We start from the raw sequence: 72,089 nt of genomic DNA, 5'->3' as shown, positions 1-72,089 counted from the left end.
GTTTAGAAGGTATTGGAAGTGCTGGCCAATTATCTGCCCTTTAATTTGTACAATAAATTGGTCAATTTCCTCATGAAATTTCATTAAATTAATTTTATTTTCTTACAGGACCTTACACATCTAGTCTCCACTTCAAAATTATGTATGAAAAAATTATTTTATTGTTTTGGGGCTACTTTTAAGAAATGTCAAAATAATGTATGCATTGCTAAGAGCACAAACCCCGCCCTTAAGGTGTGTTTCACAATAGGGAAACCGGTTTCCTTTAAACCTGTTTAATGACGGACAGCCCATTTCCTCGATATTAATGAGCTGACGACTCCTAAAAAACGTCTGTAGAAATCGTTTCTTTTCCACACCTTTACAAATATTTTGTTTTCCGCTTGTAATTGTCCTTAGATACCTTCGAGTTTGTGGAAAACTATTTTCTCCATCGTTCCAAAAAATTATGTGATGTGTATTGGTTAACCAAATTGCAGTCTTTCGAGATTTTGTATTTAGCAAAGTAAAATCATATGGTGGTTCTATTAAAAAACAAGGAAAAACGCTATAGTCGAGTACCTCGACTATCAGATACCCGTTACTCAGCTAAAGGGACCAAAGGGAAATGGAGATATGCAAGCAGAAAAGCGAGATTTAAATGAGCCACCTACCGGCAGAAGACAGATTTAAGCATTGTGGTCGTTAGGGTAGGCGTGGCAAATTTTTTTTTTTGGATCAATCGATAGGTATTGACGAGACCAATACATTTCAGTTAAAATTTTTTATCTAGCATACAAATTGTGGGCGCCACAGGCTTAGGGGGTTTGTGGGCGTTAGAGTAGGCGTGGCATATTCGCATAACAAACTTGCGCTGCGTACAAGGCTACGGAATCTAAATATGAAATCCCAATACTCTATATTTGATAGTTTCCGAGATATCCGCGTTCATATTTACGATTTTTTGAAGTTTGTGGGCGGTTTGTGGGCGTTAAAGTGGGCGTGGCAAACTTTTTTTTGCGTCAATCGATAGGTATTGATGAGAACAATACATTTCAGTTTAAATTTTTACTCTAGCATCAAAACTGTAGGAGCCACAGTTTTGGGCGGTTTGTGGGCGTTAGAGTGGGCGTGGCACTCTACTGAAACAAACTTGCGCTGCGTAAGAAGCTCAGGAATCTTTTCGCCAAATCTCAATAGCCTAGCTCTCATAGTTTCCAAGATCTCAGCGTTCATCCTGACAGACAGACAGACGGACAGACGGACAGACGGACAGACGGACATGGCTAGATCGACTCGGCTAGTGATCCTGATCAAGAATATATATACTTTATGGGGTCGGAAACGCTTCCTTCTGCCTGTTACATACTTTCCGACGAATCTAGTATACCCTTTTACTCTACGAGTAACGGGTATAACTATTATTCAAGCTTGGATCTTTTTGAATACAATTCCAATTTCCTTTAGAATAAAATTATTATTATTATCAAAGAAACCTTGAACATCAATCGAAACAGTATCTTTGGGTATTTTCATGACTTGGTGTCTTTAGTTCTATTGAAATTCTCACATCAATAAGACCAATTTTTACTGATTCGTTTTGATATGAAAGATCAACCACAATAATAGGGTTCTTCAATTTAAATTCATTTGGGGTCAAAAATGATTGTGATTCACGATTATAGTATCTAGATTAAAATCTTGTATACATTTCATACAGCTGAGCATACTGATTCTGTTACGTGGGCATATTAGTGCCCGAGTCCTGACAAGGACTTGGGCCGAGGGAGAGGCGTCCGATATTCTGGCACCATTTGCCGGCATAAGCTACGTCGTATTCGGGTCGTGGGATCTTGGTAAGCCTCTCTCCTCTCCAACATAACGAGAATAAATATTAAAAGTGCCTGGAAAATAATATCAGTTCATAAAGTTCGTCAGTCGTCAGTCCACACTGCCCCACAAGCTTAGCTGTAGCTTGATCGCAATACGATCGGGCTGTGTTTTGGCCATATTCCCTCCCCTTCACACATTCGTGTGCCAATGGATCGTCGCGGGCCGCGCAATACGATCCCCTATTGTCAAGGTTGTCCGTCAAAAGTTATGTCATTGTTCTTGACCTACTCCACTTCTCGCGTCAGCACACCCCCTTAATAGAGCTCTAGCACTTCATGTTTCGATATCCTTTTACATTACAAATTTATTGGATAATATTTATATCGGCGAGTGCCGTGAATGAATAACATAATGTTGGCTAAATCATATGGAAATTAAACTAATTGACAATATCACCAGTTTACAAAAAAAAATTGATGAAATACGCACTTCAGGAAACCTTTGTTTTCCGGTAAGATTCATCTCCCTGATTAAGAAAAGGGCATTTAAAATTTTTTCTATGGTACCAATTTTTTTTTAAGTGTAAAAAACGTTTTTCGCACTTTTTTATTTTCTAGCTCGAGTTGTGATAAACCGAATTCGGTCATTAAAGACTCATTTTACAGGTAATAGAATGCCCTTTAACTTTCTTATACACATCATTGAGTTCCATTCATTAGTTTAGAAGCTACACTTCGTCAAAGTTGAAAAAGTTGGAAAAAATGCAAAAACGCTGGCATAAATTGCATCTTTAAAAATACACGCCTAAAAACCGAAATTAGTTTTATGTTGTTTTCTTAAAGGCTGAACTTTAACGGAGAATATAAGCCATTGATCACGACAATCCGTTGGTAAATCGATTTTTTACAGATTTTTAAACGTATATACTCAAGTTCAGTGTTCGGGAGCAGCGGCCGTTAAACATTATTTTAAATTTTCAGTGTTGGGGAACGTAAGATTTTGGTGCAAGTAGTTATGCATAACGTCAGTTTCTTTGCTATTAGTGCTGGGCAAGCTAAAAAGTATGCGATTGCAGTTACAAGGATATCATTTTCATATATTTTTAGCAAGGAAACTGACGTTATGCACTAGAACTTGCACCAAATTCTTACGTTCCCCAACACTGTAAATTTAAAATAATGTTTAACGGCCGCTGCTCCCGAACACTGAACTTGAGTATATACGTTTAAAAATCTGTAAAAAATCGATTTACCAACGGATTGTCTTGATCAATGGCTTATATTCTCCGTTAAAGTTCAGCCTTTAAGAAAACAACATAAAACTAATTTCGGTTTTTAGGCGTGTATTTTTAAAGAAGCAATTTATGCCAGCGTTCTTGCATTTTTTCCAACTTTTTCAACTTTGACGAAGTGTAGCTTCTAAACTAATGAATGGAACTCAATGATGTGTATAAGAAAGTTAAAGGGCATTCCATTACCTGTAAAATGAGTCTTTAATGACCGAATTCGGTTTATCACAACTCGAGCTAGAAAATAAAAAAGTGCGAAAAACGTTTTTTACACTTTAAAAAAAATTGGTACCATAGAAAAAATTTTAAATGCCCTTTTCTTAATCAGGGAGATGTATCTTACCGGAAAACAAAGGTTTCCTGAAGTGCGTATTTCATCAATTTTTTTTTGTAAACTGGTGTATTTGGTTAGCGGAGAGTATCGAATTTACCACCGGTGAAGGTGCACACATCAGCAAAATGCTGACTATTCACGACTACAAAACGTCGCTCAGAGAGCTCTTGCAATTGTACATACAACAACAAGGCTGATACTCGCCGCTGGAAAAGTTTATATTAGTCTATAAAACTGTAGGATACTGCACGGATATTTATATATGTATGTTTATAAGAAAGGAACCTTGTTCCGACAAACTTACCCCCTCTTTAAATCCTGGGCGATGAGATCTCGACGCTCCGGATCCTGGGCTTTGGAAAATATTATATTGGATATATATATATATAAATATACGTGCACCAAAATACGGCTGTTCTTAAGTATACCAATTCACTTAAACACAAAATATGTAGTTATATTATGCCAGAGGCATGCGACTTCTTCGACGGCTGTTCATCATGATTCGCACTTTGTCTATCGATTCGGTTGGTTTAAATGTATTTCAGTGCGTGTTTGAATGCTTCCAATGTTTTTGTTGATTTTCACTTGTTCTTCAATTGTATTATAAGAGGATATTTGTCTTGGGTTATGCTTCACTTTGGTTGGCTCGATTAACACATTTATATTGCATCACTACTTTCTCCGACGTATGCTATTGGTCGCTACGCCTCTGAACGGATGGCTCCTACAGCTGAACAATTTTCAGGAGCATGGATGGGGATCACGGGTACTGCGGCTACAAACATCACAGTATGACAGATGTCGTCCTTATTGTTGATCCTCTCCACGTTCTTTGATGACAATGGCGGCGCTGGTCCGACTCCTCAGAACCTTTCGAGCTGCGATTTGTGTCCTCCTCAAGGACTGTTGGATATGGTGGTTGGTCCTGGTGGCAGAAGACTCCGTGGACGACTACCCCAGGGAAAGTCGTCTTCCCTCGGAGCTGCCGGCTTCCGTCAGCAAGACACACAAATGGATTCCCCTAAGCTCTATTTGTCTAAGGTCTTTTATACCAGACTAGAGCTTTTACTTGGCTGCCGGTATGGATCGGATAAACTAGGTGTTCCCACCTAGGATTACTGTTTCTTGATATCTGCTATCTTGGGAGTCAACGGCCGGCTGTTGCCCTTTGCTAGCTACCGGAGTATGGTTACCAGTAGGTTGATCGTGGCCGTTGTTCTGGCCACGCGACACCCGAGAATTGCCGAATTGCATTTTCTTCTGCCTTTACCAGTATGAGTCTGGTTAGTCACATGCACCCCTCCTCCTGTCTAAAGATTCGTCGTTGTTTCTCTATGTGAATCTTTCTATGTGGATGGCGTACGTAACAATTCTTACAACAATTCTGGATATGACTCAGAATTTAAGTGAACTTTCAAGTTTGATAAGTTATTTGTGATAAGTTCTCCATTTAGTGTAAATCCAAGTATGGAAAATCTTGGTTTTTCGCGGTTTGCCGACAATTTCACATTCCAGCTCTGTTGACTCCCATACCCCATTTTGGGGTTAACATATGAATCCCAACTCTGGAATGCGATTGGTAGGTTTAGACCACTTTTAATAATATCGTACATCTTAATTTTTGTAAAATCGCTCAGAGTTACATGGGGAATTTTTGCAGGTTTTATTCGTAATTTCCAGTTTAAAAGTTTGTTCATTTCTGGTTTGTTCAAGATTCACCGAGATTCTTAGTTAGCATCAACACTAGTTCGTGTTTACAATTTAACAAAAGCTTTTTAGAATCCTCAGCAAAACCCAACAAATTTTTTAATGGTACAGAAAAGTTAAAGGTGGGTCCCGTAGAAATTTCATCTCCACTGCTCCATCCGGAATTTGATAGGTTTTGACTTTGAAGATTATCCAGAGATATATAATTTTTTAGGGTAGTACTCATATTGACATGTACTTGACACGTTGAACACGTTGTATTTAGTTGTTACCTAGCAGTATTTTGATGGTTACTTTCTGTTTAGTCTTGTTTTTTGGATGGTTAATTTTGAATAGTACCTGAACAGTACTTGGCTTTGGATGGTTACTATCTGTACAGTATCTGTAAAGTACTTGGTTTTAGATGGTAACTAAATGTTAACAAGTATTGTAGTTGCTATAGTCTCTTATTAAGAATTATCAAAGTACACAAGTTAAAGTTTCTAAGATGTGTTAGCCAAACACACTTGCAGTGAACTATCATTACCTGACCGTCATTAAAGTCACATGCCCAAGACCCAAGGACATTGAATAAAATACTTCCCCTTCATTTGTACCTGTAGTTTTAATTACAGTCAGAAACAAAATTTGTAGGATCATTCAATATTTTTTATATATTTTATTATTGTAAACATATTTCATTAAATTCATAATTAATTATATTTTATATATATTTGTATATAATTAATTTTCTTACTCCATCCCTCTGTAAGAAACATGTCGGTTATTAATCTTCGTTCCAAACGCAGATTTTCGCTTGGTTCCCATAGATAGATGTAAAATAGTTCTCACAATGTAATCTTTCTCAGATGTTGGATTATTTTTAAAGCATTCATTTGTTCTAACCCATAATAATATTAAAACATATTTCGAAAGCATCATTAGCTAGCATAGGAGCGTCTTTCAATTTAATTTCTAATTCAAATTTATGATAGAGGTGTTGGGACCTGGCAATATCGGTTTTTGTTGTCAACTATTTTTCTAGTTCTAGTTTTCAAGTTCTTTTCTATTTGTATACTATTTGTATGAGTAAGGAATCATTGTCTAAGATTCTGAATAAGTTTAATAAACTCTTTAATTACAATACTCATCTGGTTTTCGTGATTCATGATGAGCTGCTTGGACTTTGATTACTAGCTGTAATTAACTGTTATGAGCTATTATTAGATGGTTACTATCTGCTTGGTAGATGTCTATTAGTTGCTTACTAGTTTTTATTAGCTGGTTACTATATGTTTAGTAGATGTATACAAGATGTTTAGTATCTGGTTTCTATATGTTTAGTAGATGTATACAAGTTGTTTACCAGATGTAAACAAGTTGCTTACTAGCTATTTAGTATCTGGTTTCTATATGTTTAGTAGATGTATACAAGTTGTTTACTAGCTGTTTAGTATCTGGTTTCTATATGTTTAGTATCTGTTTACTTGATGTTTACTTATTATTATTAGCTGGTTACTAGTTGTTATTAACTTCTACGAGCTTTTATAGTCTTTTGTTAAGAATGATCAAAAATTCCTGATCACTAGACTACTTTCGATGTGAAGTAAAAACTTACACTCTGATTTTCAATGTGTTTGCTATGTACGTGAGAAAGAATGCAAAGCCAAAATATCTCAAGATTTATATATAAATCTTAGAGGAACATATCCGATTATGTTGGGGGAAGATGTATCCTGTGATTGTAAAACTAATTAAGAAATAAATTGTTCACAAGCTGTCTAAAAACTGTTTAGAAGCTCTTTTGATAAACAATTTTGATTCATAATGACAGATACTAAGAATATATATTAATATCATCCACTTTAACTAGTTTATTTTTAAAATAAAACATTTCCATTTTTCATGTTCTTTCATCTTATGTAGGTATAATAAATTAAATCTTAACTACGATAGCTAGCCTCTTATCTCATAACTATAGTTATTAGCTACAATAAAATGTCTAGAAAGAACAAAATATATGAATGTCAAAAAACGATTTAAAACTAACTATAATTGTGAAAGTAATTGAAATCGCTCCGACGTAATACAGTAAAAAAAAAACACTGTGATTATCCCATTTTCTATCACCATAACGTATACCCACACCTAAATGACCAATTGTATCCTTTCTCCAAAAATGGTTGTGACTTTAACTTATAAATTTGTCACCGATAATTTAAATCCCATTAAGCAAACCACCCATTGCTAACCGTACCATAACCGCAGAGTCAAGTTGGTTTCCTACAATAAACACCGATGGTGGTGTAAAGGATTGCTAAAATGCCTCTACTCAGGCGCAAAGGTCATAAAAAAAGGTCATAAAATATATAATTAGGAAAGTATTTTTTATTTGCGAACAATTTATAACTGTTACCAACAACACTAATAGTTGTTACAAAGGATTTGTTTAAATGCCTCGACGCAGGCGCAAAGGTCAAGGTATTGGAAAAAATGCATGGAATATTATCCCTTCATAAAAGAGGTCATAAAATATATAATTAGGAAAGTATTTTTTTATTTGCGAACAATTTATAACTGTTACCAACAACACTAATAGTTGTTACAAAGGATTTGTTTAAATGCCTCGACGCAGGCGCAAAGGTCAAGGTATTGGAAAGAATTCATGGAATATTATCCCTTCATAAAAGAGGTCATAAAATATATAGTTAGGAAAGTATTTTTTATTTGCGAACAAATTATAACTGTTACCAACAACACAAATAGTTGTTACAAAGGATTGCTAAAATGCCTTGATGTAGGCGCAAAGGTCAAGGTAATGGAAAAATTCATGGAATATTATCCCTTGACAAAAACAAAAATTTCTTCTACTTGGATAATAAAAAACAAGAAAGGAAGTTAGCTTCGGCAAGCCGAAGCTTATATACCCTTGCAGCTATAATTATTAAATTTAAAAACACAAAAAATGATATTCCCAATAGTATAAGATAATATGTCAAAAAACACCGAAGCTATAATTTGTTTCATATTATTTTCCTACCAATTTTCCGATCGTTCCTATGGCAGCTATATGATATAGTCGTCCGATTTTGATAAAATTAAATTCGAAACTCAGAACTAATTAAAAAATGTTATTTCCAAGCGTAGGAGGTTATATGTTAAAAAACACCGAAGCTATAATTTGTTTCATATTATTTTCCTACCAATTTTGCGATCGTTCCTATGGCAGCTATATGACATAGTCGTCCGATTTTGATAAAATTTAATTCGAAATTCAGAACTAATTAAAAAATGTTATTTCCAAGCGTTGGAGGTTATATGTTGAAAAACACCGAAGCTAAAATTTTTTTCATATTATTTTTCCACAAATTTTCCGATCGTTCCTATGGCAGCTATATGATATAGTCGTCCGATTTCGATAAAATTTAATTCAAAATTCAAAATTATTTAAAAATTGTTATTTCCAAGCTTAGGAGTTTATATGCTAAAAAACACCAAAGATATAATTTTTTTTCATTTTTTTGTCCGATTATTCCTATGGGAGCTATAAGATATAGTTGTCTGATCCGGCTGGTTCCGACTTATATACTACCTGCAAAAGATATAAGACTTTTGGGAAAGTTTCAGCCCGATAGCTTTAAAACTGAGAGACTAGTTTGCGTAGAAACGGACGGACAGACGGACAGACGGACAGACGGACATGGCTAGATCGACTCGTCTAGTCATACTGATCAAGAATATATATACTTTATGGGGTCGGAAACGTCTCCTTCACTGCGTTGCAAACTTCTGACTGAAATCAATATACCCTCTGCAAGGGTATAAATATATATTAATTCAATGCTTTGATTTTTCAATCAAAATGCTTGATAAATCTAGTTGTTTGATATTCTCTAACTTACTAACTCTCTAACTATTCTCTAACTAACTAATTGAGTAATACGTTTTCATGTGTCTATTTAATTTACCAAAAACAGTATTACTCTTCTCTCATAAAATTGATCTTTTGGATCACTCTAATTCCCCACCGGTGAAATATATGTTCCTCATATTTAATAATGATGGTTTGTCAACCCCGACCAACCTCCGCAAAATAGATGGGTACTTGTAATTCATATTTAAGATATTTCCATCCTTCTCTAAATAACATCCTTTTTTCCATCATGTAAACAGGTTTAGAATTGTATTGCATGCTTCAACCCCTAGCCACATTCACCACTTTAACAGATTTGACTTTTCCAATGGCTGCCCCAGCTACCTAAACTGTACATTTCTTTTGATTTTCTGTTTTTCTTTCTAAGCAATGTACACAATTTTTAAACTGGTTCTGACCTCCCTCTTTTATGGCATCCTCTACTTTATTTTCGTTATATTTCTGATCTTTTCGTAACAGTAGGTTGTTAAACTTTTATCATTTTATGGTATTATTGAGCACTCGAAATCCCAGATATTAACTCATAACATGTAACTAGCAGAATATAGTCAAAGATATCAGACTGTAAAAAGACAAGATTTACCTACAATTCAATTTACCATCTACAATCCCTGGAGAAGAGTTTAGTATTTGCAGTTTAATTTTCTAATTTATTGATTTCACAGATTCCCGCTGGTGAATACCAATTTTTAACAACTGACTGCCAACTCCATACCATTCAGACACTGGTTTACAACCTCATAGAGTTGACTCTAAAGGTATCTGTAATGCACAATATATTTCCGTCTCTCTTCTTCTAATCAATATTAAAAAATTTCAAAAACTGGTTTTGGAGTTCATTCATTCATTAGAATTAAATTTTTAAAAATTATTAAGCCAACAGAGATAAAAATGTTTTTGTGATAATATCCCATAAATAATACATAATTCTTATTTGTATATTTTCAAAATTATTTATTTCAGAAAATTATTCATTAATCGCATTCAAATAATATTATATATCATGGACGTTGATGCACTACGAGCAGTACAAACAAGTGGCCCAACGACACCAAGCACGTGCTTGTTACGCGCGGGGCCCTTCTATAAATTTGGGCAAAAATGCGAGTTCGCGAGGAAGATACAAAAAACAAATAGAGACGGGACACAAATGAAAATAAAAGAAGCAACTAAGAATGAAGCAAATGAGTTAAAATATTAGTTTTTAATACCGGTATAGAAGATGATGTGCAAATTAAATGGTAAAGATTGTTATAATTATTACATAGAACGCGAAAGGGCTCGTGCAGACAAAAATTTGATGTACATCGTGGCAAATTTAGGGGATAATAATTTCGTGTTAGTCTAGCAGGGACATTGAAAGTTAGGCGGTTTACAAGTTCTACAGAATCAATATCACCTCTAATAAGATTTTGCATAAGAATAGTACCAAGCATTGTTCTACGATTTACAAGTGTAGGTAAATTAAGCAATAGTAATCTACTCTGATAGGAAGGTAGCCTTACGTTTTGATCCCAGTTCAAACTACGAAGGGCAAAAAGAAGAAATTTTTTTGTACCGACTCAATACGGTCAATGTGCACTTGATATTGTGGACTCCAAACCGAAGAACAATATTCCAAAATAGGGCGGACAAGGGAGGTAAATAATAATTTGGTTGTATAAGGGTCATCAAATTCTTTTGACCAACGCTTTATAAACCCAAGAACACTCATGGCCTTGTTGACAGTGGACAATATGTGGCAGTCAAATTTAAGTTTTGGGTCCAGAAGAACGCCTAAGTCATTAACGGAATATATACGGTCGAATGACGTATTTTGAAGAGAGTAACTAACAAAAGTAGGAGTACCCTATAAAAAGTCATAACGTTGCATTTAAGGCAGTTCAAATTTAAAAGGTTATACTCACACCATCCCTGAAAACAATCAATATCAGACTGTAAGTTGAAACCCGACGCTATATCGTTATATGATAAACAAAGCTTAACATCATCAGCATACATTAGTACACGAGAATGTTTTATGGTAGAGGGAAGATCGTTAATAAACAAAGTAAACAGCAAAGGACCCAAATGACTACCCTGAGGCACTCCAGATGTCACGTAGATCAATTTTGAAACAGCGTTCTTGAATATAACCCTCTGAGTCCTACCATTCAAATAACTTGAAATCCAAGTAAATAGCTTACATGGAAACCCAAGCTGATTTAATTTGACCTCAAAGGCCTTACTAAAATCTGTATATATAACGTCAGTCTGCATTTTTTTCTTAAATCCATTTATTACAATAGATGAAAATTCAAGAAGGTTGGTGGAGGTCGATCTTCGCTTAACAAAACCATGCTGACACGGTGATATTAGCGAGAAACATAAATGTTGCAAATGAGAAGTAATAATACGTTCAAATACTTTAGGAATTGCCGACAATTTGGAAATACCTCTATAATTCTGGGCATCCGCCTTCGCACCCTTTTTGTGAAGTGGAATGATAAAAGAGTCCTTCCAGATAGTAGGAAAAACTGATGATGAAATAGACAAATTAAAAAGTTTAAGAATCGGTTTACATATGGTTGACGCACAAAACTGTTTGTTTTAAGGTTTTTAAGTCTTTGAAGCGCATTGGTAAACCAAGGAGGCCTGTTTAGCTTTGAAGGAAGCCTATCAGGAACGCATTCATTAAAAAAAGTATTTAACACTATATAGAATAGTTCAGTGGCACTTTTAATATCCATACAATTGTACAAGTCTGTCCAATTATATAGAGAAATCATATCGTTAAGTTTTTTATAGTCACATTTTCGAAAACATCTCATTTTAGTTTGAGGAACTAAAGGAGAGAGGGTATCAACGCATGGGAGGCAGATTGTCAATTCCATTGTTGGATGATATCGGTCTTCAGGTACAACAAGAGCGTCAATTCTAGATACCGTGACTTCAGACGGGTCTGAAACAAACACAAGATCTAGTTGTCTATTTAATGAATTCCGTATAAAGCTTACTTGCTGTAACGATAATTCTAAAAGACCATCTACAAAATCATGGACGGATAAGGGTATAGCGACAAGTGAGTCAGTAGGAGAAGACCAAGAGATATCAGGGAGATTAAAGTCACCCAAAACAATCAAAAGGTCTCTGTTAGAAAGAAGGGATAGAACAGATTTTATGGCAGACAGATGGTGCTCATAAATTATTAAATCAGAGCCAGGTGGAATATAGGAACATGTTACAAAAATAGATATGGATTGCAAGGAAACTTTCACACTAACAAATTCAATTTCGTTATGGGTATCAAAGTAAATTTTTTCAGATGTGAGGCTAGTGGTAACTGCAATCAGCACACCGCCTCCCCTACGTGAGGAGCGATCGGTCCTATAGGCATTAAAGTTATTTGACAGAACTTCAGAGTCAGATATCTCTGGTTTCAGCCAAGTTTCCGTAAAAGCCAAAATATCTGCAGTAAATGCAGAGGAGTCAGCATAAAGCTTGGGTAACTTCATATTTAGTCCCCTAACATTTTGATAAGCCAAAAATAAACTTTTTAGTTTTTTGGCGCAGTGGAGGGTCTGTTATTTGTTCTCGGTTTATTGGGAACAAATTCTTTTATTACTATTCATAATATATCTTACAATTTTTTAGATTTATCAATAGAGTTTCCCAATTATTAATATTACATGATATTGCATCATATCTATTTTTAAGATTAAATATTAAGATAGGGTCGTCCTCGCGAGACATAGCGCTGACCAACTCACATTGGTCTGCCTCACCATTAAGTTTAAGACATTCTAAGTCTGATATTGAATCCCTTATACGAAAAATCATATCCTTAACTTCACGTAGCAGTCGTGACAGCGGATTATTTTTGATTTCCGCATCGTGAAGATCAATTTGGTGTTGTAATTTGGTTGTCTCCATCATCAGCTCGGTGATTCGATTTTCCACGTTTTCAATATCAAAGAGATGGGAATCGATATTGTTTTCGCTCTGCAAATCCACCAAGCGCCATTTCAGGATGTCCAACTCTTCTATAGTATCGTAATAGATACTACCGAATTCCCGTCGCAACTCCTTGGAAACCTTTAAAATTTCCTTAAAGATTCTTATTTCAATCAACAAATCTTCATTTATTTTAAAGTCAGAGTGGTTGATTTGGCTGTTGATTTCAGTCATCTTTTGTCTTTCGATTTAAATTTTGTATTGTTTTAGGTTTTGTAAACTCATCAACCAGGAAAAGTCAGAACGTAGAACCACATTTCTCCTTAACACATACATTTTTTTTAAAACTTAAAAGGTAACCGTTTTCTCTTTCTATAAGCGCGTGAGAAAAAATGTTCAAATATGATTAAATAAAAACGTATTTGACTAAATAAACGATCTCATTTGTTTTTATGTATATTCTGTTAGGAACCACAACCACCACCACCATTTTGACCACAAGACCGTAGACAGGTTACACTAATAGATTTCATCTAAAACCCTAATTGAAACAAAAAAACGCCCACGCATGACAAAACAACGTTTTTGTATATATTCTGTTAGGAACCCCCACCACCACCAACACCCCTCTTACACTCCTACGCTCACTTTCCCATCTAATGCTCGCTAAAGAGGGGGAGGTTATCGAACTCACGCTTGTTTCACACCACAAAAGTATGCGGTCTAATATCCCTCAAACCAACACCTTTTGACCACAAGACCGTAGACAGGTGTCACCTACAACCCTAATTGAATCAACAAAACGCCCACGCATAACAAAACAACTTCCCTTCCACCTCCTCCTCCGCCTAAATATAGTTTTACAAATTCATACGCATGACAAAACACCCCTTGTAAAACGAATAGTTTTCTAAAACTGAACTACTTTCCACATTTCTCCTTAACACATACATTTTTTCAAAACTTGGAAGGTAACCGTTTTCTCTCTCATGTAAGCGCGTGAGAAAAAATTTTCAAATATTATTAAAGAAAAACGTATTTGACTAAATAAACGATCTCATTTGATTTTGTTCTGTTAGGAACCACCACCACAATCACCATTTTGACCACAAGACCGTAGACAGGTTACACTAACAGATGTCAACTAGAACTCTAATTTAATCTACCCTATTAAAACTATCCCTTATTGAATCAAAAAACGCCCACGCATAACAAAACAACGTTTTTGTTAGGAACCACCACCACCAACACCCCTCCTACACTCCTACGCTCACTTTCCCATCTAATGCTCGCTAAAGAGGGGTAGGTTACCGAACTCACGCTTGTTTCACACCGCAAAAGTATGCGGTCTAATATCCCTCAAACCAACACCACAAAAGTATGCGGTCTAACCAACACCTTTTGACCACAAGACCGTAGACAGGTGTCACCTACAACCCTAATTGAATCAACAAAACGCCCACGCATAACGCGTTCTAACGCAAGTTAGAAGCAACATAGTGACCTGTGTGCAACCATTGCACTCCTACACACTCTATTCGGGTAAAGATCACTCTAAACAACCACAAAATCCTACGCATGACAAAACACCCTATCACACACGCACCTTTAGGGTGAGGAAAACAACAAGACAAAATAAGACATATCATAACACCCCTCTCTCACACTCCTACACACCCCTTTCTAACCTCATTAAGTGACTAATTAGGGTCGCCACCACCACCCCTTTTTCTAATCATGCTAATTAGGTCATTAAAACACCTGCGTGCAACCATGCGTGACTAATTAGGTCACCCCCACCCCCTTTTGTGACATGATTTATTACTTAATTATGCTAATTAGGTCACCCCCACCCCCTTTTTTGACATGATTTATTACTTAATCATGCTAATTAGGTCATTAAAACACCTGTGTGCAACCATGCGTGACTAATTAGGGTCACCCCCACCCCCTTTTTTGACATGATTTATTACCTAGTGAGCCAGCTCCCGTATTAACTATCTACTATTGACCTTTTGCTCGGCGCTGGGTTGTTTTTCGGAATAATTTCTATGGGACAAATTCATTTGGATAGGGCTTTGCCTCTTACTCTTCAGAACACCAAGCTTGGTTGGATAGTCTCTGGAGTGTTATCATCGAACATGCCTACTCATAAATCGGTTTAACAAGCCAGCATCAAGGACCCAGCTGATCATTCCGAAGACACACTTGCCGCCATAGTAAAGCGATTTTGGGAAATTGAGGACTTGACTTCGTCTAAGCCATCTTTTTTGCCGGAAGACTTGCGATGTGAGCAACTTTTCACTGAAAATTGCACTAGACTTGGAAACGGCCAATACTCTGTTCGTCTCTTGTCCACTTCCGGATTCGAATCTAGGTGATTCTTATTGCCTGGCTCGTCGTCGTTTCAAGAGTTTGGGAGCTAAAATAGATAGAAGCCCAGTCCTGAAAGCTCATTATTCAGCATTTTTGAGGGAGTATATCGATCTAGGTCACATGTCTCTTGTAAGAAAGGAACCGTCAGAAACACAATTCTCTTTGCCCCACCATCGCGTACATAGGCAGGAGAGCACGAGTATGAAGCTTCGTGTCGTTTTTGATGGAGCTGCTAAAACAACTTCTGGTAGCTCTCTGAACGACTTACTTCTGGCAGGACCAACAATTCAACAAAAAATCTTCAATATACTGCTTCGCTTTCGCTTTTTAAAGTTGCCCTTTGTGGAGATATCTGCAAGATGTAACGTTGCGTGCGTGTTTCGTACCCTGATGATTTTTTGCAGTGCATCGTTTGGAGAGAGAGCTCTACGGAAGAGTTGAGTGTTTTTAAATTGAACACGGTGACTTATGGAACCAAGCCAGCTGCCTTCTTGGCTATAAGGGCCATGCATCAACTCTCTTACGGTGAGGAGGAACCATTTCCTATTGGAGCAAAAATTGTTCGTAGAGATTTCTATGTGGATGATTTAATATCTGGTTGAGACTCAGTTGAGGAGGTGAGAGAAATTCGTCGTCAGGTGAAGGAACTACTGTCGCGAGGCCACTTTTCAATCCGCAAATGGTGTTCGAATGAGTCAGCAGCCCTGGAAGGAGAGTCTGAATGCGACAAGGAACAGTTAATCAAATTTCACGATGGATCGGATGTCGCCAAGGCATTGGGACTAGTCTGGAATCCATCCTCTGATCAACTCCTATTTAATTTTTCTCAACTGCCAACCAAGTACCGACCAACTAAGCGGGTTCCATTCTTAACGATTTCCAAATTCTATGATCCACTCGGTTTAATAACTTCAATTATCACAAAATCTATGATTTTTCTGCAATCTCTATGGAGTGCGAACGTGGGTTGGGATGACGCACTGCCAGAGCCCATTCTTTCGTCATGGGGGGATGACCTCACAGTTATCGGTCGTACAGAACTTAAAATTTCCACGATTCGTACTGCAACCAATGGCTTCCGTTGAGTTGCATGAATTCTGCGATGCTAGCATGTCAGCTTATGGAGCGTGTCTATACTTGCGATCGGAGACCCATGGAGAATCGAAAGTCCATCTGCTCTGTGCCAAGTCAAGGGTAGCTCCATTAAAGGTCTTAACAATTCCAAGACTAGAACTTTCCGCAGCGCTTTTATTGGCTGATCTAAGGAAGCCATAGATTTCAATTGCACCTTTCATCGCTGGTCGGACTCGTCTATTGTGTTGGCGTGGATTCGGCAACCTTCGAGGGACTTTAACGTTTTCGTATCAAACAGAATCGCGAAAATTCAGACTATGACGAAAGACATGACTTGGCATCACGTTCCTACAAACTTGAACCCGGCAGACGTCGTATCGCGAGGATGTACCCCAAGAGAATTGTTGGAACATTTCCTTTGGGCTAACGGGCCTCCATTCCTTCTGCAAGGCTCGTCGATTTGGCCATCCCTGCTTGACTCAGTAAAGGATCTTCCAGAGCGCCGTTCTGTGGCTCTAATTGGGGCCGTTTGCATAAACAGTTCATCAAACTGCAAATTTCTCAACTTTTTCGATAAGTTGCAGCGCGTACTTGCATACATTTATCGGTTCATTTCAAATTGCAGAGCCAAATCTGCGCCGTTAAAAGGTCGTCTTTCATTGGAGGAGATCAACTCTGGAACTGTACTTCTGTTGAGGAGCATCTAACTGGTTAACTTGGCGAAGCAGTATGGATCTCTTAGCCAGGGCAAGCCGTATCCACAGAAAAGCAAGCTGGTTTTGCTTAGGCATATACTCGACTCCGATGGGTTACTTCGCGTGGGTGGAAGGCTTCAGAACGCAACCTTGGACTATGGTACAAGGCATCCGATACTGTTGCCCAAGGATCATCCAGTCACCAAGGCGATCATCATTTATTATCATGAGAACTATTTGCATGGAGGATCGCAGGCGCTGCTTGCCGCATTACGGCAAAGGTACTGGCCGATTGGAGGCCGCAAGTTCGTCGCCAGCGTTATCAACAAATGCGTCCGATGTTTCCAAATGAAGCCGGTTACTTGGGAGCACGTCATGCGTAGCCTGCCAGCAAATAGAGTGCAGCCCAATCCAGCTTTTCATACCACAGGAGTGGACTATTGTGGGCCATTCTATAAGGCAGAGGCCAGAAATAAAGCACCCCACAGGTGCTATATCGCCGTCTTTGTCGGATTCTTTCATCGCAGCGCTGAGGAGATTCATCAGCCTTAGAGGCAGTCCGCGTACCATTTGGAGCGACAATGCTACAAACTTTGTCGGTGCAAAGAGCGAGCTTGCCGAGCTGAAAGAGCTCTTTTTGAGCGAGCAGCACACAGCATCAATATCTTCCGTCTGCTTAGCTGATGGGATCGATTGGAAGTTCATCCCTCCGCGTGCCCCGCACTTCGGTGGTTTATGGGAGGCTGCTGTGAAGTCAGCTAAATTTCAATTCTACAGAGTCGTCGGTGCACCATCTTAGCCATCGATGAATTAAGAACTCTTGTATATGAGTTGAGATATGCCATCCTTAACTCCCGTCCACTCTGTCCAATTTCAGGAAATGCTGAAAGCCTTGAGGTGCTAACACCAGCGCATTTCCTGAAGGGTTACAGCTACACTAAGTTTCCTGAGCCTGACATTACTCATCTTCGCGAAAGCCGCCTCAGCAGATGGCAGCGGGTGACCCGGATGCAGCAACATTTCTTGAAAAGGTTGAGCAGCGAGTATTTGTCTCTACTTCAAGAGAGGAGCAAGTGGCGCGTCGAAACGTCTAACATCAAGGTTGGAAGCATAGCTTTGCTGAAGGAGGACAACGTTCCACCCTTGAGATGGCAGCTTGGGTGCATCCAGGAAGTCATACCCGTCGGGGACGGAGTCATCAGAGTAGCTATGGTCCGTACAGCTACGGGTCTGATCAAGAGAGCCGTCGCCAAACTAGTCGTTCTGCCCATCGATTCCGAGATAGTTGGAACCTTACCTCTTCCAACGGGGGGAGTATGTTCGGAGCAGATCGGCTGCGCCTAGTCATGCCTGCACAGGTGTACGACGGCACCTGCAGCGCTCTTTGCTTATCTTTTGTCGCCTTCTTTCTTATACCACTAAAGCTGTCGCTTATCTATTCAGCAACTACTTTGTAAGCCTCCATATATCTATATGAAGATCTTGGAGCCAAGCTTTTTCACAGTCCGTCTACCGCTCCGAATACACGCTATACATTAAATATAACCTATTCGTGCGTCATTAATTATAAATATTAGGGTGGCATATTTGTTGTCTTCCCCGATCTATCATTCCCCAGCCTTTAAGACCGAAAACTTGGGAGCCATCTTCAATATTTACGCGGTCAAAGCAGAGGATTAGTTTTGCTGAAAAAAGGCTACTGTCTCCGCGAAAAGTTATGCTAAAGTTACGCTAAGTTATGCTAAACAGTCACGTATTGGTAGAGCTTGCATGGAAACACAGCCCTCAAAAGTAACACACGCGAGGTGCGCGTGTTGGGTCACCTAGTCCTGAGGATCTCCTGGGAAAAGAAGGGACAGACCAAAAGGTACGTAACTGCACTGTAAACTATACCATTTAACTAATGCTCGCGACCTTTCTGATTCTAGGCAAACAACGAGGACAAATAAGGCTCTCGGGTCTAAATCTAGATAAATTCACAATTAAACAGGGAAGTAAATATCAATATCAATAATCAAGGTACACGTGTATTAAATTGTTTTAAATTTCAGCCACTACTGGGGCGGGCCTGGAGGGCGATTATAGTCCGGGCTGAAGACTTTTCGTTGGATGCCAGCGGCAATACGGGTCTCCACAAAGGAAAACTGGCGCACTATGGTGAGTTGTGCAAAGGCAGTCCGAGGTTCGGCTGCCAGACCAAATGGCGGTACTTCTCAACGCCGCGATGCTGGAAGTTCCCAAATAAGGTGGACGTGGTGTTCCGAAATGGACTCACCGGGAAATGCTGGTCGGCGTCGACTGTAATAGGCGATTATGGCTGGTCCTCTGTGCGGTTCGAACGGACACCGGTTGCTGGCAGCCCAAATCGTGGCTGGTATGTATGGCGTAATCGCGTAGAAATCCGTGGAACTCCCAAGTAAATATCCCGGGGCCCTTTGTGTTGGGACGCCGGTTGCCCTATAGATCAGTATTAAAAATAACAAACTAACATGTTAGCTTTCCTATCACGCACTTTTATTTAGTTTTAAGTATTAATATCTGCTTATCATCATCGTTCCTCCCCCGCCCTATTACATGGCCTGACCCAAAATCAAATTTAAATAAACATAAATAAATTGCTTAACAAATGTTTGTTTTTATGTAAATAAGTAGTTTAAAGTTTCCTTCTCGTCCCACGGATGCTTTGCCATCTTTCCCGCGCCATCTGTAGTCCAGCTCCGAATCCCAATAGCCATATTGGACCTTGAGGAATTGGGAGACGGATTGGGTACGGGGGTTTTCCGTTGATGCTGCAGGAAGACGCCCAGCATCCTGGATATGGCTGGTGGGAGCTCCTCTAACTGTCCCTTAGCGGGCGTCCTTTTTCCTCCATCCTGTAGAAGCCAGCGCGTTCTCCATCTCCGCTTTAGCAGCCAAGTAGCTAGCTGGTGGTGGTGGAGTCCTGTGCTAAAAAGTTACCTCTATTAGTACAACGAAACGAAACTCTGCTAGCCAGAACTTACTTTCTTTACGAGGACACGCCCGGCAGGATGTCCATGTAGGGAGCCAAATCCCAATCGGCATGTTCCTTCCATTGGGACTCTGGCCCAGTTGTGGTATTGCTTCCCGTCGGCGAAGTCCCATAACAGCAACAACTTGGATTTGTCGTGATGCCAACTTGCAGGCGTCTTTGGGGCTTGCATTTTTAAATGTTTGTTTCCGTCCCTATCTTGCACGAAAATCGCCAAAGATTAAATTTCTTATTCTTTGGGCCGCGACTTACGGCATTCATCAGAATTCACTCGCTAAATCTGGTATTTCTTTAGCTCATCTGAGTACCGCTCTTGAAAACAGACCCGCCGCATATTTGCCTCTCGCTCACTCCTGTTGTTAGCTCGCGGTTTTCGTCGATGTGAGTACTAGGCTTTAACGAGCACTATTAACCAGGGATGCCCGAAAATGTTGACAAAGGCGGAAAAATTGAATGCGAAGCAAGTAACTTATTGCATTTAATTTACTTACCAATTTTTATTGAATTATTCTCTTCACAACGAATAGAAAAATGACTTGGTCAGAGGATGCCAGCCAATTCCTGGTGAATTTTGGAGAACATGGATGGGTCTGTTTTGGCGTTTCGGTGGAAGAAATCCAATACCAAGAAAACGCAGATCAGATGGTGGGATAGGGTCCGAGTGCGTTGAAAGTTAAAACAAAACGGTGAAAATGAGGGAAATGGTGTATGCACACATCGAGAAAACATTTGAACCTGTTGTATAACATAAAGGAACGTCTTCGTATACTTGGACGACCTGCTAATCCTCAATCCAGATTTTCAGACGCACTTGAAATACTTGCGTCGAGTAGCCCACAGTCTGAAATCAGCTGGATTGACCATACGGTTAAAGAAGTCGAAGTTTTGCTTAAAATCTTTGACTTACCTAGGGTTTGTAGTCGGAGGTGGACTGCTGCGGATGGATCCTGGACGTGTTTCGGCAATTTTGAAGATGCCTTACCCGAAATCAATGAAGGAAGTACGAGCCTTCCTTGGCACAGCGGGATGGTATCGACGGTTCGTCAAGAACTTCGCTACGCTAGCCGCACCACTCTCAGAGTCTTTGAAGAAGGCTGGAAACACGAAGTTTTCCTTAAGTCCCAGCGCCACACAGGCAGTGGATGATTGAGGCTGGCCTTGACAAGCGCGCCGGTCCTGGCTCATGCGGATTTCAAGAAACATTTCTACATCCAGTGCGACGCATTCCATGTTGCTGTAGGGGCGGTATTAGTTCAGCGGAATTAGGAATTTGGACAGCCTATCGCGTTCTTCTCGGCGAAGATGAACAAACACCAGGTGAATTATTTGGTCACGGAAAAACAGTGTCTGGCGGCCATCCTAGCCATACGGAAGTTCAGACTATATGTGGAAGGGATGTCGTTCACATGTATTACTGATCACGCCAGCCTAAAGTGGTTGATGACGATGAATTATCTGTCCGGACGACTCGCAATGTGGTCTCTCCAGCTGCAGGGCTACGATTTCAGCATTGAACATCGCAAAGGCGGCGAGAACGTAGTCGCCGATACTCTATCCCGCATCATCAGGGAGGTCCGGATAGATCCGACAGAATTACTAGGGTTACACTGAATTAGTGCAAGACGTGGAGTCCAACAGGGAGCATTTACCGGACCTCAAGGTGGACGGCGGACTAATCTTCAAGCGCATGAGTAATCCGAAAATGGACGAGGAATTGGAAGGATCCGAATGGAAGCTGTGGACCCGCTAAGCCTGACGCACAGCTTGATAGAGCGTGCTCATTCGGACCCCAAGGCTAGCCATGGCGGGATGACGAATACCTTGGAGACCCTGCGAGGCCAGTTGTATTGGCCAGGGATGACTATCCAGGTGCGGGAATACGTCCGGGGTTGCAAGGTGTGCAAGGAGTCCAAGGCGCCAAACTTCAGAATGCAGGTCGGAATCGGAAGAATGGTAGAGACGGAGAGGCCATTATTTGCTCTGGGAGCAGGAGTAAATATGCAACTTCGCGAACATTTACATTGCTTAGCCGTCATCTATGTAAATTGTGCGTTTATTCCAAGAGCTTTTCTGTTCAACAATGTTACCAACTCCCTTTCTCCAGATCTTCTCCCTATTACATTGGTATCTAGAGTTAGTATTTTATGGTAATCTAGTATTATTTTTTATCTAATATTTTGTTGTATGATCGTTGCTTGCCGACCTGTAGGGGGTAATTTATTAGCGATTATCAGCTGTGCTACGCCCCTGCTCGCAGCTTTCGATAGTCGGCATCGCAACGACCATAGAAAACAAAAGAAACAGTGAGATGACACAACATCGCCCGCGTTGAAGGGCTGCAGGCTTTCAATTAATGGGAAGAGGTGCCAGATGATGTACTGATCGTTTGTATACGCCTTGCTTGGTTTTTACTAGAGCAACGCGCACCTTGCCATCCGATCCGTGCGTTACTTCGGTGACTCTGCCGAGCAGCCACTTCTGTGGCGGTAAATTGTCCTCTTTGATGATGACGATGGTTCCTGGTAGAAGGTTGGCCGATTCCTTTGCTGGAATTAATTGCCTCTCCGTCGTTGGGGTTGCTGCTGTCAGCTACTAGCGGACGCGAGTTAAGCACTGCTTCCACTTCAACCAGGATCGTCTGGATTTCGTCCTCCTTCAGCAAGGCGTTTCCGACGGCCCTCAAAAAGAGGTGTTTGGCAGACTTGACGGTGGCCTCCCATAGGCCCCCAAAATGAGGCGACCGGGGCGGAATGAAGACGAACTCAACCTGGTGACGGACGCCGTACGTTCCCAGTTTGCTGCGGACATCGGAGGCCATCTCCTGAATCAGGAACCAACAAAATTGGTTGCATTGTCGCAATACTGTCGTTCGAGCGGGCCGTGCCGCCCAACAAATCTGCTGAGACAGAGGATAAATGACTTAGAAGTAAGATCCTTCAATAGTTCTAGGTGAACCGCTTTCGTTGAAAAACATATGAATACTCCTAGCACTCCTAGCGACACTCGGATTGGACCGAAGAGATCGACTCCGCTTATTCTAAGGGGTCGACTGATTCTGACACGGTCAAAAGGCAGGTTTCCCATTATTTGCGACATTAACCGTGGCTTATACCGGAAACAGTGCGTGCATCGGGGCACAACAGCACTGCACTCGCGTCGTGCATTGATTACCCAAATTGTCTGCCGAAGCAGGCATTAATATTGGGAATTGGGCACTGTGTTCTAGATCCGCGTGCGCTAGTCGACCGCCCACTCGCACCAATGTTAAAGTACGGGTTCCCAAAGTTTCCTTGCTGATAAATGGGCTAAGCTTTTGGTAAGAACTATGTAATGTCAAATTTTTCATTAATTTATTGAATTCGTCTGCAAACGATTCACGCTGAACAGCCTGTGCGATATAAGAGAACGAACAAGAAAGGAAGTTAGCTTCGGCAAGCCGAAGCTTATATACCCTTGCAGCTATAATTATTAAATTTAAAAACACAAAAAATGATATTCCCAATAGTATAAGATAATATGTCAAAAAACACCGAAGCTATAATTTGTTTCATATTATTTTCCTACCAATTTTCCGATCGTTCCTATGGCAGCTATATGATATAGTCGTCCGATTTTGATAAAATTAAATTCGAAACTCAGAACTAATTAAAAAATGTTATTTCCAAGCGTAGGAGGTTATATGTTAAAAAACACCGAAGCTATAATTTGTTTCATATTATTTTCCTACCAATTTTGCGATCGTTCCTATGGCAGCTATATGACATAGTCGTCCGATTTTGATAAAATTTAATTCGAAATTCAGAACTAATTAAAAAATGTTATTTCCAAGCGTTGGAGCTTATATGTTGAAAAACACCGAAGCTAAAATTTTTTTCATATTATTTTTCCACAAATTTTCCGATCGTTCCTATGGCAGCTATATGATATAGTCGTCCGATTTCGATAAAATTTAATACAAAATTCAAATTTATTTAAAAATTGTTATTTCCAAGCTTAGGAGTTTATATGCTAAAAAACACCAAAGATATAATTTTTTTTCATTTTTTTGTCCGATTATTCCTATGGGAGCTATAAGATATAGTTGTCCGATCCGGCTGGTTCCGACTTATATACTACCTGCAAAAGATATAAGACTTTTGGGAAAGTTTCAGCCCGATAGCTTTAAAACTGAGAGACTAGTTTGCGTAGAAACGGACGGACAGACGGACAGACGGACAGACGGACAGACGGACAGACGGACAGACGGACAGACGGACATGGCTAGATCGACTCGTCTAGTCATGCTGATCAAGAATATATATACTTTATGGGGTTGGAAACGTCTCCTTCACTGCGTTGCAAACTTCTGACTGAAATCAATATACCCTCTGCAAGGGTATAAAAACTAAGCTCGGTAGCTGATAGGACGTTCCACAATTTCCAGGCCCTGCCGTAAACAAAACGAAAGATAAATGTTGTAATTCTCACAACCTTTACATAGGAACTACTTGTATCAGCGGATGATTTGAGACAACAGCAATCCTATGGGCGATTACTGGCGGTTTCATTTCGAGTTGGCTTTCGAGGGGCGTGTTGGCCAAAAACGAAGGGCCTTCAAACCATAGCGTCGTATCGAGATCTTTGACCGTAGTCCCTCGAGAGGGTAGGTCCGCTGGATTTAAGTTAGTCGGGACGTGTCGCCAGACTGCAGTTGGAGCCAGTTCGTGAATAGCCGAAACCCTATTTGCGACGAATGTTTTAAGTTTTGACAGATGAGTGCGCAACCAAAAGAGAACAACTTTAGAATCCGACCACATAGTAACCTGCTCGACGCGGTAAAGATTAAGCGTCTGCACATCACTCCACAACTTCGCTAAGAGGTGAGCCACACAGAGTTCTAGTCTTGGAATACTAAGTTTATTGATCGGTGCTACCCTGGTTTTGGCTGTTAGCAACCTAACTTTTATCCCCTCTGAGGTCACTGACCTTACGTACAGACAACAACCGTAAGCATGTTCTGACGCGTCCGCAAACCCTTGGAATTGATAAGTGCCGCCTAACTGAGTTCCGACATGCCGAGGGATAATCAACGTTTCTAAATCTGTAAAGCATGATGACACCGTCTTCTAACGATGCAGTACGTCGGCGGGTATTTCGTCGTCCCATCCAATTTGTAGCGACCAGAGTTTTTGAATTAATATCTTTGCAAGGGTAACGATAGGGCAAATGAGTCCTAACGGATCGAACAGCCGCGCTGCAAGTGAAAGCATGGATCGCTTTATGGGTGGGCCTTCAAGCTGTAGATTCTGGGCGTTGAATTTGAACGTATCCTGTTTTGGACTCCAAGTGAGACCCAAAGTTTTCGTATCGGCGTCTTCTCCAGGACTTCTGACTCGGCAACCTGTCGTTCGTTGGGGGTACAATTCGACGCCCACTTAGCCAAGACGAACCCTGCGGAATCTAAAAATTTCCCCTCGCAATTTCCTTAACTCCCGGATGGAATCGGCCCCTGTTAACAAGTCATTAACGTAAAAATCATTTGCTAGAGCCTGTGAAGCTAAGGGAAGAGAATGGAAGTAGATCACGCTAAGCTGCTTCAAACACCGTATTGCAAGGAAAGGAGCACTTGCCATACCATACGTAACGGTGTTAAGCCAATAAATTTGTAGAGGGTCTTGCGGGGTCTCACGCCATATAATTAACTGGAACTTTCTATGGGCCTCAGCTAATACCACTTGTCTGTACATTTTAGTAATGTCTGCCGACATAGCAAATTTATGGAACCGGAATTTAAGCAGCGTGGCATACAGGCAAGGCTGAATTGTTGGCCCTACCACGAGAATTTCTTTCAATGAAATTTGGGAAGTGGTTTTGCACGACGCGTCGAATACGACTCTTAATTTAGTCGAAGAGCTTTCAGGTCGGAGAACGCACTATTACGGTACAAAACAATGAGGCTCGTTGGATATCCTATTATATGTAGCCTCCATGTGACCGAGAGCTAAATATTCCTTCATAAACTGGATATACAACGAATGATTTGTTGGGTTCCCTTTCATACGCCGTTCTAAGGATAGAAACCGTCGTCGTGCAGTTTCATACGAGGAACCGAGACACAAGTTCATGTCACCGGACTATCTTACTTCAGAAGAAGTAGACGAGTGTGTCAAAGGACTCGAAGCAATCGGATTTCTCCAGTGTCTAGGTGCAATTGGTAAGACATAAATTCATTAAATCAGTTCATGGTCTTAGAAATGTATAATGTGTAGATGGTTGTCACATTGAAATAAAACCGTCAGCAGCAAAAGCAGTCGATCACCACAACTACAAAGGCTGGTACTCAATAGTACTATGCGCTCTCGTGGATTACAGGTAAACTGCCTTCTTCTAAGAGCTCAACAATGTTTTAAACGCATTGTATTTTAAATTTACTACAGATACAGATTTACCTATGTAAACATCGGCTCTGCTGGGCGCTGCAACGACTCCACTATATTTCAAAAGTCGAGCCTGCAAAGGAAAATGGTGTCTTCTCCGTTTCTTCGCGAAAAAACAAGGGAAATTTGTGGCGTTCAAGTTCCGGTGCTGCTTATTGGGGACTCTGCCTTCAGATTTTCCCAAACGCTTATGAAGCCGTACCCATTTTCCACAACTGCATCCGAAGGACAGCGAAATTTTAACTACAATCTGTCTAAAGCTAGGCGAGTGATAGAAAATGCATTTGGCCATTTAAAGACAAAATTTCGGTTTATTGGGAAAGGTCCTGACAGCTACTACAAGAATAATAATGCAGTCATTCTAGCCTTTTGCACAACATTTTAAATGAGCACAACAGCGCTATAAATGAAACTTGACAACAGGCTGCAAGTGACCTACGCGAACAACCAAATCGGACTAATGTGTCTGCAGATTTTAGCCAACCTGCAGAAAAAATAATAGCAGCTATTTCCCAATATTGTCTAAATGGTAACAAATAAAGTTCATTTAATATAAATCTGTTTTTTATTTAATTATAATATCACATTTCATTTTGGTCAACTTATTATAAATTACAAATTTATAAGGAATTCGTTGATTTACTTAACAGCTCCAACAAATCCGATTGGAATTTTGCTTGGCTGTTTGCCATTCTCGACAATATTTCTGTCAGCATTCTCTGCTCCTTAAGTCTTTCTCGAGCTATCTCCTCAAGCTCCGACTTGTGGTCCACCTTTGCGCGCTTAGCAGGGGGCGCAGTGCTGCCTGAGCGTTGACTGCCGCTGCAGGTAGAGGCTTCCCTGTCATCTGGGTCTACATCCAAGATGTCACATCAAACCCAGCTTCCATTAAGGTCTGGGCCATCTCCATGTATAAATGGACATTTTTTCGAGCTCCCGGCGACTCCTCGATGTTCTCCTGCCAAATATTGACGATATCTGCATAGTCCACCTCAGTTGCCACCGGCAGTTCGCGTATTTTTGACTGTAAAATTAAAAGCAATGAATTATTACAAATATAAAGAGCATTTATGTTCATACCTATTGCTTTGTCGCCTTCCATTTTCAAAAGTTTCCCGTCATCATTGTTTACGTTTTCGTAGTGAATGTTCCACTTTCCACTTTCAAGAAGAAGAGTTTAGGGTTTCCACCCAAAATTATCGCCTGACTATCGCATAAAGTAGTCCGTCAAATTTGGATGGGGAACTAACTGGGAAATTTACGGAACGGTAAAGCCTTATGGACCATCCGTTCAACGGATGGTAGATGGTGGATGGATCTCTGTGGGAAGACCCTATAAGCTGTTAAATAATCCTATAACATTTTTGAACTCGGCATAGTTGCCGTCGAATTTCGGGAGTTTCATTTGTGGTAGTATTCTGCTGTGACTTGCTGAAGAATTTAAAGTACTATTATTTGCGAAGGTAGAATGATTTCTTTCTCCTTCGGAACGATTACAATATGACATTAATAATGCCGTCGCGGAAACACATAATTCTTCTAACTCCTCTCTATACGCTAATTCATTATTAATTGCCTCTAATTGTTGTTGCAACTCGAACGCCTTTTCGACGTATCCATTTAAAATACCTAAACGACATTCCATTTCGCACGCATTAGGGGGAGTTACTTGTCCACGATCTGTGGCCTCAATTCTCATTATATGATTCTTATTCCGCTCAAGCTGTTCCAGCAATTCGTTTGTGTCGTCCTCCGCTGAGGGAGTTCTGCCAATACGTTTCCGACTTCCACCCATTGTGACTAGCTACTTCCCTTTTTTAGATTTTTTCTAACCAGGAAATGCCAATGCAATGCTGCTGGTAGCGATAGAATGTCTGCACTGTCCCAAAGTACTGAAAATATGTGCTAGGCTATGCGCGATTGGAGCAAGGAAGGCGAAAGGACCGACACAACCAAAGAGAGCGCGAAGAACGGGGCAAGGCAGATTAAGCAAGACCGAATGTGTGTGTGTGTATGTGTAAGGTATGGGCCTTTGTGTGGTTGATGACTGAAAGCCAAGTGAATTATGATATGTGTTTGTGCAAGTGATGGAAATAAAGTTTGCATATATTTACGTAGGCCACTTTACCATATAAAATGCGGATCGCTGTACAGGCGCTCCCGCGATGAGATGACGATTAAGATGTACTTCTCGGTGTTCCCGACGAGGTTAGGTTGAAGCCCGCCGATGCTCTCCTGTGACGAAATGGAGGTTAGGGACGCAGCCGATGTGCGCTCCCTCTACGATGATGTATGTGGGGCTAACCACTCTCCGGGTGCTCCAGCGACGAAAGACGATGTTCTATTGCACCTCTCTATGGGTGCCGACGAGATTGTGGCGAGGAGATGGACGCAGCCGATGTGCGCTCCCTCTACGCCGAGACGTAAGTGGGTACTGCGCTCCGGCTGTGCGGGCGCTCCAACGACGAAAGATGAAATTAAAGTTGCACGGGCGCGTAAATGCGTCTCCAAATCTTGGACCATGCACCCAATGTGCGATGCCGATGCACTTGTTGCGCAACGCGAATTGGCCGCGTGCACTTGTTATATAACTCTTGGTGACTTGCCAACTTATAACAATATGCAAATCCGAAGTTTAGATTACGGCCAATGGGGAACGCCAATGTTTGCTCAGGGAGCAGGAGTAAATATGCAATTTCGCGAACCCACTGGTTTTATTTAAAACATTGCTTAGCCGTCATCTATGTAAGTTGTGCGTTTATTCCAAGAGCTTTTCTATTCAACTATGTTACCAATTCCCTTTCTCCAGATCTTCTCCCTATTACATTGGTATCTAGAGTTAGTATTTTATGGTAATCTAGTATTATTTTTAATCTAGTATTTTGTTGTATGATCGTTGCTTCCCGACCTGTAGGGGGTAAGTTATTAGCGACTATCAGCTGTGCTACGCCCCTTCTCGCAGCTTTCAATAGTCGGCATCGCAACGACCATAGAAATCAAAAGAAACAGTGAGATGACCACACAGCCATTCCAGAAACTCTACATTGATATTCGGGGCAAGTATCCGAGGTCCAAGAGCGGAAACGCCTGGATATTCATCGTGGTGGACCACTTCTCCAAGTACACCTTCTTAAAGGCGATGAAGGAGGCGACGGGGTCGAACGTAGTGAATTACGAGGTATTTAACAAGTGCTTAACGGGGTGCCTGAGACGATACATTCGGACAACGGCAAACAGTTCGTATCCAAGGCGTTTGAAGAGATGATTGACGGCTTTGGTATACAGCACATGACAACTCCAGTATATTCACCACAGAGAGCAATGCCGTGGAGAGGATAAATAGGAATGTCTTGGCCGCAATTCGCAGCTTCTTGGACGAAGATCACCGGGAATGGGATGCACATCTGCCAGAGGCAGACTCCTCCTGTTTAAATTTCTCCAATTGATTTGTTTTCCGTTTGGCAACAAACCCAGCTGCTTGACAGTAAGACCATGCATTGCGGGTGAACTTTGAAAACTTCGGTCACACTACAAATAATAAGATTTTTCGACTAGTGAAACTCTTAGCCGATCTGAGTACTAGGCTTATACCCGTTACTCGTAGAGTAAAAGGGTATAATAGATTGGTCGAAAGCATGTAACAGGCAGAAGTAAGCGTTTCCGACCCCATAAAGTATATATATTCTTGATTAGGATCACTAGCCGAGTCGATCTAGCCATGTCCGTCTGTCCGGATGAACGCTGAGATCTCGGAAACTAATGTAAAAACTATAAGAGCTAGGCTATTGAGATTTGGCGTGCAGATTCCTGAGCTTCTTACGCAGCGCAAGTTTGTTTCAGCAGAGTGCCACGCCCACTCTTACGCCCACAAGCCGCCAAAAACTGTGGCTCCTACAGTTTTGATGCTAGATTAAAAGTTTTAACTGAAATGTATTGCTCCCGTCAATACCTATCGATTGACCCAAAACAAGATTGCCCCGCCCACTTTAACGCCACAAACCGCCCACAAACATAAAAAAATCGTAAATATGAATGTTAAAATTTCGGAAACTATCAAAAATAGAAAATTGGGATTTTAGATTGAGATTCCGTTGTCTTATACGCAGCGCAAGTTTGTTAAGCAAATATGCCACGCCCATTTTAACGCCCACAAGCCGCCTAAGCCTGTGGCGCCCACAATTTTCATGCTAGATAGTTTTAACTGAAATGTATTGGTTTAGTCAACACCTATCCGTTGATGAACGCATTACTTCCGTTATTTAATTTTTGAATCGTATTCTCTTTTTGGTATATGAAATACTAACTTTGTCCTTTTAATATATTGTGATGCTGCGTCACACTTTAGAGATTTTTTAGGACTTAGTGTTAAGACTACAACGGAAAGCATCGGACACACAAAAAATGTGACAAACTTTATTAATTGAAATACAGTCCACTCAAATTGGGAAATAAAACGTTTTTATTCTACACCATATCTTTGGTCCTTCTAGCCAAATATAGTTACTGATAAACATGGATCAGTTTAAACTTTTGAAGGCAGCTAGAAGTCGTGCGACGGCAAGCATTACGCGTTTGCTAACGGCGTCTCAAGATCCACGTGCGGGATCAAAATGGGAGCTTGATAAAATACAAGTTTCATTGGAAAGGCTCAACATCGTTTGGAAAGAATTCGAGTCCATTAGCGACCAAATGGCCCTTTTTGACGAAGAGGAAGGGTACGTCGATCCAGCCATCGACAACGAAAGGTACGAGGACAAGTACTTACAAGCGAGCTCATTATTTCGCAACCTCATACGCACCTGTGAAGAATCTCAGGAGAATGAAAGAGAAGGCAACAACTTCAGACAACCTGGCAACCCTGATGAGGCCGCATCAATGGCATCAGGAGTGGGAAACGAAAACCTAGTTCGTTTTCTGGAACAACAACAGCAGCTCAATGAGCGTTTGGCTGAGCAACAAGCAGCGCTTTTAAGGGCAAACTCGGCAGCAAATGTATTGCATAATGAACTGCCAAATATCCACATCAAGCTATTCACTGGAGACTACAAGGAGTGGCCAGCCTTTAAAAACATCTTCGAGAGTACGATCCATAGCAAGCAGCAATTGACAGCAATACAAAAGTTGCACTACTTAAAAACGTACATCACTGGAGAAGCAGCTGACTTGATACGACATATGCCAATAACGGATGCAGCTTACGAGGCTGCTTGGACTTGCCTAACTGATCGGTACAATAGACCACGTCACATTGTTAACACTCTGCTGGATACATTTGTTAACTTACCTTCGACCGCCAGAGCAGATGTAACAGTTCTGCGCAAGGTGACGGACGGAGTCACCGAAATTGTTCGCGGCCTGGATGCAGCAGGGCAAACTAATAGGGACTGCTGGATTATACACTTCATCCTAGCCAAGATCGATGCTGAAACCCGTCGCAAATGGATCGAAGGAAGATCTGGAATCTCCGTCTGTGGATGATCTACACAAGTTTTTAGACCGACGTTGCGAGGAATTCGAGCTCAGCAAAAGTGAGGCAGACATAGACTTCAAGGTTGGCCCACAACATGGCAAGGCCAAGCGATCATCACACGCTTTAGTCTCAATGGAAGCAAACACTTGTGTGAAGTGTAACTCCAAGGAGCACAAGATCTACGCCTGCTCAAAGTTTGGTGAATTGTCAATCGAGCAGAGACGCACATTTGTTAAGGAAAAATCACTGTGCTTTAACTGCCTTAGGCCTGGGCATGTGTCGCGAAAGTGTGAATACAAATTCACATGCAAGTTTTGCCATAATAGTCACCACTCTCTGTTACATGCTGATATTCGTAATTCGCAAGCCGCTGTCACTTCGACACACTCACGAGATGATAAAAGGCACATTCCAAGCGCTCCCGAAGATGCTACGGTCACCATCAGCCATATCGCACGGGCGTAAGTTTCTCTTACAGCTGAATCCTTGTGCCACGGATCAACAACAGGAACACAGCCACTCTAACGCCCACAAACCGCCCAAAACTGTGGCACCTACAGTTTTGATGCTAGAATAAAAATTTTAACTGAAATGTATTGTTCTCATCAATACCTATCGATTGAGCAAAAAAAAGTTTGCCACGCCCACTTTAACGAACACAAACCGCCCACAAACTTCAAAATATCGTAAGTATGAACGTGGATATCTCGAAAACTATAAACGATAGAGAACTGGGATCTCAGACTTAGATTCCGTAGCCTTGTACGCAGCGCAAGTTTGTTACGCGAATGTGCCACGCTCACTCTAACGCCCACAAGCCGCCTAAGCCTGTGGCGCCCACAATTTTCATGCTAGACAAAAAATGTTAACTGAAATGTATTGGTCTCGCCAATACCTATCGATTGATCCAAAAAAAATTTGCCACGCCCACTCTAACGACCATAACGCTTAAATCTGTCTACCGCCGGTAGGTGGCGCATTTCAATCTCGTTTTGCTGCTTGCATATCTCCATTTTCCTTTTGTCCCTTAAGCTGAGTAACGGGTATCTGATAGTCGAGGTACTCGACTATAGCGTTCTTCCATGTTTTTTATTAATATACCAACATATCACGATGACGAAAGCCTTGTGTCTACGCCCCTGTCATGACATATTATAATTGGTGCCTTGCTGTACCAGAACAGCCGTTTTTTTAATTTTGTAGAGATTGACCGTTAACGACAGGCAAAAATGCTAAACACCCTAAAAAGACACTAATTTTAACCACCTCTAGTTGCCTGTAAAAATTAGATGTTCCCGGCAGTATCATTTAGTGCTCAATGAGCGCTCAATTTGTATGAAAAGGGGTGGTTAATTTTACATAGGCACTGGTATACATTGACCACCATTTGACCGCTTCTTTAACCACCTTTTAAGACCTTTCTTTAGCAGAAAAGACAGCACCTCTTGATCACTTTTTAAGCAACAAACAGACCATCTTTTCATCATTGTTGAATTATAGCCATCTAAAAACTACAAAAATGTTTATAACATTCGAGTAATAGACTATCAAGTTGTTACAATAAGGCCACAGATTAAAAGAAAGGGCCCTTTAAGGTGTTTTAAATGTCAATCACTTAACCATTCAAAAAACGTTTGCTTGCTTTCACCTAAATGTGCTAGGTGTGCTGGCGACCAAGACACGGCGGACAAGGACAAATGCCTAGCACTGAAAGAAGATCAGTTTAAGTGCATCAACTGTGGGTCAAATCATTGTACTTCCTCCCGGAGTTGTCCTGCCTATCTAAAACAGTGTGAGAAACGTAAGTCCAATAGCACTTCAGAAAGTCAACGCCCTCAAAAGCAAACTGTTGATACTCCGCCTCCCGACCCAGAATGCTTGGGTTTCTTTGCGTCCTCCTATTTCCTCAAGTCAGCCATTAATGGCATCAAATTCGTTTATATAACTGTTATTATCAAATCTTCGCTGGACTATCACCTAAGCACCATAATAACTGAGCCTCACCTGCAAGCCATTGCTATCAATTTGGCCACGTCGCTTGGAAGAATTTCATTATGGGCTGTCTACTGTCCTTCTGGTCATCGTCATTCGTGGCCAGCTGAGAAAATTTTGCACCTTCTCGGGTCTGTGGGTAGACGCTTTTTTATTTGATTTGATTAGAATGCCCACCATATACTGATGCCTGTTGTCTCTAGCTCATACATGCAGATTCTTGCCACTGGGTGGCCCACGCATTTTCCCTGGATCAAGTATCATCTTCCGATTGTCATTGATTTTGCAGTGTGTACATTGTATCCCGTGCAGCCACCTTTCGGGCCTTTCCTCTGATCATATTCCGCTCCTCATATATTTTTCTGTTGCTGCCTATCAGATCATTGCCAAAACTAGGCTTTTACCTCGCGGCTCGGATATTACAAGTTTCAGTGCCAAGCTCACTGCTTTGATTGAAGATAACCCTCCGCTTGTCACTACGGATGACGTTGATAACCTTGCTTAGGTTTTGGTAGTCAAGATCCGTCAAGCTGCCCCTCCTAGAAGTTTCCGCCGCCAACATGGGCTTCTTCGAAACCTGAAATTGCAGTCATGGCCAGAAAAGGTCGTCCATTTCGCCAAGCTTGGATGAGGACAAGGCATACCCTGGACTTAGCAAGGTGGAAGGCTACTGGACTCTTATTTGGTCCTCCTGTTGTTGTGCGACCAGTAAATGAAGAGGAGTCCGTGATCATATTAAGCGATTGACCCTCACAAAAGCTTCTGGCATGGAAAAGGTTGATAATAATAATAATAATAATAAAATAATAATAACAATAAGTCTTCTGTCCACTTTTTCCAAGATTTTTGATCGGATCGTACTAAATAGGTTCCTGGATATTGACACCTTTAATGACGCTCTACCAAACCTTCAATTTGGTTTCCGTAGTCCACTCAGCTATTGAACAGGTTCACAGAGTCGTGAACCACCTTCTAGATACCTTAGATGGTTATAAATACTGCTCGGACGTTTTTCTTGATGTCATACGGGCTTTTGATACGGTTTGGCATGAAGGTCTTTTCTACAAACTAATGGCACTATTGCCTGAGGGACTCTGAAAGCTCGTTGTGTCATTTCTGGACAATAAGATGTTTGCCGTTGACATTCGTGGACTTCTTTCTGGACTGCATCAAATTTGTGCTGGTGTCCCACAGGGGAGTGTCCTTGGACCGGTTCTGTACACAATTTACGCTTCGGATCTCCCAAGCCCAGCTGCTCGTGGTACTCTTCTTGTCACCCATGCAGATGATACTAGCCACTGGCAGCACCCCATCTTCGGCCTCATGGAGTCTTATCTTGGATGGTGATAGACTTAAGCTTGAGTAGAAAGTAACGTACCTCGGTGTTACCTTAGACCGCCGTCTATGCTGGAAGATTTATTGTCTGTGGGTCAACAAGGACGAAACTGGACAAAATGGACTGGCTACTTCGCCCAGATAGTGGATTATCACTTCATGCTAAAGTAAGGCTCTTCAAAGCCTTTGTTCTCCCGACCCTTAATTGGGGCCGTGATAGACATGGACGACTTTTATAATGTAAATTTAAATAGACAGATTTACTTCACCTACCCGCTGTTTTGTGATTTTCTTTTAAGTTAAGTACAACATGAAAATAAGAATAATAAAGAATGTGCCTATTTAGGCTAATATCATAAAATCTTGGCGACTCGATGTTTTTGACACATTGCTAAAGGCCTACTTACACAGAGGGGCTTTTCGCTTCAGCGACCAATTTCAGCTTCAGCAACTGTTTCCTCCACAAGAAATACACGTGTAGGAAGGAGACGGGTAAAGTCGCTACAACTCGCTGCAGGGACCGCTCACGCAAATCTATTCAGTATTCCAGTGTTTCTTCAGTATTTTTTTTACGATCTACGGTTTTGGTACTTGGCGTTTCGGTATTCTTTTGAGAAAGAAATGCATTTGTACTGCAATGGCGCCGTTATAGGGAGATTGTTGTTGGTGAAGGCCCAAGGAGCCTTACAACGGCTCAGAACTCAGCAAATGGTCTCATCGCAAAAATAAATATTGCTATGCTTCTTTTACCTCCAACCTCCATCTTATTTCTAGCTTATTAATGCAACAATAAATACACTATTTATTTACAAAGAATTCATTTAAAGCCGCATCCACCTTTCGAAATTGGACAAAATTGTTGCTTGTGTAAACTTATCGGCTTTTATTTAAAAATTTTAAATTTGGTTGCGCTTTTTGTTCTTCTTGATCGGCGTCGCTTATTACAATATTTACAATATCATCATTATTTACAATATCTCTTAAAACTAAATCGATTAATACTAGATTGCACTAAATATACTAAATAACATTATGCACCGGAAATACACAGCTTACATTCGGCCAATCCTGACTCTAGATCGACCTCGATCTTTACATATTTACTAACTACATAGTCAACTATAAGAATTAACGGTTTTCGTACACGTTTGCACCCAAGGTTTAAGTCTGGCGGCTTCAAGAATGCCCTTGTAAGGAAGCTGGGTGAGCTGGCACTCTTCTATGTCGGTGACTTCATATCTATCATTCGGGAATACACGGTTGATTTTATAAGGACCACGATATTTCGGCGAGAATTTCTTACAAGATCCTGGAGTAACATCAACATTTCGGATAGCTACAAAATCGTTAACCTTATAACGGGGGGGTGCCTTATGTTTCAAAGTATATCGAAACTCATTTTGCTCTTGTGACCGTTTAATATTTTCACTAGATTTTATCCTTTCGGAGGTAACATCACGCGGGTTAGAAAGGCTAAACTTCTCCTCAAGATACTCGGATAATTCGTCTACAATAGGTCCCCGTTGGTTGCTAACAAAAAGCAAAATACTAGGAGTCTTTCCGGTGCTCTTCTGAACGGAATTATTGATTGCAAATTCAACTCGGTTGACCAACTTGTACCAATCGGATTGATTCAACGGTTCGGATAATTTACCTAACATCGGGGTTAACACTCGGTTTATGCGTTCCACCTGACCATTCGCCTGGGGGGCAGCGGTAGCAACTTTAATGTGCTCTATAATTCGCTCACTTAGGAAATTAGAAAACTCAAATGATGTAAAACAAGTGCCACGATCCAAAATAATTCGTCGTCGTCGGCTATAATACTCAAAATATTTCAAAAGACTGGAATTAACTTCTTTGGTACTGGTAGAATTAACCGGGTACAATTTCACGAACTTGGTAAAAGCATCGATAGCAACTAACAGGTGTTTTCTTTTCGAATTGATGCACGGCAACGGACCCAAATGGTCAATGTGAACGGTATCAAACGGAATTGGTGCTTTCGGAATGCTATGAAGGGTACGGTCATGGACACTTTTAGGTACTGAATGCAGGATACACGGCAAACAATTGCGGATAAAGGATTCAACTTTGCTTCTCAACAACGGAAACCAATACTTATCTTTCAGGTCATCAACACACTTATCAACACCAAGATGACCCAACTTTTCATGACATAATTTGATCAACTGTTCTTGTATTTGAGTTGGAGCATACAAACATAACCTTCCGGCATCATTCTTTCTATAAATTATTCCATCAACAAGTTCAAAACAACCAACGGCTTCTCTTTCTAATTTATCACGGAGTTTGACAATTTCCGGATCTCTAATCTGCTCGGTCTGTAAGAGTAAATCTATATCCCCAGGGGTAGCTCCAACTACATTTACTACGGTATCCATATTTACATCGCACGGAAGAGACGGTTTATACGCTTCACACAGATTTACGGAACTTTCGGGAATAGCTATCGCGAGACGACCAACGAGATCTAACTGGTTTACGGAGTCACACAGACCTAACGGTTTTTCATTATCGTACGGGCTCAAGGATCTAACGGTCTTACGCGGATCTACCGGATTCATACGGCTAACGGATTCACACGGATCTATCGGATTTATATGGCTAACGGATTCACACGGATCTATCGGATTCATACGGCTAACGGATTCACACGGATCTATCGGACTCAAAGGATCGTACGGGTATATCGGTTCTAAAACACTATCATGAAGGGATTTCGGCTTAGTCGGAAGCACACACGGATCGCAAATTTCATCTATCACGGTATCTAACAATTCGGTTTGTCGACTCAAGGCATCAACGTGCGTCATACTAGAACCGGGGGTATGTACAATAGAGTAGTTATAATTTTCCAATTCTAAGGACCATCGTGCAATACGGGGATTTATGGATTTCTTACTAAACGTCTGAACAAGGGAATTACAATCGGTAACGATACGGAACGGCTTGTGTTCTAAATACACACGGAAACGACGGAGAGAATATATTATCGCAAGGGTCTCAAGCTCAAAACTATGATAACGAGATTCGGCGGCAGTCGCTTTACGGGAATAGAAAAAGACCGGATGTAACTTGCCATCATCTTGGCGCTGCATCAGCACAGCTCCAAACCCGTGGGAGCTCGCATCGGTATGCAGTTTGGTTTCGCTATGAGGGTTAAATAAGGAAAGAACGGGCGGACTTGACAATGCTTTCTTTAAGCTAGTAAAAGCTTCCATTTCCAGTTTTCCCATCGGGAACGGACCTCCATTTTTAAGCAGATCAGACAACGGTTTAGCAATACGTGAAAATGACGGAACAAACTTACGGAAGTATGAGAATAAGCTTAAACAAGAATGAAGGGACTTACAATTCAGAGGTTCATGGTATTCACGAATGGCCTTTAGGTGTGTCTCGTTTGGAAGAATACCATTCGTACAGACATTGTATCCTAAATAATAAATGCGGTCCTTTAGGAATACACTTTTCTTGTAATTAATTTCAAGACGGTTTTCATTAAGACGGTCTAGTAATTTGGAAAGTAAAACAAGATGTTCTTCTACCGTACAAGTCGCCAGGATGATGTCATCCATATAAACATAAACCTAACGATTACGTATCATTTCATGGAGTACGTTGGAAATAGATCGTTGAAAAACGGCAGGGCCATTTTTTAGGCCGAAAGGCATACGCAAGTATTCATAGTGTCCGTCAGGTGTTATAAATGCGGTGTATTTCACGGACTCGGGGTCCATACCGATTCGGTGGAATCCACTCTTTAAATCTACAACTGAAAAAACCTTTTTACTTTCGAGATATTCTAAGCAATCTTCGATCAATGGGGACGGAAAGTTATCTCTAATTGTTAATTTATTTAACGCTCGGTAATCGATGCACATGCGGATTTCTCCATTCTTTTTCTCGAACAGAATTGAACAGGGTACTTTTCCGTACGTGGGTATTGATGTGCCACCAATTCCGCGAAAGGGACTTTTCTTTAGCTGATGATCTTCATTTAAATATGGATAGTATGACTTTCCCAAAAAGCTTATTGGGCTTCCGGTATCTAATAAAGCGATAACATCTTTAATATCGGTGCATCCTGCTAAACTACTTCATCTTAAACTTACTAACTGAATAAACGGCTTTTCATCCATGGTTTCTTCAGCTTCTGGCAAGGTAAAGCCCACGGTGCGCTTGGGACACTGACGGTGCATATGGCCCACTTCGAAACAGATGAAGCATCCGTTGTCCGGTCTTTTCGGCTTCTTGCAATCTTTGGCGGTGTGCCCCATTTGTCGGCAGTTGTAGCATCTAGTGTCTTTCGGAATTACGGCTACTGGGCGAGGGATCATGGTGACGGCTTTACGATTGGACTCCAGACGTACATACTGGAATCGCATTAACTTTTGACGTAGCTCATCCAACGTGATACAATAGTAGAGTGGAGCAGCGCGTCCACTGTGGTCTTCTAGGCCATCGACGATGTACTTCACGACGTCTACTTCATCAAAGTTGCCTTGCTGGGCGATATTGCGCATTGTGATGAAATACTGCATCAAGGTCTCGGACTTCCCAATTGTGCGTTTTTGCAGTTGTTTCGCAATTTCCTGGTTTGACATTCTGTTTCCAAAAACTTGGGTGAGCGTGGCGCTCATTTCTGGCCAGGAAGACACCTTTTCGTACAGCATGTATTGCCTAGCTGATCCTCGGAGAAGACGGGTGCCAATAGATAGGCATTGTGTAACGCTTAGTTTATGAACCTCGGCAGCTTTTTCCAATTCACGGACCTGGACCCACAGGTTGTCGTCTCCTGAAAACTCCGGGATCATGGCCTCCACATCCTTCAGATCGACTTGATGTATGGAAGCATTCGGTGTAGTCATGCCTTCCAATTCGGCGACTATCAATTTGAGTTCGGCTAGCTTCTTTCTAGCGGTGTACAGTTCATCATCTGATTAATTCCGACGTTTCGCGAGCCATTGAGCGAATGTTCTGCTCAAGCGGTTCTTGCCTCGACATGTTCATAACGGTTTGCTGCGAACTTCCAGAAGGTTCCAATAACGGCGCCACAGCGTCGGCCATTTGCAATTTCTCACGGTCTTCGATCAGCGTTAGCATGCGGTTTGCAAGCTTCGGTGTGCTCTGGGAATCCTGCTCCTCATCTTGACCCTGGATCTCTGTGTCCTCGGCGTCCTCGATGTTAGCCTCCAGATTCCTTGCACGGTTTAACGCAGCACGGAGTTGGTAAATTGTTGCATCAGCCTCGAACATGATGCCCTTCTCGGAAAGGAGCTCCAGCAGCTCGTCTTTGGACATCTTAACAACCTCACTGTATGATAACATTGCGCAACATTTGGGCAAACCCCACACCTGATTTGTAAACTTATCGGTTTTTATTTAAAAATTTTAAATTTGGTTGCGCTTTTTGTTCTTCTTGATCGGCGTCGCTTATTAGTAGTGTGCCCGTTCATCATTATTTACAATATCTCTTAAAACTAAATCGATTAATACTAGATTGCACTAAATATACTAAATAACATTATGCACTGGAATTACACAGCTTACACTTGAAAATTTAATATAGTCAAAGAACCGCAAGCGAGGGAGTTGTTATAAATACCTTAAAGGGTATAAATGGTTCTAGCTTGTGTTAATTCTCATGACTGTTCTCTGACTGTGACTGTTGGCCCACAATAGTCCCTATTCATTTCACTTCGCTTGCCTGATTGGAAATCTCATCCTTGATATATTTGCTGGAAGCAATCTGGAAACGCCAAGTTCAGGAATCGCCGAAACTAGAATTAAAGCAAGGAAGAACGCTATAGTCGAGTACCTCGACTATCAGATACCCGTTACTCAGCTAAAGGAACGAAAGGGAAATTGAGATATGCATGCAGCGAACCGAGACTGGAATGCGCCATCTACCGGCGGTAGACAGATTTAAGCGTTATGGGCGTTAGAGTGGGCGTGGATCAATCGATAGGTATTGACATGACCAATACATTTCAGTTCAGTTCAGTTAAATATCGGTTCCCGGATGCCCTATAAAAGGCAGCTCTTGGTGCTGGATCAGTCGATCACGAGGAGTCAATCCAAAAAGATCAGTCAGTTATCAAAGAACGAAGTCAACCAGCAGCACGAGAAGAAGAAGTCAACAACAACAAGTCATTTCGTCGTAAGCAGCGCCGTGGGAGCTTACAAGGAGCTGGATCGCTACGTCTAGGCGTTCGGGATTTTGACATCAGAAATCTCCGAATTGAGACACAGGTAGCTGAGGTCCAGTGGGCATCACACGGCTAAGTCAAGGCTGTTTGTTTCTGACTTTGTCGCGACGACACCCTAGCACATCGCCTGGCGGGTCCGTCAGAGTCGAGCAATAGAGCTATACGACGAGGAACCGTGAACTTGAGGGGAATGTTGTCTAGGCCCAGTGTGCCTTGCCCGACTGAGCAGGACCTGGCGCGAAGGACGAGCGGTCGATCATCAGTAGACATCACCGACAGCCACGTCACGATCGCCGCGGAGATATCATTGAGGAGCGCTGAAACGTCACTGACGTCAAGCAATAGGGTGAGGCTGGGGTGCTCGTCTGTGCTAGGCTTTCAGCTTTAACTGAGCAAGATCCTAGTGGGACCGTCCGGGACAGAGCAAGGGACAGGCGGTGGAGAGTAATGCAACTGTTCACCCTAGTCTGAGAACGGTGACGCTTCCCTAAGCCCGCTAGGCCGATCTTTCTGCGGATCCAAAGCGCGACAACCGGCTTCGAGTCATCGCGTCTGCGAGTGAGCATCGGCGAGGGACACTACGAGCATCCCGAAGTACAGGAAGGAGTCAGCGATCACTGAGTAAACGCGTCGACGAGCCAAGACGAGCCGTATCAGCAGCCATTGGAATCAGCGCGGGACGACACCGAGACCAATCGAGCCCACCGCTGTAATAAGTAAAACGAAAATAAACCCACTGTTATCTTTTGAATTCTGTGCTATCTCACTGATCAACGGGCAGTCACGTCATATAAATTTGGTGGGACGAACACACAATCTACTGAGCTAGCCGCACGAATCTCGTAGCGAGCAGACCAACAAAACCAGTTCGTTTCAAGTTCTTTAAAGCTACAAAAGGTAGCGATTTCCTGACTTTATTATGATCAACAGATAGCGCTTTTTATCAAAAAACTATTTGATTTCGCTGCGAAGAATAAATCTATGAGACAGGGATGCAGAGCAGGAACGCAGCGTCTCGTAGAACAAGACGCTTTAATCTTCCCGCTCGTGCAGTTGAACAAACTGCAAATACTCGGCGTCGTTCAGAAGTGCGACAAAATAGCGAAGTTAGAGATACAGAGCAGGATCAAGACACAGCAAACCGTAGGGTAAGACCCTTGGGGACCGAGACCAACCGAGCCACCCACACGCTGTAACAAGTAAACCGAAAATAAACCCACTGTTATCCCTTGAATTCTGTGCCTTCTCACTGATCTACGGGTCAATTACGTCATATAAATTTGGTGGGACGAACACACAATCTACTGAGCTAGCCGCACGAATCTCGTAGCGAGCAGACCAATAAAATCAGTTCGTTGTGGCAAGTTTGAAAGTCGACAATCTGCAAAAGGAGGCCCATAGGAGAGAGGTAGCCCAAAATAAAAAAAAACACTGCGCTGACGTGGAGACCGAGCCAGACAGACAAAGTTCGCTAAACAAGTCCGCGAGTGGTCGTTCATGTTCGACGGTGCGGAAAAACCATTCGAGTTCCTGGCGCTAGTGGAATGGTCAGCCAACACATACGGCCTGAATTTTGATATTATACCTCGAGCGATGCCGGAATTGCTCAAAGGAAGGACATTTAAGTGGTTCATTGCCAACAACAAGCAATGGAGAACCTGGGCAGAGTTCATAGAAAGCGAAGGAAGCCCGTCGAAAATGTAATGGGAACGGACACTAGGCTCGAGGATGTCGAAATGGGGAAAAGTGGGTGTCAGAAGCGTCGAGGGCTGCCAGCAAGCGGAATATGGCCAGCGATCTCAGCCGCAGAGAGGCGAGCGGGGGTCGCACGGTGCTACCTCTCCAAACGAACTGGCAAGCTAATCGAAAAGGAACAGCAGTCGAACATGGCAGAGCACCAGATCAAAATGAAGGATGTCAAGCCAATCAAGCAGATATTCCAGAGGAGGGTAATGCCGTTTGAGGGTCTTAGACCAAGCAATTGGCCCCGAAATGTCACCTCACGCATTCGATTACCAGGATGATATAATAGTGAACTGTTGTACCTGGGACATTGAGTGACTAGCGAAGGAATATGCACAGATCCGGAAAAAGTAGCCGCCATAGCTGAACTGGAACCACCCTCGACAGTTAAAGAAATCCGGCAATACCTGGGATTAGCATCGTGGTACCGACAATTTGTGTAAGATTTTTAAAGAATTGTAAAACCATTGAATGATTTCCTACGCAAAGGCAGTTAGTGTGAGTGGACACCGGAGCACCAGATGGGGTTTGAGAAAGTGAAGGCAAGACTCGTGGCAGACCCGGTATTGGCATGCTACTGCAGTAGAACTTTCACCGTACAAACATACGCCAGCGACCATCGGAGAAATATTGACCCAGGATACCAAAAACGGCGAAAAAGTAATCCCCTACTCGAGCCAAACCAGCGCTCGGCGTGGAGAAAATCCGTTCAACAACGGAAAAGGAGTGCTTGTCTGGACGATCCGAAAGCTGAAGCCATATCTGGAAGGTTAAGACTGGAAAGTCGTAACCGACCATATGGCTCTTAAGTGGCTCAACAGCATCCAAAGACCTTCAGGAAGGATCACCAGATGGGCTCTGAAGTTACAACTGAACAACTTTGAGAGCGTACAGAGTAGAATAGAGTTTGGAGAAAGAGAGGTTGGAGAAAGAGAATTTGGAGAAAGAGAGATTTGAGAAAGAGTAGTTGCAGAAAGAGAGTTTGGTGAAAGACAGTTTGGAGAACGAGAGGTTGGAGAAAGAGAGTTCGGATAACGAGTGGTTAGAGAGAAAGAGAGACCGCATACATCAATGGCAGAGTGAGGGTGCCGTGTGCAAAAGGAAATAGGAAAAGGACTCTCCCGTAGACTTTGGACCAGGAGAGGAATTGCCACGTTGCCGCAGCTGCGGGACGGCGCGCCTGCGTGCCAAATGCCACATGGGGATCAGCAGGACAGTGGCAAGAGGTAGGACTACAGATGGTAGACGTGGGTCTAGGACAAAGAGGACAAACCGGATTCGTGGACCTTGGACCTGAAGTGGAGAGTACCAGCGGGCCATGCGCAAAAGAGAAATAGCGGTTTCTGGATGCCCTATATGAGGCAGCAGCGCTCTGGGAGTCGATCACGAGGACTCAATCCGTCAAGATGAGGCAGTTATCAAAGTTAAAGAACCAAGTCAACCAGCATCACGTGAACAACAAGTCAACAACAAGTCAAGTCGTCGGAGACAGAGCCGTGGGAAGCCTACAAGGAGCAAGATCGCTACGTTGAGACGTTCGGGATTTGGAAGTCAGGAATCTCCGAATTGAAAAACAGATAGCTAAGTTCCAGAGGGCATCACACGGCTAAGTCATGGCGATTTTTTTCGTACTTTGTCACGACCAAACCCTGGCACATCGCCCGGCGGATCTGTCAGAGTCGAGCAAACAGAGTCCTGTGACGAGGAACCGTGAGCTCGGGGGGAAAGTTGTCTAAGCCTGGCACGACTGAGAAGGACCTGGCGCGAAGGACGAGCGATCGATCGATTTGTGGTTTCAAGAGGCGTTGTCTTGGAGAGCCCAGCGATTGCCGGCGACGTTTTGGAAGAAACACACTACCAGCCAGAAAGGGCGAGCATTCGACCGGTTAAGGCATTCAAGAGGCGTTGTCCTGGACAAGTCTAATGGTTCAGCATTTATTTATAGACATATCCGACTATGCAAATCGTTATAAAAATATATATTTTTAAAACTTCACTTAGTAATAAATAATATTAATAAACATATACATTTTGTTAAAAAATACAAATATTTTAAAGCGCACACCAATTATTTTAATTGGTTGTTTTAACATTTACGAAAAAATGTCGCATTATTTTAAAGGCAGGGGTGCACAAAAGTCTAGCTATTATTATGTCAAATATTATATCTTCGGTGTTTTTTAACATAAGTTTATCAAAATCGGACGGCTATATTATATAGCTGCCATAGGAACGATCGGAAAATTAGTGGGAAAATAATTTTAAACATATTATAGCTTCGGTGTTTTTTGACATATTAACTTCTACTCCTGGAAATATAAGATTTTTAATATATTAGAATTACGAATAAAGTTTAAATCAAATCGGACGACTTTATCATTTAGCTGCCACAGAAACGATCGGATGATTAATGCCAAAATAATACATAGACCGTTATATTTCGTTTTCGGTAAACATGGACGGTAGTAAACTTAAATGGAATAAAAACAAGGAAGAACGCTATAGTCGAGTACCTCGACTATCAGATACCCGTTACTCAGCTAAAAGGACCAAAGGAAAATGGAGATATGCAGCAAAGCGAAGTTGAAATGCGCCACCTACCGGCGGTAGACTGATTTAAGCGTTGTGGGCGTTACAGTGGGCGTGGCAAAGTTTTTTTAGGATCAATCGATAGGTATTGACAAGACCAATACATTTCAGTTAAAATTTTTTATCTAGCATGAATATTGTGGGCGCCACAGGCTTGGGCGGTTTGTGGGCGTTAGAGTGGGCGTGGCATATTCGCGTGACAAACTTGCGCTGCGCTCAAGCCTACGGAATCTAAATCTGAATTCCCATTTCTCTATCTTTGATATTTTCCGAGATATCTGCGTTCATATTTACGATTTTTTGAAGTTTGTGGGCGTTAAAGTGGGCGTGGCAAACTTTTTTTAATCAATCGGTAGGTATTGATAAGAACAATACATTTCAGTTAAAATTTTTGTTCTAGCATCAAAACTGTAGGAGCCACAGTTTTGGGCGGTTTGTGGGCGTTAGAGTGGGCGTGGTACTCTACTGAAACAAACTTGCGCTGCGTAAGAAGCTCAGGAATCTGCACGCCTAATCTCAAAAGCCTAGCTCTTATAGTTTCCAAGATCTCAGCGTTCATCCGGACGGACAGACTCGGCTAGTGATCCTGATCAAGAATATATATACTTTATGGGGTCGGAAACGCTTCCTTCTGCCTGTTACATACTTTCCGACGAATCTAGTATACCCTTTTACTCTACGAGTAACGGGTATAAAAATATCTTACAAATTTAATATTTAGTTTTAGTTTTCTAAAAATCGGAAAGCTCTGTACAAACAATGGTTCCACGGGAACGACCTGCAAGGGTATAAAGACTTCGGCGTACCGAAGTAAACTTCTTTTCTTGTTTTGAGGTGATATGGAGATTGTTTTGAGGTTGGATTATTCGTAGGAGCGACTTTTTGTCCGGGGTACGGAGCGGATATCTTGAAAGGATCATGTGCTCTTGAAACTTGCGCTGAATAGGACGAAATTTTGTGTGGGATTGGGGCGGATACTTGGAGGGTCGGATGGAATCGGCGTAGCAGTAGAACCACTGTTTAAACACAGATCGCAAGCTCTGAGTACTGGAACGATCCCAGTCGTGACCGAATTTGTTTTTGGAACTTCTGCCTTTCGATATGTGAGTTTGAACTGGACGTGGAGGAAATTTGCAGATTGGAGGGGTCGATTTCAGTCAAAAAGAAATCAAGATTGAGCCGAGTTAAAATTTCGGCTTTATTATGGGTGGTTTGGTCCTAGACTGAGAGCGTGAGCCTTAGGAGTTTTGCCGCGCACATATAAACAAGGATATTAACCGCAGCTCTCAATATTAACCGCAGTTCGGTGGTCTCAGCAAAAGTGATCTTTATTTCGACCTTTTAAAAATGCAAGAAAAGTCGGTCATTGCTGTCTTTCCTGTATCTCTTAAGTTATTCCCTCTAACTCATGACCTTACGTAAAGCCACTCTCGCAGGTTCGCGTCTGTGCTGCTTCCCTCTCACGTTCGCTCAGTGTTCCCTTCTATTTTAAAAATGCAAGAAAAGTCCCCGAAATTTGAATTTCAAACTGGAAATGGGCTTTCGAAAAATTCACAAGGTGGATTTGGCCAGGAAAATTGAAGTAGAAACATTTTTTTTTGGTTTACTTAGGTTTATGGTCGTAGGTATTCACTATTCTTTTATCGTTTGGAACCACCCGCTAACAAAAAAGTGCTACCTAACCGACTTTTTAGTTGGAGCTAGCTGACAATCGAGCTTGAATTAATACTCCGACCTAACGAACTTCTCCGTCCGAGAACTAAAAACCAAAAGAAGGTTACATCGCCGTCCAGCAAGCACGAAACCCGAAATTCCCCTTTCCTTTTTCAGCTTTTATTCCCTGTTAGTTCTACATTTCCTTTGACCTTATATGTGCTCTGTTAGGCGTTAACAGAGTTGACATGATCACTGACATCTTCTGAATGTTATTTGGAGAATATCTGACGACTAAGGTCTAACGCAATTATTAAGTCCATGTATCTCAGCTTTATTTTAATGGTATTTTGGGAGCAGCTGCGAGATTCATTACAAAATCCCCCTACCAAAATCAGGCTTGGGGTTGGGTAACAACTTATCAACAAGACCCACAAGGCTGATAAATCGGAGCTGTTATTGACGCAAAATGAAGGATGTCAAGCCAATCAAGCAGATATTCCAGAGGAGGGTTATGCCGTTTGAGGGTCTTAGACCAAGCAATTGGCCCCGAAATGTCACCTCACGCATTCGATTACCAGGATGATATAATAGTGAACTGTTGTACCTGGGACATTGAGTGACTAGCGAAGGAATATGCACAGATCCGGAAAAAGTAGCCGCCATAGCTGAACTGGAACCACCCTCGACAGTTAAAGAAATCCGGCAATACCTGGGTTTAGCATCGTGGTACCGTCAATTTGTGTAAGATTTTTAAAGAATTGTAAAACCATTGAATGATTTCCTACGCAAAGGCAGTTAGTGTGAGTGGACACCGGAGCACCAGATGGGGTTTGAGAAAGTGAAGGCAAGACTCGTGGCAGACCCGGTATTGGCATGCTACTGCAGTAGAACTTTCACCGTACAAACATACGCCAGCGACCATCGGAGAAATATTGACCCAGGATACCAAAAACGGCGAAAAAGTAATCCCCTACTCGAGCCAAACCAGCGCTCGGCGTGGAGAAAATCCGTTCAACAACGGAAAAGGAGTGCTTGTCTGGACGATCCGAAAGCTGAAGCCATATCTGGAAGGTTAAGACTGGAAAGTCGTAACCGACCATATGGCTCTTAAGTGGCTCAACAGCATCCAAAGACCTTCAGGAAGGATCACCAGATGGGCTCTGAAGTTACAACTGAACAACTTTGAGAGCGTACAGAGTAGAATAGAGTTTGGAGAAAGAGAGGTTGGAGAAAGAGAATTTGGAGAAAGAGAGATTTGAGAAAGAGTAGTTGCAGAAAGAGAGTTTGGTGAAAGACAGTTTGGAGAACGAGAGGTTGGAGAAAGAGAGTTCGGATAACGAGTGGTTAGAGAGAAAGAGAGACCGCATACATCAATGGCAGAGTGAGGGTGCCGTGTGCAAAAGGAAATAGGAAAAGGACTCTCCCGTAGACTTTGGACCAGGAGAGGAATTGCCACGTTGCCGCAGCTGCGGGACGGCGCGCCTGCGTGCCAAATGCCACATGGGGATCAGCAGGACAGTGGCAAGAGGTAGGACTACAGATGGTAGACGTGGGTCTAGGACAAAGAGGACAAACCAGATTCGTGGACCTTGGACCTGAAGTGGAGAGTACCAGCGGGCCATGCGCAAAAGAGAAATAGCGGTTTCTGGATGCCCTATATGAGGCAGCAGCGCTCTGGGAGTCGATCACGAGGACTCAATCCGTCAAGATGAGGCAGTTATCAAAGTTAAAGAACCAAGTCAACCAGCATCACGTGAACAACAAGTCAACAACAAGTCAAGTCGTCGGAGACAGAGCCGTGGGAAGCCTACAAGGAGCAAGATCGCTACGTTGAGACGTTCGGGATTTGGAAGTCAGGAATCTCCGAATTGAAAAACAGATAGCTAAGTTCCAGAGGGCATCACACGGCTAAGTCATGGCGATTTTTTTCGTACTTTGTCACGACCAAACCCTGGCACATCGCCCGGCGGATCTGTCAGAGTCGAGCAAACAGAGTCCTGTGACGAGGAACCGTGAGCTCGGGGGGAAAGTTGTCTAAGCCTGGCACGACTGAGAAGGACCTGGCGCGAAGGATGAGCGATCGATCGATTTGTGGTTTCAAGAGGCGTTGTCTTGGAGAGCCCAGCGATAGCCGGCGACGTTTTGGAAGAAACACACTACCAGCCAGAAAGGGCGAGCATTCGACCGGTTAAGGCATTCAAGAGGCGTTGTCCTGGACAAGTCTAATGGTTCAGCATTTATTTATAGACATATCCGACTATGCAAATCGTTATAAAAATATATATTTTTAAAACTTCACTTAGTAATAAATAATATTAATAAACATATACATTTTGTTAAAAAATACAAATATTTTAAAGCGCACACCAATTATTTTAATTGGTTGTTTTAACATTTACGAAAAAATGTCGCATTATTTTAAAGGCAGGGGTGCACAAAAGTCTAGCTATTATTATGTCAAATATTATATCTTCGGTGTTTTTTAACATAAGTTTATCAAAATCGGACGGCTATATTATATAGCTGCCATAGGAACGATCGGAAAATTAGTGGGAAAATAATTTTAAACATATTATAGCTTCGGTGTTTTTTGACATATTAACTTCTACTCCTGGAAATATAAGATTTTTAATATATTAGAATTACGAATAAAGTTTAAATCAAATCGGACGACTTTATCATTTAGCTGCCACAGAAACGATCGGATGATTAATGCCAAAATAATACATAGACCGTTATATTTCGTTTTCGGTAAACATGGACGGTAGTAAACTTAAATGGAATAAAAACAAGGAAGAACGCTATAGTCGAGTACCTCGACTATCAGATACCCGTTACTCAGCTAAAAGGACCAAAGGAAAATGGAGATATGCAGCAAAGCGAAGTTGAAATGCGCCACCTACCGGCGGTAGACTGATTTAAGCGTTGTGGGCGTTACAGTGGGCGTGGCAAAGTTTTTTTAGGATCAATCGATAGGTATTGACAAGACCAATACATTTCAGTTAAAATTTTTTATTTAGCATGAATATTGTGGGCGCCACAGGCTTGGGCGGTTTGTGGGCGTTAGAGTGGGCGTGGCATATTCGCGTGACAAACTTGCGCTGCGCTCAAGCCTACGGAATCTAAATCTGAATTCCCATTTCTCTATCTTTGATATTTTCCGAGATATCTGCGTTCATATTTACGATTTTTTGAAGTTTGTGGGCGTTAAAGTGGGCGTGGCAAACTTTTTTTAATCAATCGGTAGGTATTGATAAGAACAATACATTTCAGTTAAAATTTTTGTTCTAGCATCAAAACTGTAGGAGCCACAGTTTTGGGCGGTTTGTGGGCGTTAGAGTGGGCGTGGTACTCTACTGAAACAAACTTGCGCTGCGTAAGAAGCTCAGGAATCTGCACGCCTAATCTCAAAAGCCTAGCTCTTATAGTTTCCAAGATCTCAGCGTTCATCCGGACGGACAGACTCGGCTAGTGATCCTGATCAAGAATATATATACTTTATGGGGTCGGAAACGCTTCCTTCTGCCTGTTACATACTTTCCGACGAATCTAGTATACCCTTTTACTCTACGAGTAACGGGTATAAAAATATCTTACAAATTTAATATTTAGTTTTAGTTTTCTAAAAATCGGAAAGCTCTGTACAAACAATGGTTCCACGGGAACGACCTGCAAGGGTATAAAGACTTCGGCGTACCGAAGTAAACTTCTTTTCTTGTTTTGAGGTGATATGGAGATTGTTTTGAGGTTGGATTATTCGTAGGAGCGACTTTTTGTCCGGGGTACGGAGCGGATATCTTGAAAGGATCATGTGCTCTTGAAACTTGCGCTGAATAGGACGAAATTTTGTGTGGGATTGGGGCGGATACTTGGAGGGTCGGATGGAATCGGCGTAGCAGTAGAACCACTGTTTAAACACAGATCGCAAGCTCTGAGTACTGGAACGATCCCAGTCGTGACCGAATTTGTTTTTGGAACTTCTGCCTTTCGATATGTGAGTTTGAACTGGACGTGGAGGAAATTTGCAGATTGGAGGGGTCGATTTCAGTCAAAAAGAAATCAAGATTGAGCCGAGTTGGAATTTCGGCTTTATTATGGGTGGTTTGGTCCTAGACTGAGAGCGTGAGCCTTAGGAGTTTTGCCGCGCACATATAAACAAGGATATTAACCGCAGCTCTCAATATTAACCGCAGTTCGGTGGTCTCAGCAAAAGTGATCTTTATTTCGACCTTTTAAAAATGCAAGAAAAGTCGGTCATTGCTGTCTTTCCTGTATCTCTTAAGTTATTCCCTCTAACTCATGACCTTACGTAAAGCCACTCTCGCAGGTTCGCGTCTGTGCTGCTTCCCTCTCACGTTCGCTCAGTGTTCCCTTCTATTTTAAAAATGCAAGAAAAGTCCCCGAAATTTGAATTTCAAACTGGAAATGGGCTTTCGAAAAATTCACAAGGTGGATTTGGCCAGGAAAATTGAAGTAGAAACATTTTTTTTTGGTTTACTTAGGTTTATGGTCGTAGGTATTCACTATTCTTTTATCGTTTGGAACCACCCGCTAACAAAAAAGTGCTACCTAACCGACTTTTTAGTTGGAGCTAGCTGACAATCGAGCTTGAATTAATACTCCGACCTAACGAACTTCTCCGTCCGAGAACTAAAAACCAAAAGAAGGTTACATCGCCGTCCAGCAAGCACGAAACCCGAAATTCCCCTTTCCTTTTTCAGCTTTTATTCCCTGTTAGTTCTACATTTCCTTTGACCTTATATGTGCTCTGTTAGGCGTTAACAGAGTTGACATGATCACTGACATCTTCTGAATGTTATTTGGAGAATATCTGACGACTAAGGTCTAACGCAATTATTAAGTCCATGTATCTCAGCTTTATTTTAATGGTATTTTGGGAGCAGCTGCGAGATTCATTACAAAATCCCCCTACCAAAATCAGGCTTGGGGTTGGGTAACAACTTATCAACAAGACCCACAAGGCTGATAAATCGGAGCTGTTATTGACGCAAGTCCTTGGCATGATAAGTTCCGATGCTTTTCCCCTGCATATTTTCTAGTTCGTAATTAGAACTTCCTTACCTCTCTTTTATCCTATCTTTTACTAATATCGGACCTAATTTTATTGATATAAATCTGGCTTGGGGCGATATGATATGATGTAATATCGAGTTGCTTTGAGGTCATATGGACGTGTTTCTGATGATAGGGATTTGATTTGATGTGATATGGATCTGCTTTAAGTTGATATAAAGCTGCTTTGAGGTAATATGATATGAGGTAATATGATTTGAGTAGATATGGAAGTTGGTTTAAGATGTTGTGTATTTTTATACCCTTGCAGAGGGTATTATGATTTCAGTCAGAAGTTTGCAGCGCAGTGAAGGAGACGTTTCCGACCCCATAACGTATATATTTTCTTGATCAGTATCACTAGACGAGTCGATCTAGCCATGTCCGTCTGTCCGTCCGTTTCTACGCAAACTAGACTCTCAGTTTTTAGGCTATAGGGCTGAAACTTTCCCAAAACTCTTCTTTCTTTTGCAGGTAGTATATAAGTCGGAACCAGCCGGATCGGAAAACTATATCTTATAGCTACCATAGGAATAATCCGCAAAAAACATTTTTATACCCTAGCAGAGGGAAATATGATTTCAGTTAGAAGTTTGCAACGCAGTGAAGGAGACGCTTCTGACCCCATAAAGTATATATATTCTTGAACAGCATCACTAGACGAGTCGATCTAGCCGTGTCCGTCTGTCCGACCGTTTCTACGCAAACTAGTCTCTCAGCATAAAAGCTATCGGGCTGAAACTTTCCCAGAAGTCTTCTTTATTTCGCAGGTATTATACAATTCGGAAGCAGCCGGACCGGTCAACTATACCTTATAGCTCCCATTGAAATAATCGGAAAAAAAATTTAACAAAATTATTTCTTTGTTAGAAATAACATTTTTTAATAAGTTCTGAGTTTCGGAATTAATTTTATCAATATAAGACGACTACATCAGATAGCTGCCACAGGAACGATCGGAAAATCGGTGGGAAAATAATATGAATTATATTATAGCTTCGGTTTTTTTTTAACATACGCCTCCTAATTAATTTTTTAATTAGATCTGAATTTCGATTTTAATTTTATCAAAATCAGGTGCCATAGGAACAATCGGAAAATTGGTGGGAAAATAATATGAAACAAATTATAGCCTCGGTGCTTTTCAACATCTAACCTCCTACGCTTGGAAAAACCATTTTTTAATTGGTACTGAATTTCGTATTTAATTTCATCAAAATCGTAAGACTATATCATATAGCTGTCATAGGAACGATCAAAAAATTGGTGGGAAAATAATATGAAACAATTTATAGCTTCGGTGTTTTTGAGATATTATCTTATACTATTAGGAATATCATTTTTTGTATTTTTAAATTTAATAATTATAAATGCAAGGGTATGCAAACTTCGGCTTGCCGAAGTTAACTTCCTTTCTTGTCAAATATTATATCTTCGGTGTTTTTTAACATATAGCCTCCTTCGCGTGGAAATAACATGTTTTAATTAGTTCTGAGTTTCGAACTTAAGTTTATCAAAATCGGACGGCTATATTATATAGCTGCCATAGGAACGATCGGAAAATTAGTGGGAAAATAATTAGAAACATATTATAGCTTCGGTGTTTTTTGACATATTAACTTCTACTCCTGGAAATATAAGATTTTTAATATTTTAGAATTACGAATAAAGTTTAAATCAAATCGGACGACTTTATCATTTAGCTGCCACAGAAACGATCGGATGATTAATGCCAAAATAATACATAGACCGTTATATTTCGTTTTCGGTAAACATGGACGGTAGTAAACTTAAACGAAAAAATATCTTACAAATTTAATATTTAGTTTTAGTTTTCTAAAAATCGGATAGCTCTGTACAAACAATGGTTCCACGGGAACGACCTGCAAGGGTATAAAGACTTCGGCGTACCGAAGTAAACTTCTTTTCTTGTTTTGAGGTGATATGGAGATTGTTTTGAGGTTGGATTATTCGTAGGAGGGACTTTTTGTCCGGGGTACGGAGCGGATATCTTGAAAGGATCATGTGCTCTGGAAACTTGCGCTGAATAGGGCGAAATTTTGTGTGGGATTGGGGCGGATACTGACCTTGGAGGGTCGGATGGAATCGGCGTAGCAGTAGAACCACAGTTTGAACACAGATCGAAGGCTTTGAGTACTGGAACGATCCTAGTCGTGAACGAATTTGTTTTTGGAACTTCTGCCTTTCGATATGTGACTTTGAACTGGACGTGGAGGAAATTTGCAGATCGGAGGGGTCGATTTCAGTCAAAAAGAAATCAAGATTGAGCCGCGTAGGAATTTCAACTTTATTATGGGTGGTTTGCTTCCAGACTGAGAGCGTGAGCCTTAGGAGTTTTGCCGCGCACATATAAACAAGGATATTAACCGCAGTTCTCAATATTAACAGCAGTTCGGTGGTCTCAGCAAAAGTGATCTTTATTTCGCAGATTTGTGCCCGCTTAAACAATTTTACAATATGAGGGATTGAGACATGCATAGTGATTCTTAAATTAACAGAGATGCATATATGTTGTGAACAATATTAGTGTGACCTAACTTATCGTTAGTATGTATAAACAGCTGCTTATACCCCCTTCCCATACAGTCCATTCGTTAGAAACGGTTGGGATTTTTGACAAATGTGAAACTCCGATTCCCACAGGGCACATCCGCCATCTACCATCCGACAACAGCTGTCAGTTCAGCTGTGCCTAATAAAAACACAAGCAAAAATTGTTAAAGTGGATTTTGCCAGATATGTGTATGTTTATATGACTGCTAGCTACAATTCGGAAATCCTGACCAGAGAGCTCCTGATTTCTTAACAACTTCTACCACTAATCCATGGTCGCTAACATACTTCCCAAACTCCTTTATAAGGAAGCCTAGACTGTTGGAAACCTTCAACATCCTACAAGACATATCTATCATTGCGTAGTACCTTAATGACTCTATAAGGATCTTTGAATTTCGGAATTAGCTTCTTGGATACGCCTACATGAGAATCGAAGTTCTTAATCATCACTAAATCGTCTGTGTCGTACTCGTTAGGATTCTTTCTCTTAAGGTCTGTTCGTAACTTATTGTACTCTTGCAGCTTCTCAATGCTCTTACTGGCTTTTCTCTTATTGTTTCTAAATTTCTACTTTCCCTATTTCCCTATTCAACTCTTCTAACTTCTCTTTTAAGCAATTTGCTCGGAGTAGAACCAAAGCAAAATTTCTTAAATGTAAATTCCATTCTCTAATGTTTGTTTTGCCATAAATATTTTAATATTGAATTATGCCAGAGATTTCGCGCCTCTCTCATTATCTCGTTTATCTATTATCTTTGTAAGCCGAGCGCTGCTTAGAATAGCTGCTGACTGTTGCATATACGTTTTTGTCATTAGTGCAGCAGATCTTGAATAATAAAACATGGCTTTTCGCAATTTAAACCTATTGTGCTTTTTAAATATGTGGGATATGGATTTACATCAACCTATTTAATTTCATATGGGACACACTGTTCAGACTTCCAGATTTCATCAGCCAAAAACGCAAAAGAGTTCCTATCCCTTTTCATCAAAGTGATCTATATTCATCACCCTCTTTCATTAGAAATTATGCCTTATAAATGTAAGCAAGTCAGTTGATGTAGATATTTTGTCTGAGGAAGTCGTGTCATCCATAGAGTGCGAAAGTCGTGGAGCTTAAATAAAAACCCTTTGTTTCTTTAATTTACTTAACTATACCCGAAATAAACATTTTAATTTGTAATACCCTACAAATTATTGGAAGTATAGAAAGAAAAGCAATACAGATGAAACACGACAAGAAAATAAATGTCGATGACAATTTGATGCAGTGCCTGTGACCGAATTTTGACGACACGATTGCAGGTGAAAACGAAGGTAGCCATTACCTGTGAGAGGAGGACAACGAGAGGTGATCCTTGCGGCGAAGGCGAGGGAGTTATTGGCGAGAGAAGAGAAGGACGACATACAGCAACGGGTTGGCCACTTGCTACTGTTGCTACAACAAAAGTTTCCCTGTGTCGAAAAGAGAAGCTGCAAGAACTTGCAAAAAAATGGCCGAGACGATAAAGCAGTGCGGTGTGTCGACATTGTAAAAGAGTACGGGCTGGAGTAGCTGAGTGGACTGGAATTGGCAAAATTCAAGCAGTTGTAGAAGACAGATAAATTCAATTGGGCGTGGTGAGGGACTGAGGCGATTTCACATATTTAATCTGACTCGAACTTTTTTTGATCACACGAACTGTTTAACGTTAATTAATTAATTGTATCAAAATATTTAAATATTGAATTGTACCATTGTGTGTAAACGGCTTAAACACATTCCCATGGATGCTAGAACGATCCTCGCTATGACAGTGCCTCTTTTAAGGGCAAAGTTATCCGAACTAGGTTTGAATACAACTGGCAGAAAAGGAGCTTTGCAGCATCGGTTGTTCGATCATTATGGATTAGTTGTGGATGACGATGAGGATGGCGATGCTGATTAGGATGGTGCGAATGCTAGTGGTTCTTCCAGTTACCAAGAAGCGGTTCAACATAGTAGCTCGAGATTTATCCTACGCGATATTCAGGACAGTGTTTCATAATTTTCATGCTCCGAACAAGAATACGTCAATCACTGGCTGTCTGAATTCGATGACGTTGCAGTTACCGTGGGTTGGGATAATTTCCAGAAATTCATTTATGCTAAGAAACTTCTGATTGGAGCTGCCAAGCCTTATATCAAAAGTACAAGTGGAGTTAGGTGTTGGATTGAGCTGAAAAACGCGCTGAAGGAAGAATTCGGAAAAAAAAACTATGTTCGGCAGAGATACACAAGACTTTTCGACAAAGGCAAAACAACCAAAAGAGACATGCATCGAATAGCTATATAGTTTAATGGAGATCAGCAAACCTATAAATCTTGATGAGGAAAGTCTAGTATCGTACTTCGTTGATAGATAGGGAGGCAGGGTTGTATCAAGCGAAATCCATAAGGGAACTTAAAGAAGAAGTATTCATTTACGAAAGGATGAAGGGTAAGGGAAATTCTAAAGACAATTTTAACAGGGAATCGACAGGTAAACAGACTCAGAGCAACTTTTTAAAAAAATGCTTCAAGTGTAACAGCGAAGGCCATATTGCTAAGGATTGCAAGGGCGAAGTAATATATTACAAGTGCAAAACAAAGGACACATTTCTAAAAATTGCGATGAGAATAAAACAACTATTTCCATTAAGAAAGAGCATTGCAAACGTGCTGGAAGCGACGGCTGCGAAGGGACTCATTTACAAAAAGATGAAAGCTGATGAAGTGACATTCGTAGCAATGATTGATTCGGGATGTGACTTGTGTTTGATGAGAGAGGACATTTTCAAAAGTTTTGCCGGCTTGAAGCTAAAACCAAAGGTTAAGCACCTGAGAGGTATCGGCAAGGGCGAACTTGTGCATCCTACGGTCACGTTCGACGTCGATCTTGAAGCAGATGGCGTATGCTTCTAAGTAACTTTCCATGTCGCTAAACGGAATGAACTCGAGTACGCTGAAATTGTGGGAAACAATGTGCTACAATCAGTCGACGGTCAGTTCCAACGGAGTCATGTTCAGGGCAAAATAGAGAGACTTCGCATCGACATTTAATGGAATGTGTGTCACGGAGATAGTCGAGGAAAGTTCTGTCCTTGATAAAAATAATTTATCTCACCTAGACGACAGCCAAAAGCTAAAGGTACAGCAGCTTGTTACAGAGTACAAGCCAATAAAATCGATAGAGGCTCCAGTAAGCATGAAAATCGTTTTGGAAGACGACATTCCTGTATATCAACGCCCAAGACGCACGTCATACGAGAACAAGTGCTTCATAGAGAAGCAAGTGAAGGAATGGTTGGCAGAGGTAATTATTGTACCCTGCTCCTCAGAGTATGCTTCGCCAGTGGTCCTGGTAGCTAAAAAGGACGGATCCAGACAATTTTGTTGCGATTATCGTCGACTCAATCAAAAAATCAAGAATAATTGACGATGTTCTCGACAGGTTGCAGGGCTCAAAAATATTCACAATTCTGGACATGAAGAACGGATTCTTTCATGTGCCGATTGACGAAGAATCCAGGAAGTTCGCAGCGCTCGTGCCGCATAACGGGCAGTACGAATTTACTCATGTACCGTTTGGTATATCAAATTCTCCTGCTAATTTCTGCCGATATGTAATGGCTACGTTGAGGGATCTCATTCAAGCGCAAACGATCGTTGTCTATGTGGACGACATAATCGGGCCAAGTAAGAACGAATATGAAGGACTAAAGGCGTTGGAGAAAGTATTGAGCGTAGCTTCGAAGGCTGGATTACGAATCAAGTGGGAAAAGGCACAATTTCTAAAGAGCAAGATCAATTTCTTAGGCTTCACTATTGAGAACGGAACTATAGCACCCACCAACGAGAAGATTAAAGCAGTCGTACATTTTCCAATTCCTCAAAGCAGACAAGCTTTGCAGCGGTACTTGGGTCTGGCGTCATATATCTGGCGCTTCATTAAAGACTACGCCCTCACAGCAAAACCTTTAGGCGACCTTCTTCGGATGGAAAGCAACAAAAAGGATGACAGAAATCTCACGTTGACAGAGAAAGGATTACTTTCGTTTAACCTCTTGAAACAGATACTAGTGTCAGCACCAGTACTCAAACTGTGCGATCCGACAGCCACAACCGAACTACATACAGATTCAAGCAAGTATGGCTTTGGAGGCGTTTTAATGCAGACAGACTCGGAGGATCAGCAGTTGCATCCTGTATAGTTCATGAGCAGGAAGACAAACGGATGTGAAGAAAAGTACAGTTTCTACGAGCTCGAGGTTTTATCAAAAATGAAATCTACAACTGCGGGAGGAATTCTTGGATCTAGGTGTTTTGTTTGACTCAAAACTTAAGTTCGCAGCACACTTCGATTACATCATGCCCAGGGCCTATGCTATGTTTGGATTTGTGAAACGGAATGCATCACTATTCCCTCACGGATCCCTACACCAGACTTGCGCTTTATTTTGCATTTGTCCGATCTAAACTAGAATATGCGGCTCTTATTTGGAATCCCTTCACTACCACTCATGGAAATAGAATAGAACGACTACAGAAACATTTTCTGAAATTCGCTTTGTTGCCGCTAAGGTTGTTAGACCCTATCCCTTCATACCACCAGCAATGTAGGATTGTTCACCTACCATCCCTTGAGCATCGTAGAAGTATCCTCGCCATTTGATTCATCTCTGATTTGGTGAATGGTAGTATCGACTGTCCCGAAAGTTGGTTTTCAAGCTCCGTCTAGGCCACTTCGGAATTTTGATCCCTTTTTTCTCGAGCTGCGGCGGACAAGTTATTCCCAAAATGAGCCCCTCTATAGGGCCTTTCATGAGTCTAACGCACTTCCAATTGATATTCAATTGGACTACTTTCAAGTAAATCAATTCTTAAGCATAGGTTAGTCAATTGTTTTGTAAATTTTAGTACGAAAGATAAATTGTTGAATTGTATAAGTAGCCAGTAAAGGAATTCCGTTGGCGAAATAAATAAATAAATGCGATGAAAACATGGCAAGTTTACATCCTTGGTAAGCCTTTTACCGTGGTTATCGATTGCAACGCTTTCGCAATGACGATGAAGAAGGATGACCTACCACCAAGAGTTGCCAGATGGGCTATGGCTCTGCAAGAGTTTCAATTTAAGGTAGAACACAGTGCTGGAATCAATATGAGGCACGTGGATGCATTAAGCCGATAGTCATGCTTTCTAATCGCAGATTCCACAAAGTCTCGTTTAGTGGGGGCACAGGACAACGATAGCTGGATAAAAGCTGTTAAATCCATATTAACCAACAACGATGACTACGAAGATTATATTCTAAAAAAGAATATCCTGTACAAGGACGCAGTTCTTGAGCTGTTAGTTGTTCCTAATTCAATGGAAGAGGAAATTATAAGCGTAGCACACAAGGGGGTCCACTTCGGTATAAAGAAGACTCGCGATATTTTGGAAAAGTGGTATTATATCCCTGGAATTCAACAGAAGGTAGAACGAGTTGTCAAAGTATGCGTGGAATGCCTGATCATCAACTCCAAGAGTGGAAAAAGGAAGGGTTACTCAGTCCCATTGACAAGGCTCAGGAACCTCTCGGAACCTATCACATCGACCACGTTGGACCCCTCACCGACACGAAGAAACACTATAACCACATTTTGGCTGTCGTGGATAGATTATCCAAGTTTGTTTGGCTTTATCCAACAAAGTCGACTGGAACCGAAGAAGTCTTAGAAAAACTGGAAATGGAAGCAGCAGTTTTTGGCAATCCTCGTTGCATAGTTACTGAGAGGGGAACCGCTTTTACTTCAGGACTATTTAACGAGTACTGCAACCGTGAAGGAATCCAGCTTCTACACATCACCACAGGCGTACCCAGAGGTAACGGCCAAGTGGAAAGAATTCACAAAATTGTCATCCCGATGCTCAGCAAAATGTGCCAGGAAAACCCTCTGAATTGGTATCGTCGAACAAGCCCGCTTTCAATAGAAATTACGCCTTATAAATGTAAGCAAGTCAGTTGATGTGAATATTTTGTCAGATGAAGTCGTGTCATCCATAGAGTGCGAAAGTCGTGGAGTTTAAATAAAAAACCTTTGTTTCCTTAATTTACTTTACTATATACGAAATGTACATTTTAATTTGTAATTCCCCACAAATTTTATATCGACATTAAAGGTGGCAAATTAGTTTCCCCTAAACAATTGGTGACCCCGACGTGATTCTTGATCCGGAGTGTGCATTTCGTCAAAAAAACAATGTACGTAACATTGTTTTTTATTGTCAAAAAAAAAGACATTTTTTCGGTGTTCGCTGCTGTTTGTGCATAAATCGTTGCCAAACAAAACGGCATATTCTTTCTAACATTAATTACTACAGTCAGAGCAATTCCTTTTGCTTGCGAAAAATATTTAAATTCGCTAAAAACATATCAGATTTAAGTTACATAACACCGCATATAAACAGCATAATCAGAATCGGCGCATTGTAACTGTGTTGGTGACTTATTCGCGGTGTAAAGACCTTTCGAAAAAGGAATACAATCTGAAAAAGAAAACCCGATGATATTTTTGATGCCTAAATTGGCGGACTTTTATATCGGTCTTCGCTCTTTAATTTCAATAAAGTAATACACGGTCCAAGTGAAATCGACTTTTACAGAGCCAAGGTGAAATCTGTTGAGCGACAATTAATTACGATGAGGCAGATTTGCAAGCGCAGCGAAAATATGTTGAATCGATGTCAACAGATTTCAACGCTGCTCAAGCCAGTTTGAAAAAATTGAATTTGGCGGAAGAATCGAGTGATGCGCGGCCTAATTTTGCAAAAATTTGTTTTGACGTCGAGTCAAAACTCTCTTGACAATCACTTCTGCAACAAAGGCGCAACAGCAATGCAAATTCAACTGCCTTGCAAAGCCATTTTATAAGAGATGGCAGCCTGAACTCAAGTAGGAGATCAAAGCTTCCGCACTTGGAACTTCCTCGTTTTTGTGGAAATTATGCAGCAACTGTGAACAATGATCAAGAGCTAAGTAAAATTAAACAAGAAAGAACGCTATGGTCGAGTACCTCGACTATCAGATACCCGTTACTCACCTAAAGGGACCAAAGGGAAATGGAGATATGCAAGCAGCAAAGCGAGATTTAAATGCGCCACCTACCGGCGGAAGACAGATTTAAGCATTGTGGGCGTTAGGGTAGGCGTGGCATGGATCAATCGATAGGCATTGACGAGACCAATACATTTCAGTTAAAATTTTTAATCTAGCATAAAAATTGTGGGCGCCACAGGCTTGGGCGGTTTGTGGGCGTTAGAGTGGGCGTGGCATATTCGCATAACAAACTTGCGCTGCGTACAAGGCTACGGAATCTAAATCTGAAATCCCAATACTCTATCTTTGATAGTTTCCGAGATATCCGCGTTCATACTTACGATTTTTTGACGTTTGTGGGCGGTTTGTGGGCGTTAAAGTGGGCGTGGCAAACTTTTTTTTAAGTCAATCGATAGGTATTGATGAGAACAATTCATTTCAGTTTAAATTTTTACTCTAGCATCAAAACTGTAGGAGCCACAGTTTTGGGCGGTTTGTGGGCGTTAGAGTGGGCGTGGCACTCTACTGAAACAAACTTGCGCTGCGTAAGAAGCTCAGGAATCTGCTCGCCAAATCTCAATAGCCTAGCTCTCATAGTTTCCAAGATCTCAGCGTTCATCCGGACAGACGGACAGACGGACAGACGGACAGACGGACAGACGGACAGACGGACAGACGGACATGGCTAGATCAACTCGGCTAGTGATCCTGATCAAGAATATATATACTTTATGGGGTCGGAAACGCTTCCTTCTGCCTGTTACATACTTTCCGACGAATCTAGTATACCCTTTTACTCTACGAGTAACGGGTATAAAAATTCCAATACCTCCGTGCTAGCCTTGAAGGCGTAGCGTTGGAAACCATACGTTCGCTAGAGACATCAGATGCGAACTATGATAAGGCTGTGGAATTATTAATTAATAGTTTTGATAACAAGCTTTTGCATTTCCAGGCACACGTAAAGGCGATATTTGGGTTAAAAGGTGTTGAGATCTGCTGCAGGTCTTCGCGAGCTAAGCGATAATATAAACACCCATCTGCGAGCAATCAGGACGCTTGCTACTGCAGACCAAATTCAGGATGGATTTTTAGGTTAGGTTAGGTTATTAGGTCTTTATACCCGTTATTCGTAGAGTAAAAGGGTATACTAGATTCTTCGAAAAGTATCTAACAGCCAGAAGGAAGCGTTTCCGACCCCATAAAGGGCATATATTCTTGATCAGGATCACCAGCCGAGTCGATCTAGCCATGCCCGTCCGTCCGTCTGTCCGGATGAACGCTGAGATCTCGGAAACTATAAGAGCTAGGTTATTGAGATTTGGCTAGCAGATTCCTGAGCTTCTTACGCAGCGTACCACTCCCACTCTAACGCCCACAAACCCTAGAATAAAAATTTTAACTGAAATGTATTGTTCTCATCAATACCTATCAATTGACTCAAAAAAAGTTTGCCACGCCCACTTTAACGCCCACGAACCGCCCACAAACTTCAAAAAATCTTAAATATGAACGTGGATATCTCGGAAACTATAAAGGATAGAGAATTGGGATCTCAAATTTAGATTCCGTAGCCTTGTACGCTGAGTAGTTTGTTACGCGAATATACCACGCCCACTCTAACGCCCACAAACCGCCCAAGCATGTGGCGCCCACAATTTTCATGCTAGATACAAAATTTTAAATGAAATCTATTGGTCTCGTTAATACCTATCGATTGATCCAAAAAAACTTGCTACGCCCACTCCAACGCCCATAACGCTTAAGTCTGTCTACCGCCGGTAGGTGGCGCATTTCAATCTCGATTTGCTGCATGCATATCTCCGTTTCCCTTTGGTCCCTTTAACTGAGTAACGGGTATCTGGTAGTCGAGGTACTCGACCATAGCGTTCTTTCTTGTTTGATTTGATTTGCATGGAAAAATTCACTTACCTAAAAGATTGCCGACTCTGCAGAACACCAAACTTGGTTGGATCGTTTCTGGGGGTCTGGCAAACGAAAGACAGAAAGTATGTGCCATAGCCACGTCAATCATATCGAAAACGGAAGATAAGTGCCTCACTGAAGCTGTAAAACGATTTTGGGAGATAGAAAATTGTTACTCGTCCGATATTTCTGTGACCAATGAGGATATTCTTTGTCAGCGTTTATTTCAGGAAAACGTTACTCTGTTAGGGAGCAGGCAATACTCGGTTTGACTCTTAAACAGCAATGGATTTGATGACCTGAGTGACTTCTTTGGTCTCTCGCTAAGGCGTCTTAAAAGTTTAGAAGCAAAATTGTCAAAAAATCCTGTCGCTAAGACTCAGTATAGCGCATTTCCGAAAGAATATATCGATCTCGGCCATATGTCGCTTGCACCCCAACAGGATTACCACAAACAATTCTTTTTGCCCCATCATTGCGTTCAGAAGCTGGATAGCAGTAGCACACAACTTCGGGTCGTGTTCGATGGATCGGCAAAAAGTACTTCAGGTCAATCGCTCGTCAATCTGCTTCTAACTGGCCCTACAATTCAGCAAAAATCTTCCACACACTTATTCGTTTTCATCAATACAGGTTTGCACTCTGCGGGGATATATGCAAAATGTACCGCTGTGTGCGAATCTCGCATCCAGATGAATATCTGCAGTGTATTCTCTGGAGAAATAGCCCTGAGGAGGAAATAGACGTTTATAAGCTAGAGACTGTCACATATGGAACAAAGGCTGCTGCGTTTCTGGCTATTCGTGCCATGCACCAGTTAGCTGATGATGAGGAATCTTCTTTTCCCATTGGGGAAAAAGGAACTTCTACGTCGACGATCTAATGTCTGGTGGAAATACAATTGAAGTACAGGAAATTCGAAGGCAAGCTAAAACTTTGCTTTCCAGGGCTTTCGAATTCGCAAATGGTGCTCCAACGAGCCGAGAATTCTTGAGGGGGAGTCGGAAGAAGAAAAGGAGAAGCTTCTTAAGTTTCATGACGGAACCGACATTGCCAAGACTCTAGGACTAATTTGCGAGCCAAGTTCGGACAATTTCTTATTCAACTGCTTACCAATGCTTCCAGATGGTCCACCATCCAAAAGAAGAGTTTTATCGGTAATGTCTCTAAATCGCAGGCTTGGAAACGATAGGCTTTTAAGAGTTGGAGGAAGGCTGCAAAATTCGAATTTAGACTACGACGCTAGGCGCCGTTATCCTTCCGTAAGGCCATCCGGTTAAAAGGTCAATAATAACCTTTTATTACCTTAAGTTCCTACATGTTGACCCTCAAGCATTGCTTGGATCGTTAAGACAAAAATATTGGCCAATCGGAGGTAGAAAATTTGTGGCCAGTGTCCTAAACAAATGCGTTAGATGTTTCCGGATCAAGCCAACGATTTTTCAACACATTATGGGCAGTCTGCCAGCTGATCGAGTCTGGTCAAACCTGGTTTCACACCACAGGAATCTACTTTTTTGGACCCTTTTTTTTACAAAGCTGAGGCTCGAAACAAGCCACCCCACAAATGGTATACACTTGGCCCTCGCTTAACACGGACTCTTTTAGCACGAACTCGGTCTTACACTGTTACAAAATTTGCTGCCATTCGCCTTTTAACACGCTAAAAACCTCGTTCTTACACGATTGCAAAATATCGATATCTAGTTTTTCTTAAATTATAAATGCCACCAAATGCATTTCAAATTTGATATGAATAGAAAAATATAATATCCTGTATTAATTATATACAATTTATAGATGTGTGTTATTTTCTCAGAATAAATTAAAAGATTTGGTTGTAGTGGCCAACGGCCAAGCTTGTTCCTTATTCATTGATGGTCATAATTCGAGTGACTTACAGCTAGCTAATTGCGGCTGCGCTGCCTGCAAACATTGGCAGCGGCCGTCATGTATATATCAAAGTATATGCTCACAATTGTATTTGTGCTGGTAGCACCAAGAGCGCGAGAGCAGTTGTATATGCATGCCTTGTATGTGTCTGCACTCAGGCCATGGGAATATTCTGACACTAGCACTTCCCATAAGTTGGGCTCTGAGGCGCATTCATATTTCGGCTGGCCGCAAGAGTTTAGCGGCCGGCACTTTTGTATTTGGTTAAGTACACTGTAACACAATGTTGGTGTCGGTACAGTGGGTACTCGCTACAATGATACATGCATACTACATCTCCCTCCTTTTGAAAAATAACGTAATGTAATGAAGTTATTTTCTAAAGAATATGTTTGATTTTTTTTTTTAATTTTAAAAAGTAATAAAAATTAAATTATTTCTAGTTATTAAAATTATCTTCTAGTACTTATATATTTGAAAATTTTAAAAGTTATAGAAATTATTTTGTATCGTAAAAGAAATATAAGAAAATTGGATAACATGTTATTCAAAAATGCTGTTCTAATCAGAAAATATTGATATCATGTTGTTTTTTATATATTTTTTTTATATGTATGTATTTATACCCGTTACTCGTAGAGTAAAAGGTTATACTAGATTCGTCGGAAAGTATGTAACAGGCAAAAGGAAGCGTTTCCGACCCCATAAAGTATATATATTCTTGATCAGGATCACTAGCCGAGTCGATCTAGCCATGTCCGTCTGCCCGTCTGTCCGTCTGTCCGTCTGTCTGTCCGTCCGGATGAACGCTGAGATCTTGGAAACTATGAGAGCTAGGCTATTGAGATTTGGCGTGCAGATTCCGGAGCTTCTTACGCAGCGCAAGTTTGTTTCAGTAGAGTGCCACGCTCACTCTAACGCCCACAAACCGCCCAAAACTGTGGCTCCTACAGTTTTGATGGTAGAATAAAAATTTTAACTGAAATGTGTTGTTCTTATCTATACCTATCGATTAACCTAAAAAAAGTTTGCCACGCCCACTTTAACGCCCACAAACCGCCCACAAACTTCAAAAAATTGTAAGTATGAACGTGGATATCTCGGAAACTATCAAAGGTAGAGAATCGGGATCTCAGATTTAGATTCTGTAGCTTTGTACGCAGCGCAATTTTGTCACGCGAATATGCCACGCCCACTACAACGCCCACAAACCGCCCAAACCTGTGGCGCCCACAATTGTTATGCTAGATGAAAAACTTTAACTGAAATGTATTGATCTCGTCAATACCTATCGATTGATCCAAAAACAAATTTACCACGCCCACTCTAACGCCCAGAACGCTTGAATCTGTCTACCGCCGGTAGGTGGCGTATTTAAATCTCGCTTTGCTGCTTGCATATCTCCATTTCCCTTTGATCCCTTAAGCTGAGTAACGGGTATCTGATAGTCGAGGTACTCGACTATAGCGTTCTTTCTTGTTTTTTTTTTTTTTTTTTTTTTTTTTTAAATATTTATTTATGGTATTTATTCTATGTATTTATTCTATGTATGGCCATACGTATAAATTGTATAAAAATTATTTTGAAATAAAAATTTTTAACCTATCTGTATGAACTTTTTGTTCTTTGTTTTTAATATTTGAAATTCTTATATTATCATTATCTCCTATACCAATTACTTTATATGGTCCCGTATATTTGTATTCTAATTTGTGACCTGTTTCATTCTTTAATAAAACTTGATCTCCAATTTTTAGTTCAAAATCTAAACAGTTTCTATCATAGTGACATTTTTGTTTTATTTTATTTGATTCTAATATTAATCTGGCTCTTTTGAAAGCTTGCTCTAATCTAAACTTTGTTTCTTTTGCGTAATCATCTATATTATAAACAGGTTCTATTCTCTCTATGCTATTAACCCTCCGTTATACACCTTCTCTAAAACCTTCGGTTGTACACCCGGGTCTGGCCAGACCCCTATGTATTTACCTGCATTTGTATGGGAATATATGGCATATGAGAGGTCAATTAGAAGCATCGCAGGTATATTTTTGGAATTTCTTACTTCTCTCATTGGTTTTGGCATGTATTGAGCTACCTACAGAAGCAAAAATAATATAAACAAATTTGTGAAGAAATACAATTTTTGTTTTATCCTTTTTTGTTCTTTATTTTGACTCATTTCAAAGACTCATTTCGCCTTCACACGCTTTATTATACTGAACGGTAGAAAGTAAATTAACCGCTCTATTCGTTTTCGGCACATAGCTGCAGATTGAAAGAAGGTTTTCATGAAAACCAAGCAACGACGAAAGCACAGGGCGAGAATTGTCCTTCTTCATTTCTGGTGGAAGCGTTTGTTGGCTCGTATGGGGCCAACTAATGCAAGTCCAATAAAAGCGAGGCTTTTATTGTACGACCACTGTTCGCATATCGGTTGGATAACTGTATCATCACATTTTCCCCTTGATCAACTTCACGCTTTTCTCCTTCTGATCGGCCACAATATAACTTTCCTTGCAAGGGATATTTTGTTTTCGAGTCACATGCCCAACAGACTTGTATGCCGTATTTCGCCGGTTTCGATGGAATATATTGCGTGAATTTAGTTCGGCTGCGATATGGAAATAGTTGCTCGTCGATAGTAATATTTTCATGCGGATCATAATTATCTCTGAGGTTTTCATTCAAGAAATTCCATATATCTCGAATGGGCGCAGCTTTGTCGGTTCCTTGGCGACATTCACGTATTCGACCGTTATCAAAACGAACATATCGTGTCAAAATCCTGAATCGATGATACGACATCGCTGCTCAACAGATGGGCAAAGCATTCGTACGCCACAAAACTGCCGCTTTCTGTATATTTTTGTGTGTTACACCCATAGCCAAAAGAATGCCGATGAATGCATCGAGCTCAGTGCTATTCAAATCAATCCAAATTCTTTGTTTTGAATTAGGATGCGCTTCATTCCATTTTTGAACGGCGTCTCTTGCAAATCGATTTGTTTCCGTGATGATAATAAATTAAGTATTGGGTGTAAAAAATAGTCTGAATATAGATTTGCCATAATAAATAATAAAAAAACCAGGTAGCATAGTAAAAATACATTATATTCCATATGTTTCCATACATTTTGTATAGGGGTCCAGCCAGACCCGGGTGCACAACCGAAGGTGTAACTTTTTACATTCATTTTTTCGTCCTGTTCTAGGATCCTTTTTAAATCCTCATATGCATAAATCGATAGAGAATGCAATTTTAGGAAGCTACCTGGAAGGCCAAGTCGTTACCTATAATAGAAATATGTTAAATTTACGTCCAAAGTCAAAAAAGGTCTGGCCAGACCCGGGTGTACAAGGGAGGGTTAAAATGTTTTGGTAAATTCGAAGTCCTACCAAACACTAACTCATATGGACAATAATCATGTGCCATAGAGGGTGTCGTGTTGAAACAATAAACAAAATATTTTAGCCATATATCCCAATCCGTTTTATCAGTTGAGATGTATGTACGTATAAATTCACTAAAGGTTCTGTGGCTTCGTTCCACAGTTCCGACAGTCTGATGATGGTGTGCTGTCGATGTTATATGTTTGATATTTAAGTTTTTGCATAGGTGTTCGATTAAAGAATTTTTGTATTCTGTTCCCATGTCCGTAATGAACGTCTTTATTGGACCGTACTTTAGAACAAATTCTTCGAATATAGCCTTTGCTACCGTTTTTGAATTTTTATTAGGTACTGGTATGGCAACAAGGTATTTTGACAGATCACATATTAAGGTGACTGCATATTCATTTCCTTGATCTGATTTCGGCAGTGGACCGATCGTATCCACAATTACCTTATCGAATACCATTTCTGGTGTTTCTGTAAGTGTTAAAGGAGTTTTAGTATGTCTTGTCGTTTTTGACATTTGGCATTTTGGACATTTACGTATGTACTGGGTTATGTCTTTACTCATTCCTTTCCAATAGTAGTGTCTTTTGACCTTGGCCAAGGTTTTTGTTATACCTGAATGTCCTCCTTGAATAGGGTCGTCATGTAATGTAGACAATATTGCTTCTTTTTCGTTATTAGTTGTTATTAGGGTCACCGGGTTGAGTAGTAATAGAGAGCCATACAAGGCATGAGAAATACTTTGCTCTACCTAGTTGGTCCAAGATGTCATCAATTCTTGGGAGTGGAAATTTATCAGACAGAAGTTTTTTGTTGATTTGACGATAGTCAACTACTAGTCGCCATTTCTTTTCGTTTGAACCCGGAAGGGTTTTCTTTGGGACAAGTAGAAGTGGGCTGTTGTATTCTGATACAGATGGCTCGACTATATTGTCTTCGATTAATTTTCCTACTTGTTTTTGAATTTCCTCAACTTGGCTGTGCGGGCTTCGATAATTATACCCGTTACTCGTAGAGTAAAAGGGTATACTAGATTCGTCGGAAAGTATGTAACAGGCAGAAGGAAGCGTTTCCGACCCCATAAAGTATATATATTCTTGATCAGGATCACTAGCCGAGTCGATCTAGCCATGTCCGTCTGTCCGTCTGTCCGTCTGTCCGTCTGTCTGTCCGTCCGGATGAACGCTGAGATCTCGGAAACTATAAGAGCTAGGCTATTGAGATTAGGCGTGCAGATTCCTCAGCTTCTTACGCAGCGCAAGTTTATTTCAGCAGAGTGCCACGCCTACTCTAACGCCCACAAACCGCCCAAAACTGTGGCTCCTACAGTTTTTATGCTAGAATAAAAATTTTAACTGAAATGTCTTGTTCTCATCAATACCTATCGATTGACCCAAAAAAAAGTTTGCCACGCCCACTTGAACGCCCACAAACCGCCCACAAACTTCAAAAAATCGTAAATATGAACGCGGATATCTTGGAAAATATCAAAGATTGAGAAATGGGATTTCAGATTTAGATTCCTTAGGCTTAAGCGCAGCGCAATTTTGTCACGCGAATATGCCACGCCCACTAGAACGCCTACAAACCGCCCACCCCTGTGGCGCCCACAATTTTCACGCTAGATCAAAAATTTTAACTGAAATGTATTGGTCTTGTCAATACCTATCGATTAATCCAAAAAAAAACTTTGCCACGCCCACTCTAACGCCCACAACGCTTAAATCTGTCTACCGCCGGTAGGTGGCGCATTTCAATCTCGCTTTGCTGCTTGCATATCTCCATTTTCCTTTGGTCCCTTTAGCTGAGTAACGGGTATCTGATAGTCGAGGTACTCGACTATAGCGTTCTTCCTTGTTTTTTATATAGATCGGTTCATCGTCTTCAATCTAAATTTCTGCTTGTAAAAATTGTTTGTTGTTATTGATTCGGTTTCAAGACCGAATACGTCAGTATATTTTCCGCATAGTTCCGTTAATTGTTGTTTAAATTGAATTGGAAAATTTTTCTTCAGTTCTTCTATGATTTTTTGCTTTCTATTACTTGAAGTGTTTTGAATTACATTATAATTGGAAATTGGTTCATATTTTAAATTTGTTATACTAACCAATTGATTCGGCCAAAGAGCTAGTGGGATGGCTCTGAGAGCGCCGAGCTGAAGGCTACCGAACGGGTCGCAGGTTGCGGATAGCGAGCGCCCTGGTTCTCCAGGGTAGCTACGAATAAGCGTGGAAGTTGGACACGGCCCGGCTACCGCCAAGCCCCCAACACGAAGCGCAAATAAGTAGCCCCGGACAGTCAGCGGGTATCTGCGCCGTAGCAGTACCGACGTCGCGCTTGTGCTGCCGCCTCCGACAAATAGCTCACACATACCCCTTCCCACACTCTTTGAACCTACCTCTTCCCTACCCACACAACTCATCTCACCCCGGGCTGAACTAAGGTGTCACTCGTACCGTGCCGAGAGTCAATCTGGCTGGGAGCCCGAGTCATCAAATAACTCAGTCTCAAACGGTGAGCTCAGGCAAGTGGCAACCGCCTGTTCTAAGTCAGCCTT

The sequence above is a fragment of the Drosophila subpulchrella genome, unplaced genomic scaffold (assembly GCF_014743375.2).
Source record: "Drosophila subpulchrella strain 33 F10 #4 breed RU33 unplaced genomic scaffold, RU_Dsub_v1.1 Primary Assembly Seq370, whole genome shotgun sequence".
Taxonomy (NCBI): Eukaryota; Metazoa; Arthropoda; class Insecta; order Diptera; family Drosophilidae; genus Drosophila; species Drosophila subpulchrella.
Note: the sequence above shows the minus strand (reverse complement) of the source record.